We start from the raw sequence: 58,616 nt of genomic DNA, 5'->3' as shown, positions 1-58,616 counted from the left end.
CATATTTTATATCAAAAAAATATTATTTATAATATTTCTAAGATATATTTAGTATATATTTTTTTAAATTATTTGTTGTCTTGTTTATATATTGGATTTGTGTTATTCATACAATATAATTTATTAAAAAATAAACAAATATTTTGAAATATAACATGATATTACTGAAACTATTATATGAGTAGATAATGTATATAAGCTTATTATGTGGGTATAAATGTACTATAATATCGTTTAACATTATACTGCAGTGTTATTGCTATGTATTATTAATGAGTGAAATAATAAAGTTAAAAAAAAAAAACACAAAATATATTAGGAAAGAAATATATCTTATCTTTCAGCAGCATAAATAATATAAAAAATATCATATACTTATATACATTATAAAAAAAATCATCATTCAACAGTATTTTTCTAATTTCAAAATCAACTTAATATAATTTTTAAAATCACTTGCAATATGACGCAAAATGAAAAATACACGGAACCGGTCAAAAACTGGTCTTACTAGCTCCCATTGAAACACAAAATAAACTTTTTCGAAAAAAAATTCGCGTATTTAAGTTTTTAATTTCGCAACTCACTTTGTCCCTTAAAATCAAAATTACATTGAATCTGAGTGGCCAGCAATACGTATGCATATGCATGGAAATACGTAGCCCTACCTTAGAAATATTTAATATTTTCGACATTTTATTTACATCGTGGCCTACTATAATACTATTTCTGTGCTACTATATATATACAATAAACCTTTAGTATTAACTATACAGAACACGTATAAGACCTTGCGCTGGTTAGCTGGAATGCGCTGCCTATATATTATCGTACATTAGATTGCTTGTAATAAGTTATCAACGGCTGTTTCAAACCGTAACAATATACGTTTTCCCCAAAGCGTCTAGTGATAACATTATAGGATATGGTTAGCGTCTAGACTATGAACAATAGTTTGTCGCTGCTGCAAAATGTGTCTTAATGCTTATTAATACTTATAAAGCAGTTAGACTATAAGATATAAAATGTACCCATCTAAATATTATATGGTTATAAACACGGAATATGATATTTTTAGTTATAAACTATACTAGAAATTTAACTCCAAAAGACCTGCTATTTGCGTCTTTGGTTCTTTATCCACAATTTGCTTTGTATGTTTACCAGTGAAAGAACAACCCCAGCTGTTGAAAACTCCTGAGCATGCCGCTAGATAGAAGTATGTGGGAGAAAAATGTCATCAGACCATACTGTTATGTGGTATTGATGTTATATTTTCATATCATATTATTTTCTATAGTTCTTATATATTAGTTTTTATTGTTTATAATACACTGCGTTTAGCCATGTGTTAAACGTTAATCATAATTTTACTACTACCATTCCCATTTGTCATCGTCCCATCGACCGCTGCTGGGAATATAATCTATTATCATATATACAGGATAATTTTCCAAACTTGTTCACTCCTTTTTATGATTGGAATTTGAAATCCATTTTTTTTAATGATGTGTATATTCAAATTTTGATTATTGGAATTTTTAAACATACCCGAGGACTATTTTATCAAATATATTAGGTATTTTATTGTAGGTTTTAGAGATAATGTTTGGTTATGATAATATATAAATTTAGAATGTGTTTTTTTGGAGGGGGAGAGACTGATAATTTGGAAATTATAGTAGTTACTAATTAGCGTTATATAATAATTTGTAAAAATTACCCGAATACAATAAGTTCAAGGATTAAATCTTACATACTTTTTATATTTCTTGTAAAATCATTGACAAAAGATATTATTTTTAATAAATTAAGTGCAATCATTTAAAAACTATTTGTTTGAATGTCTATTTAGACACGTAAACATTTTCAAATTAATTACCCTATTAAAAATTTAATGTAAAACAAGAAATTCTCATTTGAAAAAAAAAAATAGTAGTAATTTGAACTCCTTAAATGGTTCAAACGAAATCTAATTGTTAGGGAATACGATCTAAAAATTATAATAATCAAATTTTAAATGAATGCATTGTCAAAGAATAAAACGAGGGTGAGCATGATTGGTTAAACACTCTGTATACGGCAACAGTGGTTCGAGCTCTATGTGCGATATCGATGCGTAAATGCATCGCGAGTTATCGCGTTTTGTACTGCTGCGAGCGCGATTGACACCCACAACCGACCGCGCTAAAAAAATAATAATGATCTACGATAGGCCGTTCAGTGTTCGTAGATCGTTCGAGCAGGCCAAGTCCGATTCAATAACATTCGTGTCGCGCCCGCGCCAAAATAATAAAACAACGATAGAGTATATAATATTTTAATAAATTAATATGTCAACGTGCTAGTGATACATATTGCAGTCTCTGTTGCTACTACAGCCCCTAATTCTGTTGCTGCCGTTGCGATCGTAACCCACAAAAAGATGCCGTCGACAGCGATCATCGTGGTAGCAGCTCTCATGTCATTTTCAGGTGCGCCCCATGCATAAGTGGTCCATATAACGGAAATCGGCTTACATATTATATCAATATTATTATTATGTCGTCTAGTTCGCGATCCATGAAATATCATTTAATTATTGTTTATAATAATAATTGGACTCGAGAATAATAAATCGATAAAATATTCGCAAACAAAAAATCTAAAATCTATCAATAAATATGTTAGGTGTAACACTAAACCATATACGTTTAAATGAAACCGTCAAAACGCTCTTGGATACTTTTGGACTAAATCTCCATCGAGTTATTGCGTATAACCAACTGCCAAGCACAATGACATCTTATATGCGAAAACCGTTTTTTGACGAGGACGTTCCGACCGTAACAGATTAACATTTGATAATATTTGCTTTTATTAAATAATTTCCCTACAAAAATCGTTTGCAGGCGGTGCCGTGCATGGTGGCGTGGCCAAGCGGTGGACGCCCGATGTGGACTTCGAAGCGCCGCGCAACTGGGACGCGGGACATGTCCCTTCGTCCGTGGACGTGGCTGTGTTCCAGGAGGACACCTTGGTCCCGGTGGTGGTGCCGGCCGCCGGCGTCGACGTGTGCGAGATCGTGTTTCCCGTCAATGGTCAGCTGATCTTGGAGCCCAACGCCCGCGTCGTCATCTCCGCGTCGTCCCAAGAGATGGGTGGTTGCATGGGACAGAGTGAGTAATAATATACATTAATACGATTATTATTGTGCACAGCAGTGCCAGCCCTTTCGTTTCGCGCAACCCGTGTAGCGCGTGTACACAAATTGCATTTATACGTTGCGGCGGAAAAGTCGCCACCCGGGAACCAAATAACTGTACAAAATGATAAATCGGTAAATTTATTATTATGAACGTTTTCGTTTTGTATACATTTTAATTTATTTCCTGCATCACCACTACTGCGTGGTGTTTTGGCTTCCGCAGATTGAACTTTTGGTCTAAGTCAACAACAAGGAAGTCAAGTTATAAATTAATAACTAACAAAAAATACATAATATATACTAACTCTAAATGATTTAAGTATTTATATGGAGACGAATATGAACTAAATCCAGTTTAAGAGAAGTTAGTTTTTGTAAATACCCGCTATATCACATCCGTATAGTGATTTAAATTTTTTTTTAATAATAACTAACTAAATATTTAGTTAAATATGTATTCTATTAATCCCTTTTTATAACACACAAGCCACTGGCTGTATTAGTTTATAAACGATTATGCATTTTAAAATCATTAATTAAAGCGTGATTAAAAATAATAATAACAATAATAATAAATTTGTTTTAACTACGGTTGTAACATAGTTATCAATAATTAAGCAGATAGTTTAACGACATGATTTTAACTTAATATATTTTTTCCAGATTAACAGAAAAAATTTAAGTTATTACAGTGGACACTCTAATTAGTTAATTTGTTAAGTTAATTAATAAATCAATTGACTATTTAAGTTAATTTTTTTTAATTTTAAACTTAGTTTAAACTTTTGAATAACCTATAGTTGTCGCATTCACATAATATTATAATATGTATTTAATTTATTGTTTTGAAATTCAATTTGACAGGTATATTATTGGTTATAATTAAATATCGGTTATAACAAATTAAATGCAGTCCCTTACAGACATACATTCCATTATATGACTACTATTTACAATACTTACCTAAACCTATAACTCATAAGGTTATAAAAAATTGTATACTAAAAAAATCAATTACAATTATTTACAGTAATAAGTATTTTTAAATATTTATTTTGTGATTCTTTTATCAATACTTTAATAAAAACAAATATATTATTTATGTATATATATTTACTAATTGTTCTGAGATACTATAACCATGCATGTTCATCGCCCTTTTTTTGTAATAATCAATTTAATTAAACTCTGATTTTTCCAATTTCTAAGCTGATATATTTGTAAGAAATATATTATCAAACATTTAGATAACTGGTCCGAATTTAGATTTAAACACAACAATATTTTCGAAACAATCATCTGTTTGACAATTTACAGTATAAGACTGGATTTTAATTTAAAAAAAGAAGATTACATTGCCACAGATCATTTTTTTAGGTGGAAAAAACTAACTACTATAAAATATAGCTTTTCAGCTTTTGATGTAGGTATTAGAAAAATTTAAAAATCAAAATTATAATAAATATATTAAAATATATTATGAAATATTAAAAGGAAGTGGGCATAGTTGGTAAATCGCGCTATATAATGTAATTGGTAGAAAATTACTTATGCTAGGTATATCTATTACATAAAAGTTTGAACTAAACTATATCATACATTATGCAATAATTTATTTTAATCGTTAACATTTTAAAACCAACATTCATAAACATAGTTTATACTTAGTGATTATTTATGCATGCCATGCCATTTTATCTAATTAATTGTCGGATAACTCGTTTATCATTTATTATTATTAAAATAAATATTTTATGACAATTAACAGACGACAAAAATACTCTGAGCTAAAGAAAAATAACCATACAAATGTATATGTATAATCCAGAAGTCCTGTTTTGGCGAGACTAACTATATTCATTAAAAAAAAATATATTGAATATTAGTTTTGTATGATAAAATTATAAATATCCTAATAAGGATAAACTAAAATAAAATAATATTAATATCCATGTTTAATAAATATTACATGACAATTTAATTTAAAAACAAAAAATTATTTTATTTTATTATATTTTATCATGAACATTATTTTTTTTATTTATTTATTTGTTATTATTTTTAATAATTTTCATAGAAATAAAACGAAAATAAATAATACTAAAACCCCTGTGTAGTCTAACAGTGTGTACATATTATTCCCCGAAACCATGCTAGTGTGCTATATTAAAAAATATACTTTGATTCTATTATTGTATTACAAAAAATATATTACCAGAATATTAAAAAAAAATATGCACCAATAAATATAATAATATACAATATGCTCAAAACCTCAAGTCATAAATATTATGCAAAATTCATTTTTTTTATATATGCTACAAGTTTTGAGTAACAAAAATGTTGACATAACATATTTATTCTTTCTTCAAAGTTTATAATAATAATAATAAAAACGTAAAATCTAAAACATTATATACCTATGTCTCATCGTTTCTCGTTTATGCCCCAATTTACAACAAATGTTTGCTTTTGTCCGATATTTTATATTAATTGTACTTATTAATACTCGAATTATTTAGTTTAGTTGTTGTGTATATTAATATAATTAATTATAAATAAAATATGCATTACATAAACATTATTATATATATTTTAATATTATTATTAAGCAATTAAAATGTGTATTTTTTATTGTGATGACATCTTCATGCATAAAATTGTAGGGAGGAGAAGTAGCAAAACTATTTTTCATCTCCCTCCTTGGTCAACACTAAATACATCTATCCAATCTTATGTAATTACAGTACTTTTAACTGGTCACTTCATTATCGTTACATATTTTCAGCTGTGATGTTCAAACGAAACGCCCCGATGGAATGGGTGGATCCGGACAACTGGTCGAATGAAAATATTAACATAGCAACGCCCCACGTGGAACGGATACCGTGCGTTCACGACACCGTCGTGTTCAACCCTGGCCACTCGTTTTCGGTAGTCGTGCCCGACGTTCCTATCACCATTGGATCAATGAAGTTTGGGAATCAAGTTAGTTCGAGTATACTGCAGTTAGCTATATTATTCTGTGCTATACATCGTTATTCCTATGACATTGCAACATATTATTTAATTATGACGATGATTAGATGAATATACGAGGTGTCACCATTAGGATTAACATAATTGGTAAAATGATCTAAAAACGAAATTTTAAAAATTATTTTCCGATTTCCCATACATGGTTTTCTTTATATCTCATAGTAATTTAAATTTAAAAATAAATAGCACACTAGCTGTACTCCTTGTATAGTCTCCGTGTGAATTGATAATAACTCATATTATTTTTGCACCACTATATTTTTGAATAAAACTTAGTGTCAATTAATTAAATTTATTGTGAATCCATAAATAAATTTAATCATCAGAATTCTTATAAAGATTATGTGAACGTATGGTATTAGTCATGTTTCACTGATAAAAATCGATTATTGAAAGCGATGATTTTTGTTGTATTTAAATTTATTATCACACAAATAATAATAATAATAATATTAATGATATTTTATACTCTAAGATTAAGCGTAATTCTCTATGGAAATTATACTCGCGCTTATATAAAAATACAAAGTTTGGCATAATATTTAACAATAGTTTATTGTTAAACCTTATAGTGCAGTATTCAGATTTTATTAAAACAAAGTTAGACTTACATAAAATATTTAAAAGGTTTAACAGCGAATACTTTTTTATATTGTCATATAACTAGTTATTTATGGTGATTGTTATGGGAGCAAAAATTATACCTCTAAATGTATATTATTTTCTGCAGATCATATAGTTTGGTTAGCGATTTATAAATAACTATCTAATTATAATTATAAAATAGTACGTTTCACCACAAGCACGCAAATAACGTTATGGCAACCCGGGTCCTTGAGCCTTGGGAAAATATATTATAATAAAATAAATATCGTATCTTTTTCGTGGTACCTGTAATAAATTATAATATATGTAAATAATATATAATACATGCTCACTGAGAGCAGTAAGTAATAATGATGTTATTTATTCACGTAAAACTCGAGTATGCGCTCTAATAATAAATACGACATACTAAGTATTGCACTATTACATTAGTACATCATAATACTATAATAGTTATAATGCAATCTGTGTTTGTTTTAAAATAATATTAAACCATAAGTTTTAACTGCGATATCATGAATCCGTAGATATTGAGGTACATTTGCTGTTGTACATTAATCAATAATGATTAATATAATATTATAGACATTCGGTCAAAATGAATTGAACGAATTTCTTTTGTCGGACATCGGCGACCAAGAGCTGAAGAGTTCTTCCGCCGACAACGATGTGTCCATTACATTGACGTCGACGCTCTGCGAAGACAATACAGGATGTGAATGCGGTACTCAACAACTTTTGGATCAAGTATGCAAAGTGGCTTCAAAACGCTGTGTCAGTAAATTGGGTTGCATAAGTCCAGTAAAACCAATCGGCCATTGTTGTTGGACTTGTGGTAAGATTTTCTATACACAATATTATTATTGTGCTTGGTTTAATGATATATTAATTTATTCGATTTGAGTTGTGAATTGTATTTAACCGTAATACATATGTAGTTATACATTATACATACATTACATATACACATGTGTGTAAACAAAGCGATTATTTTAAAAGTAAATATACAAGAAGAATCAACGTGTAATCTTAACTTTAAACAGTTTAAACACTTAAACAGTTATAATTAATTAATTAGGTAGGTACTTGTTCGAAATCCAATTTTTATACATACGATTATACGAATATATATAAGATTATATAAATATTTTTAAAAATGTTAGTACTTTTCGAGAAAATAGTGTTTATCTTTAAAAAAAATCATTTAATACCTATTATATTTAGCAGTAGAGAGTAGTTAATTAGTTATCAGCGTTATTGGAAAAAAAACTGTCAATTATTATTGTTTGATTTGATTCCAGGAGCATATTTTTTAATTAATTATAACCCAAATAATTTTATAAGTGAACAATTCAACGAAGAACTTAAAAAGGACATAGCAAAATTAAACTCAACGTTTGAAGAACATCAATTATCTTACTACATGAGTAAACTGTTGAACGGAAAAATCCAAGTCGTATTGGCTAGTAATACAAAATATGTGGACGAAATAAATGAAATAGCTAACACCATACACTCGTTGCTAACTTCTTGTAAGTTATTACTTATAATAATTAATAATATTATACTATCATATATTCATATATACAGATATACTTTACTTATAAACTTTAACATCAGAATTTTAATAAATCATGATTCGGGTACGAGAATCTATAATGTAATTATTTGGTTAAACATAGTCAAATTTTCAAAACTATTCAATTATCAGACATAATTTATATACTTATTTAAATAATATAACATGTAAATGTAACAACATAGAGCAGAGTGGTGTACTACTATGTTTATAATCCACGTCAATTACTTTTTTTCTAATTTTTATATTATTATAATATGATATTGAATAGTATTCTTTTGATTTGGATAAACTTGATATAATTAAATGTAATTCGTTTTCTAAAAATTTGATCAAATTATTGACTATCTGCAGGGTATTCAATTATATAGTTATGTTACTTTTGAAGTTAACGTAGCTGGACTTATTATGTATATGAGAACAGAGACGTAGCCAGGATTTTTTATGGTGGGGGGAGGGCTAAATACTTTTAACTTGAGTTATTAAAAATCAAAAATAACAACAAAACAAAAATACTGATAACACATTAACGTTGATTATAACTGCGCCCAGATGACCTTTTTTCTTTGTAAACTACGCCCGATATTTTATCTATATTAAAAAGGTATAACGCAAATTGCGCCCAACAACTTGAAGCTCAGTATCCATCTGAAGTATGGGCTCAAGCATTAATAGAACCAACTTTAACCATTAATGCACGCAAGTCTTTTCATTTTCACATCAATTCTAGCTTTTATGCAACTCATACAAATATTTTCATGTTCATAGAAAAGTTAAAAGAAATTCAAATATAAACATAACATATATCAAACTAAATAGTATAAATGAACCCTTTAAATGCTAAAAATTAAAATTCCAAAACAAAAAAAAAAAACACGAAAAGTTACAAAATTTAATTAATAAATATAATAGTGGTCAAGCTCCAATTAATGAATATGTATCAACAATATGCTATTATTTCTAATATTTGTAATTATTTTATTTTTTAATATTATATTTATTTTTTAATTTATAATATTATATTATATGGCTGTAACGAATTAAGCATACATTAAAGATAATTTTGCAAAAATATAGCTATTAATTTTTAACATTTTACCCTGGTGCAGTTTATATGTCACCTTTTTACACTTGATAAAAATTTGGGCGCAGTTTACAATCACCAAACGTATTTATTATTTTAAATAATCAAAATTTGTAAGAGAATTTCCATATTTAAATTTAAATATTTCAAAACAATATAAAAAATACAGCCAATGGGGGTGGGGGGCTATAGCCCCTTTAGCCTATCCTTGGCTACGCCACTGTACGAGAACGAAAGTGGTGAAAAACTATGTACATAATTTGCATATATAATATATATCTACACAATATAACGTCAATAACTGAGATGCTGGTGTTCAAAAATTCCTATGACATTAAAACTTAACGGTTATTAAAATACCACCATCTCTTAAATAAAAATTATTTTACACCATAAAAAATATTTTTTATTTTAATATTATATTATATTTACTACTAATGTACTTTCCCACTCTTATAGGATCTTTGACAGCTTTTACAATTAATTTTTTGCAATTTGAATATAATATATTTTATAAATGACAAAAATATTTCGAAATAGTTATTAATTTAAGTAAGTATATATAATTAGTAGATATTAATATATCTACTATACAGTTAATATAACAATGAAAGTGTGTTATTTTGCTAACGATAGATTAAGAAAAAAACCACAATCCAAGATCGAGCTAATTTTTTAGTGGTGTTTTGTGTTTACTCACTGATGATGGCATATTTATTTTTTTATAGATCGGGGCGTGACGGATGTGAAAATGTTCAACTCGGGGCTGTCGTATGACGCTGACGGGATGACATACGGTCAAATAGCCCTAACCACATGCATCGTCATCTTTTCCTGCATGTTGGCAATTATGTTTTACTACAACAAAGACTGGTAAAATACAATTATATATCATATGTTTTAATAATAATGATTTTTAATGGTCAAACTAATGAAAAACCATAAACAGCTACGTGGTTTGTCTGAATAACACAAATAAATACCATGCGCGTCCTATTAAAAAACTTCACGGGCTCATCGTCGGCGTCTTTCAAACTTTGTGAAACTTTTGTGTAATCGCTAACATGTTTATTATATTTCATTAACTACATTTAATTTTTAGTTTCAAATGCCATAATTCTGTCATATCATGGCATTAAAAAAAAAATTAAATATATTCAGGTTTATCGGCGACTTTATGGTGTGCCTACCGGATACGAATATATATTATGTGTACAATGTGTATAATATTATATATATTATTATGTATTTTCATGCATTAGAGAGTGTTTAGATTATTTAGAACACTATCTGATTAATAAGGGTATATTTGACTGCTTTTTCACTAAAACATAAATATAATTTATCCACCATACTAAATTATGTAAATCTAAAAACATATTTATCTACATTATTTAAATTGAAACTTATATCTTCTCCTTTAATTTGATTTAAAGTATACGATTTTAAGAATTAATATAAGCAGTGATAATTGTTGATTATTAGAATTAATAAGAAATCATTTAAATAAGATGATTTATCTCGGTAAACTTTATAACAAATTTATAGCTTTGTTGTATGAACGTATGACTATGGCTTATAAAAAATATAAGTACATGTTTTTTCTCAACGAATATTGGATGACCATACACCAGTTAGTTATAATTGGATAATCGGCATCCATATCTATTTTACATTATAATAATACAGTACATGCAACAACACAATAATCATCATTTGTTTACTACTAGTGTGTCAGTGTGTGACTGTAACCGCATGTGTACAGTATATACTTACAAAATTGCCTATATATAACTTCTTAAAAATAATCGATAATATCGAAAAAAAAGTAAGCGGGCATTGTGAAGGGACATTTTGGATCAATAGCGTATAATATATTTCATAATTCATTGATATACGATATACTAGAGACTGTTGATTTAGAAAATTGTTTGTTCGTAATACTTTGGTACCTATTTAAAGAATTATATTTTTTATCTGCAGTATAGGTAGACAGTATATAATAGCTAATAAATGGCTGCAGTATATTAACTAAATTGATTTTAAAATTTGTTATAATTTTGTCTTTTTGTAAAACACATCTGCAATGATGCTATTTCGATGAAATATGCTTTTGAATAAGACATGGAACGATGAATTTTGTGCGTGGGTCGCGAGTGGGTGCACGTACTGAATTGTGTCATACTTATACTGCCCGCTCGCTTTGTAACGATTTGGTGCCACAAAGTCGCTATAAAAATCGGGTAAATATTGGGTCATAAAATATAAATTACAAAGGTCGAGAAACGCTGGCCAGTTTAATGGTTTATAAAGTGTACATGCGTGTATGTATAGCGTATATATTTATAGAAGAATTTCAATCGTGATCCAAGAAATATCTTAAGAAATATGTTAAGTATTTTGATTATTACTTTTTAAGAACATATACTGTTTTACATTTATCTATATAATTACTAGTATTTGTTCTTAAAATAAAAATAAAATTGTATTTTTGATGATTTACAAATTTACAATAAAATAATCACCCTGTAGATTATGTATGTATATAATAATATACAATACAATGTAAAATGTAATGGCAAACAATTGTCTTTTTTTGGACAGGAAATCGCTATTGTCGGGTTCCAGGTCTAGTACTGGTGCTGTGTTTGTAAAATTCAAAAACGATACCAACGATGCAGTAGAACTAATCGACGAAGATGTTCGATTGCAACGTAAGACTTCATTCGACAACCCCACTTACGGAGCCGTGGAGAGTATGAAAAAATCACAGGTATCAGTCAAAAGCGATATAACATAAACATAATATACTTAGCTTGCTGTAAACCGATTAATTGGTATACGAATTAACTCTGTTTAAGTCCCGTCTCGTACGCTATTTGTATATGTAGCCTGTCACATAATAATGGTTCACTAAAAAAATTACTCCACCTCTCTACCACTAAATCGAAAAAAAATTATTTACCACGGCGTCTTATAAACGTTTAAATTATAGCATATTTTTATAAAATAATCATGTAATAAAAATGCATACAATATCGCACATATCTATTGCTTACCAATCGTGTTTATTTGGTTTTTAGACGTTTAGAAAAATGCATTCGTATTCGGATCTATCTGTTTCGACGACAAAAAGTGAAGCTATGGATGTTGAAATGAAAGAAACTTGCGAACAAAAGTAACCATATTACGAATCTACCAAATACCTATGTATGCATGTACGTTTAGTATTATTAATAATATTCCGTATAAGTATAACAAATCATAATAATATTCTATTCTTTAACATTTATGCTTATAATAATTGAATCCATCCAAATCGAATATGAATTAGACTCGTGTTATGTTTTGACCATTTTCGCTGTACGTGATTATTTAAATAAAACTTTTGCTTATTAAAATCGTGTAAAAATGATTATTATTTTCATCGCAAGTATAATATAGATCTTACACACCGGCGGGCCCTATTCAAATCGAAACAATTATGCGTTTACGCGCATATCTATCAGATCTCTGAACATTCACAGTTTTTAATTTGTTTTACCGTCCACAAAGTTACCCTGTAATAACTTAATAGCCCGTGGCATAATGGTTTAATATTTTATTACACTTTCAATGCTATATATTGCAGAGACGTGATACCCCGAGGGACTCAACGTAAGTATTCTAGTATATGGATAGAAAAACGATAAATTATAATGAGAGCGTAACAACAACCACAATACGCTATATTTAGTTAAGTTGACACTGTGCCCCTACGACAATAACTTTGACGATTAAGTCATGTAAAATTAATAATTTATATATTATATCATACGAAAACTCTGCAAAATAATGCGAAAATCACGAACAAATTCGAGTAATTTGGTATAATATAGCACCATCACTCAACGTTCAAATTAATGATAAGTCGGAACACCAAAGTAGTTAGGAAATATAGGTTATGAACAAACGCTCCAATGCAGCGATGTTTATTACTTCACCTAAATTATAATTAAATTTATTGATAATCGCCTAACATGATAATATATTATTTACTTATATAACTGTATATAATAAAATATAAATACATACAATATAATGTATTTAAAATACATAGTTTTAGTTCAAAATAAGCAAATATTTAGACTACCTATAGGGAATAAGGAAATAATATTTCTTATTTGTAACAATAGTTAAATGAATGAATACAAATGCAATTAATAATTATTTATTATGTGAGTCAACAAATGTACAATGTTTATTAGTAATATACATAATACATTGCATATTTATAGCAGTAGATCGTCAAGACGTAGTATTTTAGAAAATATTAAAGTTAGAATTAGACATTTTTTTATGGTATTATACATATATACATAAATTGCGAGAATTAAATAAATACAATATAAAATTTTGAAAATATATTTAATAAGTAGTGATGTATGGCATGTATTATACACATACTTTAGGTTATAGGTTACGATCCTTAACAAATATTCCAATCGCTACTTTCTTGATTCTAAAACGTATAATTGAAAAACAAAAAGTATCAAACGTACTTTATTATTGTGGTTAATTATTTTATTTAGTCGACAGCTTAATTTAAAAGTTTTAACTAAATACACACGCAAAGCGCTGACTCGTCATCGTCGATCATAAGAATAAAATATTTTTACACAATTAAGGAACTCAAGTAGGCAAACACTTTGTGCGTGACGTAAATCGTTAGTAGAATATCAGGTGAAATGTTGTCAGTTGTAAATTAATTGAATTACATAATAAATACATAATATTTTTATGTATATACTTCAAACGATATTATCGTCTCACGTCAAATAAACTCAAACATTTTGATTTTCGCTAATTATTAATGACGTATTTACGTAATATTTTAAATTTTATATGATATTTTGAATAAATATTTAATTTAAAATAGGTATAGGTATAGATATAGGTATGATTTTTAAATTGTATATTATCTATAATAATTTCTATTAACATATATCTAAAATATAATAAAATATAAATAAAAAACCCAGTACCTATACGTTTAGTATAGAAAAATATAACGTGTGTTATATACAGTTCAGTCTTCAGTTCTAAATCTGGATATATTAATAAATTAATAACAGCTAGGTTAGTTAATATCATATTTTTTTTAATATAATTTATTATATGTAGTACAAGTAGTCTGATTGCCAAAAACGGAGTTCATTCATTATTCATAAAAAATGTTTATATTATTATCATATCTGTGTCATTTATTACTAACAATATGATTCAGTAAAGGCGCGTTTAACCCTTAATAGCGTAGAATAATAAAACTATTTTAATACAAACATAAATTGACTGTATAGTAAGATCGTAAGTACTTGGAAGTGAAATAATGGTGTTTTTGTAATCTTGGGTTAAAATTAAAAAAAAAAATTAAAAAATTGGTAGCAGATAAGAAATCTTTTGTACATCATTGATGGGTTAGGACAAATTAAAACTACACTACAGTGATATCGAGTCCTTTTTTTAAGATAAAAATGTTTATAATTAAAAGTAACACAATAATATACAAAGTATTAATTAAAATAACAAAAATTCTCAACATATGTAAGCTGAGTTTGTGGTGGTGCAGGGAGTTATTATAGTGCACATAAGATTAAATTATTTTATTTTGTATAGCAATAAACAATGTTATAATATATATATATATAATACAAATGTTATTTTATAATTAATATTTAAAATTGATTTATTATCTATGTAGCAAAAATGCTTAAATTTTTTACTTCTATAACTTTTTTGGTAGTACAGTGAGTTTAAGTTATCTAGTACTTTAAAGGATAAAAATTAAAAGTTTTCATTACTTTTATTAATAATTATTTAGAAAAAAAATAGGAAAAACGTACGTTTTTACACAAAACCGGTTTAAAAAAAATTGATTTTCTAATTTTATTGTAATTCAAAAACCAATTACCGTAGATACATGAAATTTTCAATAAATGGTTATATTATAATTGTATACACACATTTGAAGCTCAAATTTTGATTAAATACCTTAAAGCAACGAACATTTGCAATAGATACATTTGAATAGATATTATATATCTATTAATCTATCTTAAATATATAATATGTATTATCTACTATGTAAACAAAAAATTACAATTTTAATTATTTTATTGTAATTGAGCATTATTATTCATTGGAACTTGAAACTTTTATCTATATTTATTATATTTTATATATATTTTACATAGGAACCTAAATAAATTTTAAATTATTTCCTATTTATACCACGAAATATTTATACACATCGCATCGTTCTACATACATATTAACATGTAGTTAATAAAAATTAACTACAATAATTTATATAAATATATTATTATATTATTATAATAATTCATTAATACAATAATCACCATATAATAAATACAATGATTTAGGTAAAAATTAAATTTTTAATATACCTATATATTTCTTCTCAAGAGACATACTGGCACTTGACAGTACCGAAAATTCTTCTTTTGTTCTAACTTATTAATTAATAATTGTCATATAAATTAAATTAAATATCATAAATGGTTAATAACAACCGTAACGATTAAGTAACCACTAAAATATCATTATGCACTACAGTTATTTTATTATATAATCTTATAAACAGTACCATATGTTTATAACCACTTTATACTGATAAATGTATACAAATATAAACATATTATGAATCCAGCCAGTGGCGTAGACATGATTTCTGAAAGGGGGGAGGATCGAAAAAAAAGCTAAATGGGAGTGCAATTGAAAAATCCCTCCCAAAACTTTTTACTTTGGTAGTAAAATATAAGAACAAATGATGAACAATGAAATTTGAATGAATATAATTTGAATTGATTCAAAATTCACATTAAACACAATATGGTAAATTATTCACTCCAATACTCCATAAAGTCAACATTTCTGTATTATAAAATGCTACATCATTAAATGTATAAATAAAATAAATAATAATTAAATTAACAAATCTAGTTTTCTATTTTTTGTTAATTAGTCTAAAACTTCTGCTGTAATTAAATATTTCTATAAACCGGCAAAAGTTTTAGTCCATTTAACCGTTCCTGTAACAATTACATTTTCACACATTTTAAATAATCCCGTGAGTGTCTTTTTTTAGATTTCAGATAAATAAATGGTAGGTACGTAGTACGTATAGTGTATATATATATATATATATATACACACTGTAGTGTACTACGTAGACGCGGTGAACTAAACCCATAGCGATAATGAACTCATTAGTTATTTCTCATAATGTAATAACAACGATAATATCTGATAACATTTTAAACACAGGCTCACTGTGGAAGCATAGCCCTTTTAGTCGAGCATACATACATATTATTATATATAAAGTATTGTCTTTATAAATAATAAGATATGCTATAATAAAGTATAAACATAGTCATTATTGAATATTTCGACTAAATAAACATTACTTTGCTACAAATAAAATAAAATAAAATTATAATGGTATTTAGTATTGAGAAAATTTTCATAATTCAATAGCTCGATAGATCACAATATCACAAAATATTGCTTTTTAGTGCATACTGCATAATGTAAGCAACAACAAAAAAATAATAAAAATCCAATGGGGGGATCTGACCCCCACGTCACCCCTTGTATACGCCCCTGAATCCAGCGCCAAATTTAGTTCTATTTGTTTGTCATAATAATATTGTATTAACAATTATGATAATGAACGTAGTTATTCACACCACGTAAAAATGTTTGCATGTTTATAAAATTTTATAAACATTTTTTTTTTGCATTAGTCAAAGAGGGGCTAATTTTATACTTGTAGCTAAGTTTTTGAAACTCTCCTAATTGCACCATTACATTTAAAAATATAAATATAATTAATAAATTATGAATTACCTACTTAGTTGTTTATATACTATTGTATAATAATGATTAATGATGTATAGGTATATATAGTGTTAAATATAATATAATAAAATATATAAATATTCTATTGTTACATTAGGTATATGTCATTAGTCATTACTCATTACTATAGTAAATTCAAATAATGTGAATAAAATATAATATTCTATTAGGTAGTCTATTACTATTTTATGTGACGTAAACGTGCGTCGTGCAGTAATAATTTTTTGGTAACCTGTTACAGATATAATATAAACATAGTATCTATAGTCTATACGCTATATCGAAAACCTATTCATAATATTATTGAAATTGATTTTATTTCCATTATACCTATGGGGCGAAATTGCATAACGGTTAATAATGTTATATTACAATAGTAGAATAATACCCATATATATATCAAAAGTATAATGTATAAATACGAAAATGGCGACCGAGACATCATTTTTTTGTATATATATATTAAATTAAACTGCTATATCGTAAACGGTAACTTGCTATAGTACATTTTTTAATATTTTAATGATCGGACGATAGCCAATAAGCTAAAAAATATTTTTTTCTTCTTATCTGAAGTATATAATAGCGATAGATAGGATATTATGCATGCAGCATGCTACATTGTATTATGCATATCTGTACATTAGTTTTGATAAATCAAGAGTCAATAGATTTACCTTACAAGTGCAAATGACAACCAACAGGTAACTGTCAGGTTCCATTTTATGATTATCAATTTATATTTTAAATTATGTGAAAAAAAATGATTTTCAAAACCGATAATACAATTTAAGATAATGAGTATACAAAGTATTTATTATATTATAATATTGTTAAAATAATAATCCTGTATTAAATATTTTTTTGTTGAATAATATTTTTAGTGCCTATATACCTACTATTACTATTAATCAAATGTTATAAAGCCTTATAGGACATTTAAATGTTATTTTTGGGAACAACGTTTAATGTCATTCGTCATACATAATGAAGAAGCCTTGAAGAAAAATAATATAATATACTATAATGAACATAAATATTGTTTTATATTTAATGTTTTTTTTTTTTCATAAGATCCATTAATTTCATAAGAGAACATAAATAATACATGACAATATTACATCTAAATAAACTTAATTTATTATTATATAACTTTTTTTGTTCTGTTTAGATATTTTAATATATTTTCTTAAAAACGAAATAATAATGATATTGTAAACATTTTAATTTGAATGTAAAGAATATTAAATTATTTTTTCTATTCACACAATATGATATCAATATGATTGTACGAAAATTGGTAATACTGAGTGGATACTGTTCTCTGCAATATAATATACAATATAATGTATATATTATTATATTCAACCTCTACGGGGAGTATATATTATAATGTATTTTATGTACTATGTGCCATCATAATATATACTTATACTAAATAGAGTATATATTAGTATATATTAACTGAATATAATTGCTACCACTATTTTTTCAATAATGAATTTATTTAAATTCTTATCAATAAAGTTAAGGACTGGATTTTTAAATACTTAGATTTTATAAACCACTATAAGCTTAGGTTTTACACAACATTGTTGTATTAAGGCATACAACCCTTTTTCCAAATGTAAACGTTATTGATATATCTAAATTGAAATTCGCACGAGCAGTTATCGAATTATTTAACTTTATATAGTTTCCAATAGCTTTGAAAACTTTGATTATGATTTATTATTTATTTATGATTTAATCCATCAAAATTTTATAATTTATTTGTAAAAATTTTTTGATTATAAGAAATACTACAAATGTATTATTACGTATATTTTATTTTTTAAAACCATTTTTAAAGATTATTATTCTTATTCTTTAGTTCCTTACTATATATACATATATATATATTTGTATTACTAAGAAACTAATCGTTCAAATTGTGATTAAATAATTAATTTTAATAATTAATAGGTACATCAACATTTTACAGTAAAAATAGTTGGTTCTCATTAAAAAAATAAGTTTTTATTCCATTTATTATATTTACACTCATTGAATGGAATAAAAATCTAAATAATTTGAAATACGGTTCTCAATATACTTACTTTAAAATTTTAAAAATCCGAATTTGAATAAATTTCATTTAATATTAAAGCATTAAGCAATACATTGGGGTGATAGTATGCTTGGTGAATCGCGCATATATTGTATATAATATGTTATGGGAAGGTTTATCAAATTAATATTAATAGATACACAAAACCTGAATTATTAGAATTTTATTATATATATATTTGTTACAATGATTTGAATGATTATACGAATCAATGATTGCAGAAACGTTACGAGTCACATATTTTAAGAAATTGAGATATTAGTAAAAACGTATACTAGTTACTAGTCATGTGTTTCTATGCGTTGAGTGTAAAAACGTCTTCAATATCGTTTGATCCATAATATACTCCTACTAAATTTTATTTTTAAAACATATTTTAAATGTAACACTATTGATTTTAAAATACAAATTATATTTTAAAATTAATGGTGACACCCAGTGTATATTATTAACAAATAACAATATAAATCTATCTAATAACACACTCAGGTATTTTTGATTTTAAATCATGGTGGAATAAATATTGTAAGAAAACATGTAATAATTCGGTTGAGTCTTCGAACAGATCAGTTCCACAGGAGGAAAAAGTACTTTTTATAATATATTGTTTTTTTACTACTACCTATGCTTATAAGAAAAGGATAGTAACAACTAGTAAAAATATCAATAGCGTCAATGAATATGTTTGATTGATATACTACTTGGAACAAACCATACTAAATTATCGAAAGAAAATTAAAGACATTTTACCGATAAATTCAAATGAAATTAAAAATATAAAAATCAGCATCTTACATCATTCTAAAATCATCAATTTATTTTGGAATGAAGTTTTGAATTGGTGAACTATGGAGAAAAAAACTATGAAAAATTTGTAATTTAATATTGTAATACTATAAAAAAATTCAATAATTTACTTGATGTTTATAATGTAATACTGTTATTATGTATAATAATAAAAATCTTTTATCCTTACTTAAGTTATTTTCTGTGTTAAAAATTTTTTTTTTGTCATATTTTCATTGATTGGAAAAACGTCATATGTCATAAAACTTTTAAAGTTAATAATAAACACACAAATTAATTTTTTTTATTTAAAAATTATGTTTAATTAGTATATGTGATATGTTTTAATAAGTGTTCATTCTTAAATTAATTTTTATTCAAAATTATTTATATTATATAGTTTTTATCAATTATCCAAAAGTTTTAAATAATTGACTTATGGCATTTCTGCAATCATCGATTCATACTATTTATTACTTAATCCAAAAATTAAATGCTATTGGTATAGTATTATTGGCTAATAATATCTTATTCAATTATTTTTATATTTTAATTTTCATAGGTACACGCTAATTTTTGTTGCTGATTTTGTTTGACATAACTTTGTTGTAATTTTGAAATCTTTTTACAGTTTTTTTTTTTGAGGTTTTTCATAATACTCCTGGCCCTGGGAAATAAAAATAATTGAATTCCCAAACCACTCACATCAATTTTATAATTTATAGATTTGATTGTGTAAAACTTTTGAAACAATTTTAATCATAATAACAGACATAATGCTTCAAAAAATATCGTATATAGTAAAATAAAATAATGATATTTAAAAAACAAAATAACAAGATATTATTCCTCTCTATAGAATACAGGATTGCTTTTCGTGCAAATAAGGCTATTGTAATATTTTAAGTTAACCGCAATGGAATAAACGACGCAATATTATCATCACACACGTAGTATACATAGTACCTAGACTATTGGCTAATAAATAATAATACGCTGAGGAGAAAATAAAAACTAAATAATTTATTATATATATAATATATTCGTATGGAGATATATGCTATAGGCATTTACCCCACTATTATTATTTATTGTACATAACCTACCTATAATATGATATTATATTATACACGTATTTGTTGGCAATAATTGATCGGCATGAAGGACACCTTACGCGTGGCGTATGTAATAATAATACCCGATTATGTGAAAAGTAGTGATTTTTTTTTGTTTAATTGTTTTCGATTTCTCCAGCGTTTTTCCATAGTAATATATATTATATATATACACACAACAAAATGCGATGTCGTCGTTTGCATAACCACCCGTACGCCATTGTAATACGTACTGTAGAGGTACCTCCTAAAGGCTATTATGTAAAGCTATTCGCTACCGGTGTGCCTATAATAGTACCTTAACGTGCGAAGAAATTTAATCGTAAAATAACGATTGACTGGAATCGCATAAAGATCGAACAAAATTACCGAGCTTAATGCCTATTTATAATAACACGTATGACGTATAGTTATCGCGGTGTTCGTAACACTCCGACACTCGTAAATAACTCGTGAATCGCAATCGGATCGGCGCACGACGAGACGACAACAATCGAAGTACGGAGGAATTGTTAGAATAAATAAATAATATCAATGATTACAATCAATGACAATATGAACATACGATGTCCCGGTGTGTCCTACGCTCCTACGGCGGTATCGTACTATATAGTCTATAATCCATAATAATATACTGTGCCCTGCAACTTTGACGGAGTACGTCTTGTCAACTCGATCAGTTATAAATTATAATATATTATACTATTTATACGTATTATAGGGTACGTAAGGTACGCGAATTGCGTCCGTCTCTAGGAAAGGTTTAAGACGTGAACCGGGAAAAAAAAAAAAAGGTTCTGCCGGCTACCGGTTGTTGTCCGTCCGGAGCGCTGAGTCCAGATTGTGTTCGGGGCGCGATCTATGACGATCATTATTATTACTATTATATTGGCGGGAAGAGTTGCGCGAAAAACGGGAAAAATAATGTTATCCTATAATAATAACAATACGTAAAGGTATATAGACGCACACGCTCGGCGCGCGCTAACATCGCCGCCGCCGTTGTATTGATCGCCGAACGAGCGCGCCGCCGCCGACCCGCCCCACCCCGCTGCCGGTCACTCCTGCGACGACTACGACGGACGCGGCACGACGCGACCGCCCTCAGTCCACCGCCGTCCGTGTCAGCGTCAATTGTCGTCGTGTGATCCGTCGCCGCCGCCGCCGCCGCTGCTGCCTCCGCCGAACAACTAACGCAAAACACCCTCCCCACTATCCCGTTTGCGGATTTTGTTTTTTGTTGTTCCGAAGTTGTAATAAAACATTTCTTGCGGCTCGCTGGTCGCCGTATATTTGGACGATATTTTCTAAGATATCTGATTATTTTGTTTTTCCTTTCCGTTTCGTCGTTTACAGGATTTTTTTTGTATGTGCGCGATTTTCACCGTTTTCCAACGCGGTAACCCGCAGCGGAGACACCTGCAGCAGTCGTCGTAGTTCGCGTACAATCGCCGCGCCACACAGTCTCGGCGAAATGGCCAAGGTAAGAAAACTGAAGAACAATAAATAATAATATTAGTTGCGATAAAAATTGGTTTTACGGGAGGGGGGGGGAAGACACAAAATAATAGCACAACAATTGCGTCCGTCCGTCCCATTGTTTTCGGAAATCGCGTCCGACTTACAACGCGACGCCGTGACAAAATATAATACCCATTATGATAATAAACGTATAAAATAACGAACGATTGTCTCGACACATAATAATCATAACATTACGTGTATTGTTATCGTTTCTCGCGCGTATCGGACAACGACGATGACGACAAAATCGTGTAATTTCAGTAGGTATATGCACGACGTGCTGTCGTCTATTTTTACATAATATTCGGGTCAGGTGTCCGCCGTCCGCGTGCGGTTTTCCGCGCGTATGAATTCGTTGTGGCGGCGGCGGCGGCGGTGGTGCCGGCCCGTGCGAAAGTGCCTTCGAGTGTTCGAGTAGCTCGTCTAGTGGCTGTTGTGTGGAGTGTAACTCCCGGTGGAGGCGCCTCACCACTGGAACAGGAACGCTGTGGATTTTTCGCGCGGTTCTAGGAAATAAGCGTTTTCTGCGGACGATGGTTCGACCCGCGTGCTGCATTTGTTCGACGAAGCTATTATTACTGTTGGTGTTACCTATAGATCGTTGTAATGTACGGATTTGCGGAATCGGGCGGACGATAATAACATTATAATATTATTATTAATAATTGATAACGTAAATATGAGTACGCGGATGGTGGCTATTATCGAATGTCAATACGGATCAAAAAACATCAATTGCGGTGTAAAAATATAATTCCCGATCGCATTCTAGGTCTCTATGATGCCGCTCTACGTCTTATCGAAACATTTGAAACAAAACGGTTCGTTTCGGTTTTTCTATACTGGAATCTAAATTTTGCCAATTTTATCGGATATATTGTGTGAATCGTGTTTTTGTCGGCGATGATAACCTTGGTAGGAGCTCGCCCAACCAGCCATTTCCCAATATATAATTTACGAACGATGATAATAATAATAATACGTACTGTTGTATAATGGGCGTAGAGATATCCAACAGTATGATTGTCACACATAGACATAATATAGTACGTTTTTTTAACGTGATACTAATTGTCAATAGGTACTCTGGTACTCGTAATAATAATAATAATAATAATAATAATAATAGAATGATATACGGCTTGTAGTCTGTGCCATCGTCTATAATTGCATAACGTACTAATATATTATAAAGCTATAATAGTGGTATGAGTATAATATACTTGGTTAATATTCATGTTTACCATTGAAACGACCTATTTTAAAATTTTGAACAGCACGTATGTGTTTTATATTATCACATCATTATAATCTATACACGAGTATGTGTTTACCTGTAACACAAAACCAACAGTTCAAAGCGTTCAAACGTTACGGTATACCCTATTTATTTACTCAGGTGAATCCTCGATGTTTGAATATCTGCGTTTGCGAATTGACAGTTTGTAGTAGGTATTATTCCTATTTAGGGCATCTAGGTTCCTATGATGCTACAAAAATTTCTATAGGTGCCTGTTTTTTGTTTAAAATATGTTAAGGCTTTTGGAAGTAATGAAAATCGTTGCTTTACGTTAGGTTACTAATTTTTAACAATTTTCTAACCTAATAGGCAGTATAAATAATATGTAATATTTATGTATATTATGGTTAAAGATAATAAATTAGATATAAATAATTTTTGAGTCGTATAAAACATGCAAATACTGAAAAGGTTTATATATTTTTATTATTTTTTTGCTCTATTTACACTTCTTGATGTATAAGTATAGACCTATATTTTATGTTGGATGTTGGTGGTGTTGAATGTTGATACTAATAGGTAAGTGAGATCTCACGTAATTATCACGTAACTAGTCTACAAGATTTAATCGATTTCTAACATAATATTATATATTATGTTGAATAATAAATACATCATTAGGTAGTATACCTATTTAAATTTTTATGTTCACTTATTTATTTATTTTTTTATTACTTGAATTATCATTATATTATTATTAGGTATTTCGGTATTTCAATGAATATATATACCTATTATTAATAAAAAATTGCGTATTCATTATTAATTGCAATATAAGAAATAATTACATTAACTGAATTGATTTATATTAATAATAAGTATGAATAAGTATTGTAAAAAGTTATGCGATCTTGGACCATGCAACAAGTCTTCGATATGATAGGTACATTATACTGATACAAATATGCAATAATCGAGGTAATAATGTAGATAGTAGCTTACTTTTAAGCTATTACTTAATATAAATAGGTTGGTAAAAACGTTGCATTGTTAACCCTTTAAAAAATAGTTACCTTAAATCTTTTTTCATTAAATTAATATAATTTAAGTTGAAAATATGTTAAGCTAATATAATTAATATTCAGTTTTATAAAATGTAATTTTTCTTTTTATTTGAAAACTCAAATTAAGTTACTTAAGTTATTTTATTATTTTATCTTATTGTAATGTTGATTAGGTACAATTACTTCAATAATTATGCCTGTAATTACTTATTTATACATTTATAAATAAAACGTATTTACTATATATTTTACGTAATATTCTTAAAACTAGTTTATTATATATTTTAATTTAATATTTCACACGATACTAATTTTAATACAAGTAATTATTTTTGCAGACTCGAGATCAATTGAATTGATAGTTGTATTATTTCTGAATTGTTTACGTATTATTATTTTTTTTATTCAAATTCAGGATCTAAAATTATCCTTTATGATTATAATATAGTTGGTCAATCTAAAATCGTTTTTCAAAATACAATGGTTTACTACTTCTGCTGTTGATCAACTTATACGTGTATATTTCAAATTTAAAAATTGTTTTCACAGTCAATTCATAAGAATTTTATCCCTATTAAATATAATATTATATGGGTAATACTATTATATTAACAGTAGATATTTTATTCACTCGTTGTAAAAAGTTTCTCAAATCATTAGTTTTTATATTAATATTTTTTTCAAACATATTTGAAAGGTGTAATCAATTCAAATTAATAGATATTTTTTTAAAGTATAACAAATAACAAATTAATTAGGTATACTTTACTACTTTAGTCAAGTATTATGCATATTACAAAATTATTGATTTTTTTTTTTAGTTAACCTTAAAGATAATTTTAATAATATATGCTATTATATATTGTATAATGTTTAATAATATACCTTGAGTTGTGTTCTATATTATTAATTACATTCTCTGAATTAACTGTGTAATCATTTTAATTTACATTCACCTGAACTATATTATGCCAATTTAGTACTTACTTGAATTTTATTCAGATAAGCCGGGCTGGAATTGAATACATTTTTTTATCTGTGTTCTTGATTAATTTAAATTTCATATTTTAGATAAAGGTGAAGCCGTTAAATGTTTACATTTATAATTTCATATTATATATATTTAAAACAAATATTAATGTATTATTATAATGTTCGTATTTTACTTGTGGATTGTAGATTAAACAAACTTATTATTTTTAATTAAACTATAATACCTAATTGAAAAATAAAGGTAGCGCAAAATGATTAAAAAAGTGATACATTTTAAGCGTCCTATAAGTCTAAGACGTGAATTATTACCTGCGTAAAACACTGAAACTTTAACTTTAATTTTTCGATTTTGTATTTTAAAATATACTTAATTATTGAAATATTTGTGTAGGATTTCAACTATTTCTTGTTAAAAAAAAAAATCCCTCAGTAACAGTATACTGTGTACGTAACAATTAAAATTGTATTTCCAATTGTCATCACGATACTCATTGGTAGTTGAATTTATAATACAGGCTATTAATTTATATTTGCCTCAATGTTTTGTTCATAGAATTGAGTTATTTGTTATTGAGTCACATCTTATTTGATAAATAATGTAATAATTATGTTATTATTATTATTTTAATAATATTAAGGATTAGTATTAGTATACAACTATACAAACTAAATAACTCTTGACAGTATTTAAATGAATATTTAAGATTGACATAATTAACAGCTTTAATATGTTAAGCCAATTTAAATAGTTTAGTTGTAAATATTATACTTGTTACTATTTTAAATTTGTATAGATATAAATTACATTTTTTATTTGTTCATTGAATTCAAAGTAAACAATCTATGTAAAAACTTCGTAGGTGCATATTATAATTTCGGCTTTTCGTTGTGCTAAATTTAATAATAATTAGTAATTAGTTATCATAAATACTTAGATTATAGGTTGAAAATAGAACATTTAGTGGAGCATTGCTTAAAATCTTTGCGGTAAAATATTTAATAATAGGTTGGTACATCTTAAAATCAGAATATCAGATTAAACAATAAATATGTAGTAGTAATGTATAAAGTATAAGTTTCAATAAGAGATACTACAATATTAAATGACATAAATATGACGAAGTGTTAAACAACACAAATAACAATGACGACTAAATCATTCAAATAAAAAAATACGGATGTCTTAGGTTTCAAGTCTCTTAAATTTTTACGATGAATGAATGGACTAAAACAATGATTTTTCTTTTTTTTTAATTTAGGCATTAGATATAAGGGTAGCTGTTCATAATTTTACAATATATTTATATACATATAAAAATACTAATCTATTGTTGTAAAGGTTAGTTTTAATTTAATTTAATTTTCACACTTATACTAAATGTATATTGGTATTATACTTTAAAGAAGATTACAATAGATTACAAATACTCATCGGTGTAAAGTTCTGAAGTCAAATATTTATTATTTGATTACTAAAATCAACTATTTACTATGATACCTGTTTTTCTAGAATTCATATTAAAATTATTATTTATTTTCAAAAGAATAATAACAAATTTAAACTTAATTATTTTGTTTTGTATCACAGTTCTTAGAACACGGTACCTATTAGATTTCTAAATATTTAAGTGTCTATTTGAAAATTCTTTATTTTGAGTATTTGTAAGTATCAAGTAGTATGACTTACGAGTATAAACTAATTTGTTTTTAACGTATATTTTCTGTATATTTCTTAGCTTTATGATACATTGCCAATTAACAATAAATAGTTTGGTATAATATATAGGTACTTATATAATGTTAAATTGTTTATGCAGTTTAAACTTTGTCGTCTTATCGTTTTCTCGACATTTTTTTGAGTATACAAATTTATTTAGTCATTAAGATAGTATAGGTAAAATTATTTTACAAGACATGTAGCCGTGTAGGTACTCTGTTACAATTATAATCAAACTAATGCTTTGCTTTGTCCATTATTAACTCGATTATTAAAATATGAAATTTGAATAAAAAATTGTTTAAATATTTAGGATAAAAGATTTAAGGCAAATTATGCATTTTATGTATGCAATATGCATACTATTGACCTATATATATTCTATAGAATATTGAAGTATAATGTATTATTTAAATAATATTTAATAACAATATAAACGTAAAATTGTTATAAATACATTTAGTAAAATAATATAGTGGCTAAAGCATAAAACAAATACAATTAAACTTAAAACCAATTAATATTAATAACTATATACTCTGGTGTATTAGTTTATGACAATTGGTCGGTAGCTCATTAAAAACATTCTGTTTAGTAAATTGTTTCAATGCGTTATAAAATGAATAAAGAGGCTATTTGACGTTTGCTCCTTCATTGAACATGCACAAAGACTTTGGTTGTAAAATATAACTGTAAAATATTCGGCCTATTTAGTATAATGATTCTTTCTGAATATAAATAGAATATATTGTGTTGTTTATTGAATGTAGTTTAAAATGATTAAGTCCAACTTGTTTAAGATTATTTTTTCTTTAAATTTGTATAAATTTTAAACTGTTGTTAATTTTTATTAAAGTTTATACATAAAATAATAATTGTGTACTATAAAATATTTAAATAAGATATATATATTTTTTAATTTGATGGTGCTTTTATAATAAGAATTAAAAACTCCTTAGTCCTTCTTTACTCGTATCATTATAGAAAAGTATTATATTATTATTTTATTAACTTTGAAGAGATAATTTTCGAATTTGAAATACGATTCTTAGCCATAATTGGATTTACTCAATCATAGCCTTGCTTCTTTAATGTTTAATTTTCTGTATTATACCTATTATTTTTATCGTGATACTTATTTGTATTCTATGAAAGTAGTTAATTTAGATTTTAAATATCATATTTATAAGCAAATTCGTATATTGATTAAATATGTAGGTAATGACACTAAAAATTTTGGTGAAATAAATTTGTTTGAAAGTATCATAATTGAATATCTAATTTTTTTACTTAATATAATTTATAATAGCTACAAAATGTATTTTTAAGTTTTGTATATTTTTTTAGATGTTATTTGAATGAATTTAAGAGATTCACACCCATGCAATTTAATTTCTGTGTTCCCGAACCGCGTAGGTTTTGTAAACATTTAGACCGTATTTTAAAAGCCATATGTTATAGTGTAAATGGTTGTTATATACGTTGATAATTAGTATTTTTATTTTGGCATACTTCCATACTGTATTGCGACTGTATGGTGCACACAGCTACACAGGTATATCAGACATTTATATAATGCTACAACTTATTATTTTGCATTGTATTATAGTATTTAGCTTTAATTTATTCAGCTCCTGAGGTGATACGCGTACACATCATATAATATTATTATGACGTGTTATAGGTACAATGTTTATTTCACTCGAAAACTAGTCCCATTGATATGCATCAATAATGTTTTATCCTTTCAATTTTAATTGGGCGTCACCTGACTAGGTACGGTGTGTGTAATGTGTGATGCGATTTGTAATAAAACGTAATCATTAGGTATTGTAATAAGTCATTATCGAAAATAAAAAATATCATATTATGTTTTTACTTTTTATGTAAAAAACCAATAAGATGTTTTGGCATGATTAAAATTTAAGTTTGTTTACTTCAATTACCTATTCTTATTCATACACGTTTCCGTGTAAAACAAACTGTTTTTACAGAAGATTATTTTTTTGTCAAGTGTGTAAAACTTATGCTAGGTATTTCAAAGCAAATAATAATATAGTATTTCGAGTTTATAAGAAATGTTAATTTAAAAATTATTTTACCCTCAACTTCTGTTGAAAACTTCAATAGATTATCTTTCTCAGTTTCTTGATGTTCAAAATGACTTGCTTCTATTGTGATTGATGTTTAATCTTTATTTTTCTTAGCTTGTTCAAACTATATACATTATACATTATTACAGTACGTCAGTAGTCAGTACCATGCTGTATACCTACTACATAATGGTGTAGATACCATTATACCTAATAAAAAAAACATCACGGTTCGCCGATGTATAATAATGTTACGCTTGCACGGTTCGTTGTTGGGGACATTCCAAGGTCTTCTTGGGAAGTTTGGGGTCGGCTAGCTGTGTTCAATACAAAGACTTAGCATAAAACAAAACAATACCTATACTATTTATTTTGATCCACCTATATAATATATTCTATAAAAATAATTATTTCTAAATTTTCAAATAAAAATGTAAATCTTACCAATTAGAAAAAAAAATCAATATACTCATATTAGTGTAGTGAAATTATAAAGGAAATAATTTACCTTTTGTAATTGGTAACTATAATATTCATTCATTATAAGTACTTATTATGTATTAGAATCGGCAACGTCATAAAAAGTTTGTCATTTTTATATTAAAAACGAGTTACCTACTCAATAAAAAAATTTTAACCAACATCAGTCATAAATTCGTAATAGACATTTGATTCCATTGACTATTATTTAATTATTAACAAAAATATGTTTGAGATAGTTAGTGAATAAATGGTAAATTCCGAAAATTAAATAATAAATGTAATGGACACAAAATATACTATCTACGTGTCCTTCGAAAATGTTTTTTTTTTTAAATTGTTTTAAATATTTATTACTTATAAGCTATAAGTATTAACTATACAAACACTACCTAACCTATTTCTTAATCATTAATGAATAAATCTATCGAAATTCGTGAACATGTTTTAAACACCAACCTTGATACCTAGTTGTTATTAAGAGGATTAGTGGAGACCTTAATTACTTAGGTATTATATAAACGTATTTTAAAGTAATTAATAATCAACTATGTGCCTACTTAAATATTTTACACTGTGTAAAAAAAAAAAATGATTACAATTTCATTTTACAATTGTATTATTTAGAAAATGTACAAAATGAAAGTAAACTAGGCTCTGTACACTGTACGTACATATAAATGATTCTTGTATTTGGTGGATTGTTCATGTACTACTTTCTAATACATCTATCTAGATACTAGATGATACATTGTTATTATGTTTCATTTTAACACGGAAAATTATTTTAAAAATAAAAGATATTATAATATTATGGTTTATTTCTTATATATCTAATTATATTCATATTTTAATTAAAATATTTCATGATATAGGTTTACACGAAAAAAAAATGTAATTATAAGTTATACGTTTATAACTATTAACATATTAAACTATATTTACAATACAATTTTAAATTTTAATCATCTGAAAAAAATTATATCTTAATACATTTAAGATTTAATAAATCAGCATAATTTAATGTTATTAAAGTATATTCAATTATTTTTATATGCATATTATCTAATATGTTCCATAATAAGTTAGAAAAATTAATTGTGTTTTTTCTTATGATATGGTATCTATTTTTGTCTTCATGGACTTTTTCTCTTTGGCCAATAATAATTTGTTTATATAAAAGTAGGTAGGTATATAGTTAGTGTATATGCATTTGGGATTGGCAGTTGTTTATGTACCTATTGTTGGGTATCAATTGTTGTGAGTAATTTTAAATTGTGCTCTCAATTTTTGAAGCCTATGCCCTGAAAAAATAGGTCGGCAAAAAATGTAGCCAATAATTTTTTTGGGTTCTAGCCATGTAATAATATTATAAAAACAGAAATTAGTTTCATAGTGCTAAAATGTCCATAATCTAGTACTATAATCTATTTCTGGTACTAAAAATCTGGCAAAGTAAATATTTCATGACATTTTGGTTTTACAGTAAAGGTACCTATATTAACTTAATCTCAAAAACTAAAGCTTTAAATGTTAGGTTTAAACTATTGTATTTAATGAGTATCAATTGTTAAAATAATTCTAATAACTGTTTAGTTCTAAATGTATTAATGTACTTTATATTTAATCAACACGTTTAGGTGTAATTTTCAAATTCTAAATTTCCAATTATTTGCATTTTTTAAATCATAAAATAATATTAGACAACTAATTAAATGTTAATAATTTTCAGTAATTTTTAGTAATAAAAAAAAATAATATTAAATAAAATAAGTATTTTAAGTAGGTATTTATTGCAGACATTGGCTAATGAAATTATTATAGATACACTTTTTAATTTATTTTATTATACAAGTATATTATGCATTTGTCTAATATTTTAATATTATTATGTGAATTTAAGATATAATTTAATTCTTTATTTAATTGTTAAAATAAAATTATTTGTTATAATATTATTAAATTTTAGTTTCATATAAAAGACAATCAAATTATTAAAGAGTTGTCATGGTTATGATGTAAAAAATAAAAATGTAGAGGAAGTGACGCACCTGTTAACAACCAAATGGGATTGTTCACTTGTATAGGCACAGTGTTTGCAGACAGTGTAGTTCCTGCTTGCTCCTCTGTGCTCTATATAAATATGTATATTCTATCCAACAAAAAAAAAAAAATAAAAATAAAAATAAAAACGATCATACCTGCTTAACAATTCAATTCTAGTTCATTATTGAACAAATAATTCAAAGCATAATCTAACAATAAACAAGATTATTTGAGCACATAATACAAAAATTATTATTCCCCAAGTCATAACTCATAGGCAGGTGAACTTAAAAGATTTGATACACTTATAAAAGTTTTAAAAATATTTAGAATTTTTAGTGTGCATATATAATTTTGTAAATTTAGTGTTCTTGCATGGAAATTAGAAGCATTAATGATGTTTTGTATTTTAAATTTTCTATGTTCTAATTATGAATTTTACATATTTTAATTAATTAATACCTATTATAATATAACTAAGCTACATAATAGTGAACAGGGTGTTTAAAATATAACAACTAATTTAAAGTGATCAAGAAATGTAGTTTACATAGCTTAAACATATTAAATATTCACTAGACACATATTATAATATATACTGAGTATTTTACTCATGTATGTTATAAATATTATTTTTTACTCATATTTAATATTGTTATACTAATGATTTTATTTATTTATGTTCTAGACTCCAGGAGAAAGCAAGATACCTGTGCTGCATTCTAATCAACTAAGATCTCGATTTTCTAATATTTCAAGTAAAGTCCGTTCACATCTTGATGGTTCCTATCGAACTTCGTCTCCATCAATGCTGTTTGGACTTTTTAGCAATACTGAAAATAAAGTGCATCCACCAACTCGCCCATCATCACTTTTTAAATCAACTAGTCGTACCACAGTGTCTGAAAAAGATGTTGGAAGTTATGTTGAATTAACTAGACATTCAAAAACCGGCATTCTTAGGTATTTTGGTAAAACTGTGTTGGGTCCTGGTGATTGGTGTGGAGTAGAAGTTGATAGTGGACACGGAGTTTGTGATGGATCTATATGCGGAGTAAGATATTTTTCTTGTCGTGATCAATGTGCATTGTTTGTCTTGGCACACTTGGTACGTATATCCGAGTGTCAAAATGTTGTTGATGACAAGACAGAAGCTGAACTCATGTCTGATGATGGCTGTACATCTACTTTGGAAAATTGGGATTTAGATATTCTTAAAACAGAATTTCCATTTGAATGCACTGATAGTCTAGGAATATTGTCACCAGATCAAATGGTTGAATTTAGAGGCGATGAAGCAAATTATGAAGTTCCAGGTCTTCTTTTTAAAATGTCACCTCATCAATTAACAGAAGTATGTATATTAATTTTAATAGTTATTCAAAAACTTTATGTTACTAATTATTTGTTATTATGTTTCAGTGTATTTCTGATGGGGATGTAACAATGAATGATTTAGAAACAATTTCTATGCCTAAAGATGACGATTTAGTTTCTCCAGTTCTGTCTTCAGACCCCTCTAATCATACAGTGTCTGAACATGATAGTGCAAGTGCCTATCCAAAACGCTCAACTGTTTCTTTTGGACATGTTTTTTACGATAATTTTACAATAGATCGAACTCCATCATTAGAAGATTTGCCCATGGATGATTTTTCGTCAAAAACAACAACGGCTGTAGTTCCAGTCCCTAATATTCCTACAATAAACACAGTTGTTACAAGTATAACCAGTGTTAGTAGTCTTGATACTGGTTATCAAGGTGATTGTGAAACTAGTCGTCCTACTAGTCGTGGAGCTACGGTTAAACGACTTGGACCAACCGAACCAATGACAGATTCAGATTTTTTTACTGAGAGTGAAGCAGAAGATCATTGTCATCGTAAAGCTATAGTTATTGATGGTACATTATACTCTAGGGGAGATAATATTAAACCTGAAACACAACCAGATAATCACAACAACCCTGGCCCCACTATTGAGGAAATGGACTCAAGTGGTGTTTATTCTGATTTTGATAGAATATTTGAGGAGCCACCTGTACTTAAAGACAGTTCAGAACCAGTTTCTTCAAATAATTCAACTTCTCCCTCATCTGTTAATAGTCAACAAATTCATACAGTTGCAATAGATCAACCATCTAGTTCAACGATACCGGAATGTACAGAAGATGCATCAAGTCCTGCTAGTAAACGTTACAAACGACCAACACCAGTAAAACCTAAAACCTTGGAGGTACGACAAGATCAGGAAAACAGAGCTCCAAGAACTAGAAAACCAGCAGGTCGTTGGGACGCTGTAATGAATAAGATAGAAAAAAGTAAAACTGATCAGAAGAGCCGTATCAATCGATTGAAGGATGTCAAAAGCAAGATTAATTCTATTAATCCATTGACAATACCTTATACTAACAGGTTAAAAGAATCTCCTACAAATAGTGACCCATTACCTGTCAGATCTCATAGAGAAAATACACCTTTGAAAGCCAAAAGGTATTTAGTTGTATAATGACCTACCACCTACCTATATAATATTTGATAATTATTAATCAATTAACATAATATTTAATTACATTTTTAGTCGCAGAACTAGAGCTCGTGGTGGATCAGAATCTAATTTACCAATGTCAGACCTAAAACCTAATTCTTCTAGGCAAAGATGTATTCCTAAGAGCTCTCAAAACAGCTCTAGAGATAGTTCTTTTAGTGATCTTAGTGGAGAAACCAAAATTACATTGAAACAAGCAACATCACATCCTTCTTTAGCCAGTAAGTAATACATATTATAAATTAAATGATAAAAAATATATGTATTAATATAATATACAGTGTTTTACAGAAATAACTGATAAATATAATTAATTAACTGTGTTATAATTTTTTTTATTATCAGTAAAAAAAAATGTATAATATACATTTATATATCCATATATTTTTAAAAGTTTGGAATAAAAGTATTATATTTATCGGTTTGTTTTGTATCATTCTTTATTAAGTTTAAAATATTTATATTTTAAACTTTTGAAGAAAAATAAGTGTAGAATGAAATAACTTTTAAAAATTAAAATTTGTCTTATTTAAATAATTTTTAAACTTATTTAATAGATTTATAAACATGGTAGGTCTTATTATTTCTTATTATTAAAAGCAATAATTTAATTATATTTAGTTAATGGAATTTAAATTATTTATATTGCAGAAAAATAGTTAATTATTAATATAATAATGAATTTGGTCTTATAAAAAAATGATTAGTGTAATGGTTTTAATAACATTTACGCGTTTATTATAATCTTATTATAGAAATTACTAAATATATTAACAGTAGCAAAATAATTTTTTCAAAAATAAATTTTTTTTTAAATTATTTTTATTTAAACATATACAAATACATAATATTACTGTAATACATTAAATAATTAATATTCATGATAAATAATGGCTTAAAAATAAATATGTTAATTAGGTAACTATACAAATATTATATCTGTTAAAATAATAAGAGTGTAAAAACAAATATAATTTATGATAAAATTTATTTTAAAATGAAAAATTACAACAATCAAAGTATTAATTTATGTTATGATAATAGTTAGTTGTCTATATAGTTATATTTTATAATAAATAATAGCAATCGTGTTTTTGTGTTAAATCTTGTATTACTTGTATATTTTTTTTCTATACCGACTGCTGACTATAACATTTTGATGGGAATAAAATAATGAATTATAATATTTAAAATATGAAAATAAAAATAAAAGAGAAAAGAAGGATCTTGTAATCCTCATTACTGATAAAATATATGGATGAATAGAAAATTATACTAAAAAGCGACATAAAAATATTAGCTTATTAAAATAATTAGACACAGCATTACGCCCATAATATAGGCAACTTATTATACTTTGATTAGCTAATTGTAGTATCATTTGAATATAGTGCAAATTAATGTTCACTACAAAATGTTTTTTTATTAATATTACTCGTATACTTCATTTAATTTGTTTACAATGGAATAAATAAATAAATATATAAAATGTTTTAATCGTGAACGAGAATCGTATAATTTTCATAAATTGTATTACAAATTGTCAATCTTGGAAAAAATAATTTATTTTGTATTTGAATTTGAGTAAATTAAGGTATTCAGAATATATATTTGAATACTTTTAGAATACATATTTTTCCTCTTTAATTTTTGTCAGTTTTGGAATGGCTTAAAATTAATGTTAGGTAATATTTACAAAATAATTTATAATACTTAAATACAATACATTATTTTAATTGCATTTAATCATACAAGACGAAAATCACATGTAATAAGACCAGTTACGTAATTACGGGGAAGGGGGGATTTGGGTGTCGTACTCCCCCCTCTATCATGACATTTTTGTATATCTAAAAAATAGTCTATATAATTACTGTATAGTAAATGTTATATTTCGCTAAGTAAAATAATTACAAGATGTCAAATTGGTGTGGCCATTTCGTGAAATATTTTTGTATTCCATGAAGTTGAAGTTGTTATTGTAAATTATACTTATATTATAATATAGTTGTTTGACCGATAATATCCTAACACCGAACAAAATTGAATTAAAAAATATTTATACTTCGGTATTTATATTGAAGATGTTTTGATGAAATAATAATGTATATACAATTGATTTGCCTTTTTGTGTTTGTTGTATTTAAAAATACGGTTTTCTGAACGTTTTTGAATTTAATTATTTACAATATTGTGTTTTTTGGTCAACTTTTAGGTAATTATTTTTCCGTAGTGTTATTAATAGTTAATATATTATCACTATTTCCTTTTAATAAGAAAATTCTACTATTTCCACTACAGAGCTACAGTGAACCTTATGCAACACTGCATTAGAAAGTAAAATGAGGTTTTCATTTATCATGTTTTACTTAAAAGAAAATGTTTTTAGTTTCCGTTTTTTCACCTATACCTATCATATTTTATTAGAACTATTTAATCGCCATTCGCCAGTGTTTAATGAAGACGCAATCTCGTCTATCCGTGTTAGGAAACTATAGTATAAGTAGTGGAAATATGTTCATTTTATAAGGAAACCGAGGCCAACTAGAGCGAAAATATATCTTATTCTTCTAATACATTTTTATTTAATTGGTAGTCTTTAAGATGATACGCATACTGCAAGGTATCTTTAGTATTTTCAACCGAGTGAAAACTCTTTTAATTGGAAATTATGGTCACCATTATTTTGAAGATTTATGTTTAGGTTAGTTTTGATTGACTTAATTATATTTATTCTTGAAGAGTTTTTAATAAATGATTTATGATGCGTATTGTTTTTTTACAGATAAAAATTTTAATCTCCGTTCGCCGTCAGTAAATGTCGTGGTACCATCGGTGCGCAAACATTTGACTACGTCTTCTAAAGCAACTCCTCAAAACCGAAGATTAAACTCAGGTATATATTTTTAAAAACTTTCAATTTTTTTTTTAAATATATCGCGTATGCGCGTGTGTGTTGATTAAATATTATTACATTTTTATTAAAAATGCAAACGTCCCTAACTTCATTCATAATTAATAAGCGTGTATAAACTAATAAATTAATTTATTTTTAATAATAATTAAAATATTTTTATACATATATATATATAGTTGTTTCATTATCATTTATTAATATTTATTTAATAGCTTAAACGATTTTTCATGTATAATATAACCCAAGTTGTATGTGTTGTATTTTTATTAGATGTTATATTATATTCAGGGGTGTATTTAGAAATGTCTTATGGGGGGGGGGGGAGAGGCATAAACAAAAAATTCAATTTTGCGTACATGGGGCGTAGAGTTGTAAAATATCTTATAAATAATAGAAAAAAGTATAAAATACAGTGAATGGGGGGGGGGCACAGGCTCAATGTGCCCCTCCTTTTAACACGCCCCAGATTATATTATGCATCTGAAAATTGTAACTATTCGAGAAAGCCACGTGATATATCAACCTGTACATATTTTCGTAGTTATTGGATATTTTAGATATTTTATGAATACAAAAATCATTATATACAGAATGAAATTAGTAGATCAATGATATGTAGACTGCAATGTATGTTATTTTTCTCTTTATACATTTCGCGATTAAAAACAACAACTTGCAATTATTTTTAACCATAAAAAACTACTACAATTTTAGAATACACGATGCCAATGAGCGCGTTGAACCAATGAAAATCAATGTCGAGAACTAGTTTTACTTGCGGAAGCCCAGTTTTCTGATATATCTACGTACATATACCGCGTGTAATTCTATACCTCTTTGATGTTGTCTTTTTCGTGTTGGAATTATTATTTAATAGATCTTCTGGTTTATTTTAACACTAATGCTTGATATTTTTTTTTAGTTAAAATTCTTAATTTTATATCAATTCTTTAAAATATATGTTTATTATTTCTATTATGTCAAATATAATAATGTACGACATTGTAGTATAAACTAAAGGTATATCAATATCATACCGTATGGGGTACTCGGGTATTTTTACTGAAAATTAATTTGATCAAATGAATGCTTAAACTGTTGGTATCTACCTAGTTTCGCATTCAATTAAATAACATCATCGTCATTACCAATAGTTTAATCAAAGATGTAGAGTTTTAGACATTGCATTTATTACATTTCTAAGTTGGGTAAATATATTTGTTGTTTTATTATCAATTATTATTATAGTTCTTATAATACTTAATACATACAATATATATACTTATATACAGTTACACTATTTGTATCGGCTTGCTTTATTATGTTTGAACATATTTTTATGGGGGCATAATATAGATTATGTTTATTTTATCGTGTTTTTTAGTGACAAACGAGATGACATTATATTGATGTGTAGATCAGTTGATAGATTTTTCAACGTAGTCACGTGGCGTGATCTTAGGTGGGATGGACTGTTTGTGTTCATAAAAGTAGTGGAGGTCTGTGGGAGTCATTCATCGTGACGCCGAAACACGTGCGCGTTACCCGTTTATGTTGTAATTATTTCGGACGTAAGCCCAGGTATATAATGCGTAGGTACATCATTAATCATTATAATTAGTAACCATTGTACAATATCGATATGGCGGCAATTCGATTGTGTTTCTTACGCGGTCGACATGTACGCACGTTTGTTTGTTAGTCGTAACGTTTAATGCGAATCGTATGGGTCAAAATTATAATATAGTAAACAAAAAAATTTTAGCCATCACTGTGTGGGTGACTGGAATGGTTGCCAACGACAGTTCAGCATTCGAAGGTCGGGTACTATAGCGAAGCCGGCCCGTAGCGGAAGTTCTCTTCGAGATGCCACTGCTATTAGTTTTAATCGGCCGGTTTTCGTGAGAGCTCGTCCGCGTATACGTGTACCGGTGTGTTATCAATAACATCGCCGTCTTGTTCAGATTCGTATTTATGCAGTTCTAGTGCAAATTGATGTTTAATAATATTCTACATTCATGGATTACTTGCCGGTAAGGTAAAATTTCAATAGATAGATTTCCGTCAGAAACTTAGGAATTCATTGACCTTATTGACTAGCTTGCTCTTTTTTTATTACACAATGAGTGCTGATATAAATACATTATGTGCATACGTTTCCACATATTTCATATTGTTAAATACAATAGTATAGTTTTTTTTACCAAGTTTCTAAGATTTTTACCATGTTAAAATTAAGAAATATGTAATTATCATTTTTTAATATCAATATTAAAACTGATAGCAATGTTAGGTAGTGTTAATAAAATATAATTTTAATCCAATGTTTATTTTATAATTATATCAATTTTCTAAATGCATTTTTAGTTATTTAAAGTGATAAAAATTGAGTATAAAATAAAACCAATACAAATATTTTGATAACAATATAAATTATAATAATATATAGACTTCTTTGAACTCTAGATAAAAAGCTATAAAATTGTTTTCGTCCATCACAGATTAAAATAATAATAATTTAATTGAAAATTAATAATGTCGTTTTTATGCGTGTATAGGTAATTTATATCGTTTTCTTTTCGCCGTTGATATAACAGCGGGTGCGCGAATAGTTATGCATTTAGATGCTTGCTTTTTAAAGGTCGATTTCAGATTCAATTTTTTCTTTTCCTGTGCAATTGAAAATTATTTGTTATCATTTAAAACGTGTTGATTTTTATTTATTCGATTAATATACCCGACTGTATAATAATTATTGTAATCTTTCGTCAACAGTGTAAATATAATAAAAACGTATTACAGATAACACTTCTTATACACGTCACAAATTTCATTAAATCACCTGTAGACCGGACCAAGTGGCCTTTCTCTATATAAAACAACGTATACAATGCACGCATGCTTTCACCTACTTAGAATATTTCACACAAACTTCTGGACCGAAAACCTGTATGTAAAACAGTAATATCGAAAAGTTTTTAAACGTTTTAAGGTTTTTGCGTTATTATATTATAGCCACCTATCTATATAATATTCAGATTTTTATTATGGACTGTTATAATATATTGTCGGTCTTGCTGCAGTATTATGAGCCCCAGGACGTAGGTAATTACAACGGTGTATCACGATCGTGGGTCAATGATTCCTAATGTGGTTTCAGACGTGAACAGTATTTTTTCTTATTCTAGTATTCTATGCATAATTCACATGTGCACCCATCGTACATAATGTTTCGATCAAATAATGGCTTAAGAAAAAAAACCGACAAATTCGCGATTTGAAAATTAATCGGTTCGCGCAATCCATTTAAATATGATTTGCTCCTATGGCCGTGAGATCTAACCGATGAGGGAGAGACCGGACGTGGTTTGATTGAAAATTCAGTTTGATTATCGAATTAGTATTATCCACACAATTATGGTAGGAACTTTGGGCAAGTTGACGGCCCTGTTTCACGGAAATTCTAGTTCGAAATCATCTAATCGGCGACCTAGTGTAATATCTACACCACCGCCAGTCGTACTTTCTGACAAAGCGGATGTGCCACACTTGCAGAGATGGTCGTCGTTACGATTACACAGGCGAAAAGCTCGGCAACAGGGTAAGTAAATAATCTCTTATCCACGAGTCTTACAAAATAAATGCAGTACCAATCATGGTTTAAGATTAAAATAGATAAAATATTATTATAATAGTATACGTGTACTACTAAATGTATTATAGTTGTGTACGAAAGTGCTGTTAACTCGAAATTGTGTAGCTATCATGTAATATCTGAAAAAGAAAACTTATAAATGAGTTATACATAGTATGTATAGATTGAAGGTATACATCTGTTCCGGTGTGTGATTATTAAACAGATTCTTTCTTGATAATTCGCATAGTTTCGTTGTTTTTTCTTTATAAACACACTTAGTTTTCGAATTAAATTTATTGCTTTTTATCTTTTTCATAAAAGTATGTATATTTTCTAAAATCTTGTATTTAAATTTTGTGATTTCGCCCAAGTGTAATTAAACGAATAAAGTATAAAAACTAAATCCGTTTTATTTATCGGGCTTGTTGCCAGAGTGTTATGGGTCGACTATCTAAAATTCGGGCTCGCTCGTCCGAACGGGGAACTGGGCTAATCAGCAGACCGTATCAATATAGATTATTGCTAAAAATACATTTTTGCAATTTGCAATGTTTATATAGATTTATTGTATAGATTATATATTTTGTTTAAAATCCTTTGTATATGTATATCTGTTTTGTTCTAGTAAAATTATTTTCTGTTTGATTTACAACAATGTATAATATACTATTATATAATTAAATGGCTCTTAAATATTAATTTTTTGGCAACGATACTGATGTTACCAAAAATATACCAACAATTAAATTGAATAGAAAGCAGTGTCGTCTCTATAATATTCTCGAGCGGGAGATAGATCTCATATAAACATGTGTTATTTATATTATTATCAATAATAATTTATCATATCTATACATATCAATAATATTTCTTATTTTTTTAAAGTTTTCTGAAAAAATTAATATTTTTACATTGTTTTTAATGTTATTTTTATAATTTTAATTTTAATTTGTAAGTACATTTTAAGGCTTGAGTTTTTTAGAACTGACAGTTCGGTATTTGGTGCACCGGTCAAATTATATTTGTAAAGAATTAAGTTTAGAATAAAATGAAAATTAGTGAATTATATCATATTTTATTCAATTTCGATCAAAAGTATGACCAATTATTTAAATTTAAAAAATAATTACATGAAATTGTACGTCAATTGTGTAGTTGTAGTATATATTTTTTACTGATACTTGACTATTTGGGTTATTAATTTTTATAAAAGTATGGTTTGTCATAAATTAATAAGTAATTTTTTAATGATTATTCATGGTGATATATTATTTAGTTATATACTTTTATAAAAATGTTGTCATTTTTTTTGTTTTTGGAACAAATAAAAAAAGTTGAACGCAAAATTAGAATATTGATGAGGATGAAGCGCACTATGAACCTGAATTTATTTTTTAATAAAAAAAAGTTCAGTGTGATATTTTGATTTTTCTGGATAACGTTTGTCAGTAATTCTTTGAAAACACGCAAATTATTAGTATACGATATAAACGATTAAGTTGTATGATTTTTAATACTTTTTAGTCTAAGCAGTCATTGTTATTAATTATTTATCATGTTTGACAAAATAATAATTATTGTGTTATGTTTTGATGTTAGAACAATATGCGTATTATAAAGTTGTTCCTGGTTGGTCGCATTTCAGTTGAAGACTTTTCAAATTACATCGCGAACAATAATAAGTAGTTAATGTATGAGAGGTATTATGTTTTCCAAAAAATATGATTGTAGCATAGAATGACGAAAATAACAGAACATAATATTGTGTGAGTCGTGTCTTCGGGAGAAAAAATTATAGTGCCTATACTCTGGGAATGAATTCGAAAATTGTATAGTCATCTACTCATCTACGTCATTCGTAATAATTAAAATATCCGGCCAATATACGTATTGTTTGCGAGGTTTTCAGGTATTGCCGTCGGGGAACGGTGACTGTTTTGGGTGGACTGCAGGTATCTATGGTAGTAGTCAATACGTGCTTTATAATTATATCTTTGTAGTCGCATTATTTATGGTCTGAGACACTATATAATAACTCATATAGAGTTGAAAATTTAGAACAACAAATTGCAGCTTAAAAAACCATGTGCAAGCAAACAATTTTATACGCTAGATATTACATTGTATAGTCAAGAATAAGTTAGTAGCTATAATAGTAATATATGGCTAGTTGGTTCGTACTGTCTTATTTGTACCCGTGCGAACGAATTTAAACGAATTCGATTTTATACGTGTACGGGAAAGGTTTATAGCTGGAGGATTACGCTTGATGGATAACTGCGTTACCTCTGAGCAGACTCAAGTTGCGGCTCATCTGTGTAAGCTTACGACCGACACAATCTGTCCGTTATGTGACCCGCCACCGTCCCGCTCCCTTAATAGGAATCGTAGTACTTTTCTAGTCCCGCGACGATATAAAATAATATATTATTATGTCCATCGATAAATTTGTAACGATGTGCGATGCGGTTCGATGCCCTGCCGCCGTTCACCACTTCCGCACCTCACTACTGCCGTACATCGCCATTTCCCGCCAGGCCATCGAGTCTTACGTAGTTACGGCGTACACACACACACACACACACACACACACACACTCAAAACGAATCTATATATAAGCATATAATGTATGAGAAAATCCTGTGTTGTCCATCACTGCTTCTGAAAGCTGAAATGCAGAGTTCTCGCGAGACGCACTTAATGATAATGATTACGATATTACGACGTGTCTAACAATAAAACAAATTCGTGTGTGTGCAGTATATATGTTAATATAATGTTCCAGAAGTAAAAAGCTCTCGAGTTTCTTAATGTAGCAATTCGGGAAAAAAACGAATTTAATATAAGCTCCACCGCACACATATCTTCTCCTGGAAGTGTATTTTGGATGCGCCGGCGCGGCGGCGGACTCTATATATTGCTCGTATACGTATATATATTTGTTTTTTGGCCGGTGGCCAACGTTGACATGTATTATTTAAAAATAGGAATAATGTCCACTTGGTTATAACCATATATTATTATATACCTACCTTTTGCAGCCGACTATATATTGTACCCGACGGCCGCGGCGCATCATATATGTATAATGACCAACAACTTCGACGATGGACGCATGTATGTTTAATTATCCGTGTAATTTTATCGATATGTTGTGTAAACGCGTCGACCGCGATCTAAAATTTGTAATTCATCGAGAAACGTTTTGTATTTTTTTATGGTTTCGTATACCTGTTATAATATTATATACATAAATTAAAACGTGTCGATATGACGACATATTTTGTGCTTACACGTCATTTGAAGCATAATTAATAATAATCTCGTTTCGATACCAGGATCTTTATTTTTATATATTATATTATATTATATAATATTATTAATTTAGTATACCAATGTGTGCATATGAATCGTTTTCAATGTCACCATGTGCATGTGCAGTGTATAACGTTTTATGTACTTTTATTTTTAAATTTTAGATTTTCTAAAAAAAAATTATTTTATTATTTTATTTATTTTATTTTAATTTAAATTATATGTAGGTCATGTATATATATATATTATTATGACGCTGAAAAATCAAAACCTTGAAACATTCCACCTCATGCGAGAATAAACCGGACTCCCCAAGTACATAGGTAACAGTTGGCGATCATAGCAATCGACTTGTTCGGAATTGTTTATTTATTATTACTTGTCAAATTCAATTAAGTAAATTGTTGTGTTGTTAAATTCATCATATTTTATTCATAACACATAAAATTAATCAAAATACAGCATTCCTCTACCTGTTTCAAAAAAAATAATTTACAATGTACCAATTGGTTCGAATAGCCTAGCAACTAATAATTATAATTTTGTAGTTATTAGATATTATTCAATGGTAACTAATAACTATTAAAACTTTAATTATATTAGGTATGTAATACAGTGTAGTATAATATTGTTATAGCGATAGCGATATAATATAATCGCTTTTTATTCAGTTCATCGTTATAATCCTTCTTCTGGGCATGTTTAAATACTTGTTTGCTAGTATTTTTTGGTCTATTAATGATTTATGTTATTGTTTCGATGACCTGCATTTTACTGTGATAAATTTAGAAATGTCCGCAATTTATTCGACTGTGATTTTTATTCGGAATTACAATATGGTGTGTTTCCTAGGTATGAATACGCCCTTAATAGGATTTTTTAACAACTACATGTAGATTAGATATATTTTTTTACATAATATAGCGTTTTCGAATGTGACATAATAAATAACAATGTTAACATATATGTGTCCAGAATGCTGCAATGCTTGTCTCTGACCATTTAAGAGTTGGAACTGTTGACGATCGTTAATGTTATATATTATTGTCTAAAAATAACGACTTCAACAACATAATAGTAATCATATTAAAATATTCTTGATCATTATATGAAAACGATATTGTGATAGGTATCAAATAAATTAATCCATATTATAGCATTGAAATTTGAGCGGACCTATAATATTCGGTCTAGCATACATTATAATATATTATATTGTTGTTTTCGTTGAGTAATCTAAAACGTTTTTATACAACATCTATATTGATGGGAAACTTAATATATATACTGTTTTGACAGTCGTACGATGTACAGGTCATTTTTCATATTTCTGGAGTATAAAAATCTTAAACTTTTATGATTCAATTTAGAATATTTTTCGAATTGTATGAACTTTCTATTGATTTCTAATATTATATACACGTATACAATGACCCTAGTTTAGCGTATTTTATTGGAATTAATCGCTCACGTTTTAATAATGGATTTAAATGATTTAATATGAATATGATAATTGTTATTATATATAATACTACAAAAACAAATGCATTTAAAAATTATTATTTATATATTTACTTTATATATTTTATTCTATGGTGGAACTCGACATGTTAAACACGTTAATTTATTGTACTTTTTTTAAATTAAATATATTGATTGTTATTATTTTTAATATTTATACTTAGAAAAACAACCCTCGGTATTCGTATTTGTGTTATTATAATATTAGGCAAAAAATTTTCAAATTCATCGATATTAAATTAACCATAAATTATTTTAACACTGTATTAAGATATATTATTTTTAATTTTATATGCATATCCTTATCAGCCATTACACAGCAATTTATTTAAATTTAGATACGGTTTTTACAGATTATTCCATAAAATATTAAAATGTATACTTTATGGTAATTTTATTATTTTACTTTTAATTTGTTTCAAGTTTATACTCGTATCTTCAACATTAAATTTAATACCACGCATATATAACTTTTTAAATATCTTATATAACTAAATAAAATGTGTCTTACATTAGGAGGTTTACATTATACTATAACTATATTATAAATTATAATTCTCATTGCATTGCGTCTTTAATTATAATAATCTAATATACCTATATATTTTGATTATTTATTACTATATGTCAAGTAATAATATATTTTATAGAAACTTTTGAGTTATGAAATTATTAATCATAAGTTATAATTATTATTTTTTAAATTTATTACAATAAGACATTTGTAGCTTACGCTATCTATAAATATAAATGGCTTTATGAACTGCGATAAAATAATATAATTTATCTTAAATTATGATGCGAGTTGTAATAATTAAGTATAATTAGTATAGATTAAACTAAATTATCGTGGTATTATTATTTATAAAAAAATTAAGTAACGAGGACGTACTTGTCTAAAGTAGCGTTCTAGTGGTTGTTTTATGTGGACGATAGTGTACTGAACCTGTTAACTTGTGAATGGATTTTAAGGGACTCAGTCAAATTTACAATGTGATCATAGAATTTTTGAATTTTAAGATATTTGTGTATGTTTAAGTAATATTTGAAATTTTTTAAGAATGTTTGTTGCCCCCAATAGGATAAGCAATAATAATATATAAACTGGTTACCAATATATAATATGACCTATAGTATAATAATAATAATAATAATAATAATAGTATAATATGACCTATAGTTGATCATAAATGAGCAGCAAATATTTTTTTCTAAATTTTCAACTTCTTGTTTATAATACGTAACTACATAACTTGATATAGATCACCTCGTTGAGCTTTAAATCATATAAGTGCGGCCACCAAGTTAATAATTTTATCCGGATAGCTTTCAAGGAATTGTTGAAAATGAACGATGATGGAATACGATTACGCGGCGTAGATTGAACAATACACTCAAAATTGTTTAGGGATTTATTACTATTCCCTTATTTATTCCCCTTCCCCATTATTTAATTAAGATGATAAAATATTTAAATGATTTTATAATTAATTGCTTTTATGTTTTAAGCTTCTATGTAGATTGTTGTATCAGGAAAAAAAATAGGTTAGATTAATGTGTGGCGTCTATGTGATGTCAGAAATGTCGACCTTATGTAAAGTAGGGTTAATAGTATTGATTCTCGAGGAACATTAACAGTTATTAACTTATTAAATAGGTAGTATAATTATTCATAGCTCATATAAACGTAAAAAAATAGAATATAAATTTGACAACCTACTGGTGTATAGTGTGCATTAAGTATTACAAGTTTATTTTTAACCTATTATACAATCAATGCTTATAATCATCAAAAACGATATTATTCTATATACGAGTAATACAAAATGGTCAAATTATCGTACATGTTTTATTGATAGTTTTAAATACTTTCAATAATTTCAACAGTATATGTATAAGCAATTAGTAGTTCCATGTAGTGTAATAGATATATACCTACTTGTTAAATTGTATTTATTCGGATAATAATTGTAACGAGTGTGAACCAAATTTCATTATCAAGCGTAAACTTAACAAAATAAAACGTCATCATTTATTGGTTACAGATCACAGTTTAACGATAACAAAAACCGATGGCAAAACGATACCATCACATGTCAATAAAACTGCAGCCCCCACAGCGGTGGCGGCAAAAGTCAAAAGCGCTAAAAGAGATGTTGTGGATCGAGAAACTCTGCAACTCGTTGAGACACAGCTGGATCATGTCACCAAGGGTTTCGACGCGGTATCCGTACTCTTCCAGTACCTCGTCGACGACGTGAGTACAACACGTTAACGATTTTGTTACGATCGAGCACATCCTTGATAACATTTACATAATATTGCTATAATATTGCTATAATAGTGACCACATGAGACATTATGACTATAGGTATATTTTATGGAGTATACAGTGTGATTCTGTTAACAGCCAACAAAGTATTCTTTTTTTTCTCTTGAAAAGTATAAGTTTTTTCATCAGAATTTTTTTTTAAAAATACATTCAATATTTTTTCTAATATTAATATTGTTTACATTGTTTTATTTTTTCGCTTTGATTACGTTTGTCGGAAAAATATATTTTCTATCAACTTGATTTTTTCAATGAAAACTTATAGCTATATAATTTATTAGATATATGCCTTTTATTTTGTGATCTATGGATTACTTTTTTAAATACTGCAACGTGTAAATATTGAAAGAATAGTTTTTAATTTTTAAGCATTTATAAGCGATGTGGTACTCAGCAAAATTTGTTATTAAACTATTAAAAAAAATGCTTGTATTTATATATAATAATAAACAAAAAAACTATTCATTAAATAAAATACTACGTTGTCAGTTTTAAAAAAGTATTTTGCTTGTAATGAGTTATGAACTATGATACATATAACCATATAGGTTAACGTTTAAAAATCAAAAGTCAATAATAACCAACTAACAATAGGTGCATAATAGTGAAAAAATATTACGGAAAATTTAAAGTGTTAGAATTGCATGTGTAATGTGCTTCTTAGATTTACAAAATAGTTTGGTATATAGTATAATACCCATATAGGTACTGAACAGTAATAATAATAAAAATTCTTTTCTAAGTAATGAGCGTACATTGTTTAAAGAATCGCCCTGTATGTGCATACTACTTTTATGATAATAATGGTATGTTATAGATATAGTATCTATAGTACCTATTGTACAGTATAGTATAGTTGTTTTTGTTATTGTTGTTGAGTTAACCCCTCCCCCTTCCGCCCATAACCTCTCCATCAACCACACCTCAACATGTAACTCGTTCTGATTCCAAAGTTCGAACCATAAACAATAATATATAATAATAATAGTAAATACGATTCTTTACTATAATTCTATAAAAACTGAATGTCGACGCACAATAATATATCATACATTCTTCGATGAGGATAAGTCGTTTTCTCGTTTTTCTCCTTCTTTATTACAAAAAAAAAAAAAAATCTAAAAAACCTGACACGAGTATAGAATAGCTTTGTGATGGTTGGGATAAGTACCAGAGCGAGTTATGTTTACGTTTCCCGACATTGATGGTATTATTTTTTCTTTCTTCATGGAAAACTGTTTTAATATAGGTACCTAGTGGAAACCATCTCCGTGTTGTACTTATAGTTAATGCGCACTGCGCACCACTTCGATTTCCATCCCAGCTCTCAAGATTTGTTTCAATCTTGTATATGTACTTACCTTTTTTTTTATTTATTTATTCCTGAAACAATATGGTTTTACTCACTTCTAATAATCTAACATAGACATTTCAATTTTACAATTATATAAATCAATCATTTTATGGAGATAATTTTTTTATTCAAAATGACGAAACGCTGTGTAAATATTTTAGTTAACCATTACATAAGGCAAATTAAAGTTCTAAAAAAAAAATTATAATAAAATAGAAATGGTCCAAAACTAAATACTAACTAACTATATTTTATAGATATGAATATTTTACTTTACATGTACGATTTGTTAAAACCATTGAAAGAGTAACTAAATTTACATATTTTAACAAGACAAATTAGAAATACGTTTAACTGAGAAAGTGAAAAATCGTTTTGATATATAAAGAAGGGAATTTCAAAATGTAATATTTTCAAAATTATTAACTTATTATTCATAATTTATCGTTTTTATTAATTAATAATATTAAAATTTAATCATCAAAATGAACCACAGAATAATAGTCACTTCAAAAATAAAACTATACCACGAACATTTGCTTAAAAAAAATCCGGTTGTATCATTGCGGTCAACGGCGAAAGTAAAATGTTCTTATACAATGTATCAAATATTCATTTCAAAATAGTTATAACTCGTATATTGTTTAAAATAATATATATATTTCTAAGTTACTATTCAGTATTATGATAGTGATTTTACCATTCCTTCAAATATTTATGTTATTTGACGAAGTTGTATTTTTAGTAGTAAACAAAATAAATACGAATTTATTCGATGTGTTTTGTGAAAATCAAAAGTATTATTTTATTATTATTATATATTATATCGTTATTTTCAACAGTTTTCGATTTAAACATAATATATATATATATTATTTATTAATTTTGTACGTCGTTAACGCAGTTAAAGCGTCCGTGTTAAATTTTTAATGGAACGAATTCGACGTGGAAACGTTTAATATGTATATTTATATATATATATATACGTAAATTAGAGTTTAAAAAATATGGCTAAACAACTTTTATTATTATTTTTTTATTCTAACATCACTCGATTGTTTTTTTTTCAATCTAATTATTTTTGGGTATATTGTGCACAGGGGGAGTAAAACAAAAATATATCATAAATCTTGTGTTTATTCCGGATACGACGATGACGAGCCGACTTCCGGGAACTATTTTAAATTTCCATACCGTAAACAATAATAATATTATAACCTAAGAAGCGCATCACAACGGATGTAGTGGATAGGAGAAGTAGCTTTGGGGGAGAGGGAGGCGTCTAGTCGCATTTTCGAGCATGTTTCACTGCAGTCAATGGAATCGTTCGTCGAGTACGGTACGCGACAATGATGGTTTACCATTAGCGATATACCGTATTCGTAGTTTCTAATTATATAATAGAACAGCTGTAGCAGTGTTGTCTACCGCCGAGTGGACCTGTACGACGGTATTTATTTATTATACCTATATGCATGCGCTAAACGCGTATTAATGTCAATCGGTACTACTTTGGACGATCGGCCGTTTAATTGCGTCTTCTTGATCTACCGATCGTCGTTCCATTTCGTTTCGCGGCATTTTATACACGTACTTACCTTCTCATTATTATTACGCTCCCGAAGCTTAACGGGAATATTATGTTAAGTTTGTTTGCATACAGTCTTAACATGGTAATTGATTTTGTTATTTCGATCTATCGCGTAATTTACGTCAATACGATATTTTTCCTTTTTTTCAGATGGACGCTCTGTCTACAACAAGGCTGAAACAACAGTTGGACGCAAATCATAACGATTTAGTATCAACTAAATGTTCATTGGGTATGTAATTTTTTTATATGTACATAATTTAACAAACATTACCGTGTCATTTTTTTCGTTACGTTATAGTGAATAATAAATTATTACGCATGTTTAACAGCAGTACATGTTTCCCTATTCATTAAAATTATATAAATATATAGTATAACAGTAATATACAACACACATATCAATTACTGTTACAGATGAATCTCGGGCAAAATGTATTCAATATCAAGAAGAAATTCATAAGCTCCAAAAAGAAATCGATGACTATAAAAACAATTTGGAAATTAAAGAAAAACTCGTCAATGAAAGTAAGAACCATCGCGTCTAATATAATACTTTTTTAAACTATATAATACAATTTCATACATTCCATTGCTAAACATTAATTTAAATGTTGTGTTTTTAGTTACTTCTTTAAAAGAAACAGAAATCTTCGGATTAGAAAAGAAACTCGAAGCGCAAGCTAATAACTTGAGGCTGCAATTCAACGAAGAACTCAATAGACACAGAAATGAATCTGACGTGGAGAAAATGAAACTAATAATTTCGCATGACCAACAAATCGTCGAGCTTCAGCAAACCAACAAACTTGAAGTGTCCCAGATGCAAAAGTCGGCTACAGAAAAACACATCGAACTCACCCAAAGGATTTTAGTGTTGGAGAACGAACGTGATTTGTTGAAGTCCGAAAGAGACGTACTAAAAGAAGAGAACCAGCGGTTAATCGAGGACAAAAAACTACAAGTAATTGTTTTACATGTGATAACTGATTTTCGTTAAATATAATTTCTTTACTATTTTATTTCTTTGTATAGAACACAAGTCTTGGCTACCAAAAGTTATTGGATGAAGTAGAATCATTGAGAACCGTGCTAGAATTGAAAAGTTCTGAAATGCAAGATCTCCGTAAACAAAACGAAAAATTACAGAGAGAAGGCGACGATTTACCAGCGATTTTGCAAAAATTAGAAGCGGCCCAGTCTCGAGTAGAAGATTTAAACGTACAGCTACAGAGAAAGTCAGAAATCGAAATGTACGTATATTATGCTAGGCATTCTATAATAGTTATAAAATTATACTAAATTCATAACATAATAGGTAATATAGTAATTTCTACAATTTAACCTAACCGTAAAAAAAAATCGAATGTATAATGTTGTTGGGTGTTGGCTCACAAAAATAATAACAAGAGTTCGAGATTTTTAACGCTCAAAACCATTAAATTATGCGCTAATTAATTCTCATAGAAAGTACAAACATGTACTGAAAATATATTAAATTGTTTCAATTTTACATCCGTAATACTATAACAATAACAATGAAAATAAAAATACTAATAAAACGTCATAATTCATTAATTGTACTAAAGTTATTTATGTGAAACAGTATTTTTTATTTATTATTAGATTTAAATTAATAAAAAAGAAAATAATTTAGGCATAATTACCAAGTGTTCTGAAATGAGTTTTTTTATAACTTATATTACATTTTTTCATTTTTGTTTTTACATTGGTGTATACATATAACCAAACGTCTTAAAATAATTATTTTATACGAAAACTCTGACGCCATATTATGCACTTACCCTCGAAATACGCAAAATAAAATTGTATATCTTAACTCTTCGTATTCTGAAACATAACACACTAATATATCTGTATATCACAGTTGTTTTGAAGTAAAAATATGGTGTAATTTTCTTTATAAAGAAACCACATGAATCGCTGCTTTTACCGTATAAATTAAAGATATTGTAATAATCATTGTTTTTAACGAATTATATACAGGCAACTCAGTCAAGAAAAAGATCAAATGGCTCGTGAAATAGATTTGGAAAAACAAAAGAAGAAACGGCTGTCTTGTCACAATGAAGAACTGCAGTGGAAACTAAAAAAGAGCACCGAAGTGGCCAACCATTTAGCTGTGTCGACGAAGAGATTGAGTAAGTCACAAGAACTCGTTTAAATAACTGTCGTATGTGTCTATTTGTTACAACTTTTGTAAAGAAAAAATGTTTAATTCTATAGGCCAAACACCTCAAGATCTTGCAGCTATGAGAGAGGCACAAAACAACTATCAGAAACTCTGCAGCAGGGAGAGCTCAAATTCGGAAAACAGGTATTATTATTATAAATATGCTCACCGACATCATTATCATCATTATTGTTTATTATTTTTTCGATACATAATTGAGCATGGCGTGATCTCAAGTGTGATATCTGTATAAAGACATTATTATTGTATTTTATTATTTATTTATTGTGTATATAATCTATAATCACTATTAAGTTATTGTGCTACAAAATGTTATCGCTGTTATATGAATATTGTATAATTGCCTTTGTAGGTTGTAAACTTGTACTTTTAAAGATAAAATATAGGTGGGCATTAAAAAGTCAAAAAGTTAAAGTGATTTAAATTAATTAATTTAATGCACTACAACTTTATTTTTTTTTGTGAACTTAATTTATTTGCCCTTGCGTTATGACTTTAGAGTAACGCAATTTTTTTCAACTGTTCCTAATTCCCAATTAAGTTAATAAAATTTGAATTTTCATTAGCAAAGAAGCATTTTTTTTGTTTGTCGAATACTAAGTATTTTTTTTTAATGCCATTTGTACTATTGGTGTAATTGTTTTTAATGAAAACAAAAATTTATTTATGTTAAAATTTCAAAGGACTTTAACGTTTTATATAGTTAATGCCTAATTAAAAAAAATATTTATCTAACTGAATTAAAAAAATATAATTCGCATTAATATCTTGCGAAAATTTCGCCGAATATATACGAGTATTTCGTAATTTTTCCGATTTATATTTTATAAACGTGTTTTGTATATTACCAGTTTCGAATATGTATGTGTATACGTACTATTTATTGTACAAATCGTGAATTTTTCACGTATTCGTGTGCACAAAAATGTCTTATTTTCTCTAAACCCGAAATGTATTATACATTTCCAGTGTTGCCTCGCCAACCTTCTCCCTCCTCCAACACAATCAACAATTTTACCAGTGTAAAATATCAACGTATTATATATCTACTTATATTATCGATCATGTGGTTTTCAGCGGTGACGAGGACACGATGATCAGCCAACTGGTGGAGGTGGATTCGGAAGCGCCGGCCCGGATACTGGGCGTGATGAAGAAGAACGATTCATTGTCGTACGTGTTCGAAGTGGAAGAGGAACCGTCGGAGATCGCCACGCGGCTGGTGCGCCGGGCCAGCAGTCTGCGGTCGGTGGGCAAATCGCGAACGCGTGCTCGAGGACCGGCGGGTGGTGAGAAACGGTCCAGGGCTAGCTCGCAGTCGGGTGGCGGCTCGTCCGACAAGTCGGTGGAACTGGATTCGGCACTTACCCGGAACCTGGACGAGTTGTTCGCGCCCGGCCCGGCAGACCGATATCTGAGCGATTGTTTCACGTGCAGTTCGGACTCATCCAACTCGTCGCCGGAGCACCACAACCACATGCAGGCCTACGAACAGAACCGCGGTCCGTCCTACGTACAGGTAGTCGCCGATCAGACCGGCGGCGGTGATAAGGCTCAAAGTGGAGAGCTGGCTATCGTCTGAGAAGATTTAATCGTCGTTGTCGTACGCCATGACCCAGGGTGATGGAGGGGGGAGGGATAGGATGAAAGTCCTAATAAGTGATATAATAATATATAAATCCTTATATCATGTTCGCGCACAATACGCATTCTCTGTTAGACTAATTTTTCTCTCGTTAGATTGTGCCAAAACCGTACGAATGTTGTTATATCCACAATCCATATTTATATAATATTATTATGTGTGTTTAATGTAAAAATCAAAATACCTTTTACTTTTTATCGCTAACGTCGTTTTGAATTTTTATTACGATTTTATTTTATTTTTTAAAAGCGCGAGCGTGTGTGTATTTTTTTTCTTTAGTAACTCTTAAGACTGAATTCTTTAAAAAAAAAAAAATTGACCGAGTCTTAGGGAGAATTTTTTTTTAAAAATGTCAAGAGAATATGATAATTATTAATTTTTAATTGTATCGCTTACACAGTGTAACTATGTTTTTATTTTAAGATTTAAATGTTTATGATGAATTCTAATGAACCAGCATTTTATTATTTAAATTCGTTAGTTTTTGAGAGATAGAGGTGTAATACCTAAATTTTATTTTATTCACTGTGACCACAATACCATATTACTTAAATCTTGTGACTTACGTGTCTTAGTGTTGCGTCATTGTTAGTTTTTACTGTTGTAATTTATTTATATTTTTTAAAACAATACCACACAAATGAATTATGTGAGTCGGTTCATCTAGCGTTTCATTTGTATTGTATAACTTCGACTTGTCTGACCAAAATATAAGTTATCTGATGCTTTATGTGTCAAACATAATACATTAAAAATGTAAAATGTACTTTTTTTAATTTTATTTTTCATTCTTTTTTTTCCTGACGTTCGAAAATTTTTTCGGAAAACATATATGCATTTATCCTTACCATCTATGAATCAAATTATGTTTTTATCAAAAAACCTTATACTGTCCTTTTCCTATCCTATGTATTGTCTATCTTATACCTTTTCTCTTGTACTTACACTAAATGTTATTTTTATAAACTCAATTTTAATGTTCATTTACAAACATTGTAGATACCTGTACAATTTGTCCAAAGAGCTTAGACAGATTTTGTTTTTCAAAATTGTCATTTTGGAGTGTTTTTTTTTTTTTAATTAGTTTTTAGTTTATTTTGTGATATATGTGTGAATATATTTTATATATATTATATATTGTGTAATGTATATAACATGTTCTGTTTGATTACTATTATTATTATTATTATTATTATTTTGTTTGTTTGTTTGTTTGTTTGTTTGATTTCTAAAGATTTTGTTACAAAATGTTTATACCGATAAACCGGGTATGTATTTTAAATTTATGTTCGTCCTATTGAATGTTTATTAATATATTATACAAAATGACGAATCTACATAAGCCGACTACATATTTTTTATTATTTTTTCTGTAAAGTAGATAGCTTGTACACATTACAGTATGTTTAGCCACATCCTTCATATAGTCAATACAGTATGTCTACATGTAAACCTCACATTGTATGTATTGTAAGTGATATTATTTACGATTGATCGTTATTTGAATGGCTTCAACTAGCATAATGATGTATGTATACACATTGAGTAATCTATGTTCAGTAAAAAAAATAAAAAATACATATTGTAATAATATTATAATAGTGTTTTAGTGGAAAACATTATAAATCTTTTGTTTCTGTCTTAAAAGTTTTTTTGAATTTGTATAACAAACCAATAATATTAATTGAGTAAAATAGTATTTAAATTTAAATCTATTTATCATTAGGTTTTGTGTATAATAAAGGAATGTTTGATCTTTAATAGCTTGGAAGATATTTCAAACTTAATAATCTTCTTTTATATTACTTCAATAATAAAAAATAAAAATTCTCATCTATATCGTAAATCATGCAGCCCCAATTCTAAAGTTTGCACCATAATGAATAATACATTTATTATATATAATAATTTATTATTTACTTTGGATCCTACAAACTACTTAATCTGTTTATTTTATTTACTTGAATTGTTAAAAATAAAATACATTTTTTATAAGTACCTATAAATTATGCACCTACTTAATTCTAAATCATCGTCACTAATTAAATTATAAATAGCTAATAAGACATAATTGGGGAATGGATTTAAATGCTCAAAAAACAAGAAAAATGCGAAAATGCCTTAAAAAATACGATTAATACACTCATAACAGACATTTTTAAATATGCTCTTAAAATTATTTCTAACATTGAAAAAATTTGTTTAATTATATAAATGTTTATTCTGATAAATATTAATTATTCGTATTATTTCATCATCTTCTAGTTCTTCTATCTTCTTTTTACTCTGAAAATGATTTACAAAAAATGAATATATAATTTAGATATATACATTTGTTATACTTTTACTTTATAGTGTTTCATAATAGCACTGCATAATCAAGTGCTGATAATTTTTATCAAATTTTAAAAATGATTTAAAAACATAAAAAACGTATTAAAAATGTCAAAAAATGCAAAATAAAAGTTACTTTTTTTAATTCCTTGATGTAAGAAATTAACATTGTGCTTGAAAAACAAAATGTTTTTGGACATTCAGAAAAAATGCAATTTGCATTTAAATCCGTTCCCTATTAATAATAATAAAATACAACATAATATGCACTAGCTGTATGTCATATAGGTATGCCAAGTAGATATAACTAAAAATTATGTCAATATTTTCAGATAATATGTATCGGTAGGCCGCAAGGTTGTACAATATCAATGATTTGATTTATTGAAATAAAAATATAAGAAATCTTGACAAATTAATTACAAACCTTAATATTTTTTTTTTATTTATATTTTTTTTATTTGGCTATAAAATTAGCGTTGATTGACACAAACATGTTATAAACAAAATAGTAAATACGATTTGAAATTTTCGTTCAATACATTGTTGACGGTCAAGCTGATAATGGCTCGACCGTATGTCATCGCACAATAACTATTATAATAATAGTTTGACAATGGAA

General features: G+C 27.5%; 2 protein-coding genes across 2 annotated transcripts; both read left to right on the top strand.

Annotated features, from left to right (window-relative positions):
- The first annotated feature begins 2,242 nt into the window (after positions 1-2,242).
- On the top strand, positions 2,243-12,853 carry LOC113554198 (protein amnionless). The gene is made up of 8 exons (XM_026957934.1): positions 2,243-2,474; positions 2,892-3,158; positions 5,976-6,175; positions 7,418-7,667; positions 8,134-8,364; positions 10,224-10,368; positions 12,100-12,268; positions 12,579-12,853. Exons 1-8 carry the CDS (start codon positions 2,426-2,428, stop codon positions 12,675-12,677), a joined length of 1,410 nt encoding a protein of 469 aa, XP_026813735.1. The 5' UTR covers positions 2,243-2,425; the 3' UTR covers positions 12,678-12,853.
- A 9,694-nt stretch (positions 12,854-22,547) lies between these two features.
- Positions 22,548-55,921, top strand: LOC113552606. The gene is made up of 13 exons (XM_026955459.1): positions 22,548-22,912; positions 33,275-33,940; positions 34,009-35,078; positions 35,167-35,354; positions 37,919-38,029; positions 48,569-48,780; positions 51,951-52,032; positions 52,218-52,328; positions 52,427-52,764; positions 52,836-53,053; positions 53,808-53,962; positions 54,048-54,138; positions 55,093-55,921. Exons 1-13 carry the CDS (start codon positions 22,904-22,906, stop codon positions 55,595-55,597), a joined length of 3,756 nt encoding a protein of 1,251 aa, XP_026811260.1. The 5' UTR covers positions 22,548-22,903; the 3' UTR covers positions 55,598-55,921.
- Positions 55,922-58,616: the final 2,695 nt, after the last annotated feature.

This window comes from Rhopalosiphum maidis, chromosome 2 (genome assembly GCF_003676215.2).
Source record: "Rhopalosiphum maidis isolate BTI-1 chromosome 2, ASM367621v3, whole genome shotgun sequence".
Lineage (NCBI taxonomy): Eukaryota > Metazoa > Arthropoda > Insecta > Hemiptera > Aphididae > Rhopalosiphum > Rhopalosiphum maidis.
The sequence above is the reverse complement of the archived record's forward strand: the minus strand, read 5'-3'. Positions and strand labels throughout refer to the sequence as shown.

Excerpts from the sequence above, each read along its gene's own strand:
- LOC113552606 (XM_026955459.1), top strand. Across the intron at positions 35,079-35,166 it reads ACACCTTTGAAAGCCAAAAG|TCGCAGAACTAGAGCTCGTG; the intron begins GTATTTAGTTGT and ends TTACATTTTTAG. Across the intron at positions 52,033-52,217 it reads ATCAACTAAATGTTCATTGG|ATGAATCTCGGGCAAAATGT; the intron begins GTATGTAATTTT and ends TTACTGTTACAG.
- LOC113554198 (XM_026957934.1), top strand. The coding sequence starts at position 2,426 with ATGCCGTCGACAGCGATCATCGTGGTAGCAGCTCTCATGTCATTTTCA. Across the intron at positions 3,159-5,975 it reads GGGTGGTTGCATGGGACAGA|CTGTGATGTTCAAACGAAAC; the intron begins GTGAGTAATAAT and ends ACATATTTTCAG. Across the intron at positions 6,176-7,417 it reads CAATGAAGTTTGGGAATCAA|ACATTCGGTCAAAATGAATT; the intron begins GTTAGTTCGAGT and ends ATAATATTATAG.